This window comes from Triticum aestivum, chromosome 2D (assembly GCF_018294505.1).
Source record: "Triticum aestivum cultivar Chinese Spring chromosome 2D, IWGSC CS RefSeq v2.1, whole genome shotgun sequence".
Lineage (NCBI taxonomy): Eukaryota > Viridiplantae > Streptophyta > Magnoliopsida > Poales > Poaceae > Triticum > Triticum aestivum.
This window is the reverse complement of record NC_057799.1, coordinates 509,469,538-509,541,626: the sequence shown is the minus strand read 5'-3', so window position 1 is coordinate 509,541,626 and position 72,089 is coordinate 509,469,538.

Genomic DNA, 72,089 nt, shown 5'->3' with positions numbered 1-72,089 from the left:
AGTAATTTCCATAAAAGTACCATCCGCGGCGGAATCTAAAAGATTACGAGAAACAAAATTCAATCCCGCATAAAAAATTTGTATGATCATCCAAAGATTTAACCCATGAGTTGGGCAATTCCTTAGCATCATTTTCATCCTTCCCCAAAATTGTGCAACATGCTCATGTTCAAGTTGCTTGAAATTCATGATCTGGGTTCTAAGGGAAATATTTTTTGCGGGAGGAAAATACTTAATGATAAAAGCATCTTTGCACTTATTCCAAGAATCGATACTATTGCGAGGCAAAGAAGAGAACCAAATTTTTGCAGAATCACGCAAAGAAAATGGAAATAATTTAATCTTGACCACATCATTGTCCACATCTTTTTATTTTGCATATCACATAATTCCACGAAGGTATTAAGATGGCATGCGACATCCTCATTAGGAGTACCGAAAAATTGGTCTTTCATAACAAGATTCAGCAAAGCAGTATTAATATCACAAGTCTCCGCACTAGTGGCGGGAGGAGCAAGTGGAGTGCCAATAAAATCATTGTTGTTTGAGAAATCACATAACTTGGTGTTCTCTTGAGTCATGATGTCCACACAACAAGATTGCACTCAAAAACAGATCCGGTAAGAAAACGACGAATGGAAAAAGAGAGGCGAATAAAACGGCAATTTTTTGTGAAGTGGGGGAGAGGAAAACGAGAGGCAAATGGCAAATAATGTAAATTGCAAGGAGATGAGATTTGTGATTAGGAACCTGGTATATGTTGAAGATCCTCCCCGGCAATGGCGCCAGAAATTCCTTTTGATGTCGCTTGAAGCTACGTCGGTATTTCCCCAAAGAGGAAGGGATGATGCAGCATAGCGGTGGTAGGTATTTCCCTCACATATGAAACCAAGGTTATTGAACCAGTAGGAGAACCAAGAAACACAACGTAGACAGCCCCTGCACACAAATAACAACACCTCGCAACCCGACGTGTTAAAGGGGTTGTCAATCCCTTTCGGGGTACGGCGCCAGAAATTGTGTGTTGACGGGAGAAAGTTGTAATAGATTGAATAAATAAATCGCAAATAAAATAAAGTTCAGCAAAGTATTTTTGGATTTTTGGTTTAATAGATCTGAATAAAAAGAGCAAATAAAATAGACCGCGAAGCAAATGTATGAGAAAGAAGACCCGGGGGCCGTAGGTTTCACTAGTGGCTTCTCTCGACAAAATTAGCAAATGGTGGGTAAACGAATTACTGTTGGGCAATTGATAGAACTTCAAATAATCATGACGATATCCAGGCAATGATCATTACATAGGCATCACGCCCAAGATTAGTAGACCGACTCCTGCCTGCATCTACTACTATTACTCCACACGTCGACCGCTACCCAGCATGCATCTAGTGTATTAAGTTCATGGAAAAACGGAGTAATGCAATAAGAACGATGACATGATGTAGACAAGATCCGTTATCTATTGCGGCATATAGGGATCCCATCTTTTTATCCTTAGTAGCAACGATACATACGTGTCGGTTCCCTTTCTGTCACTGGGATTAAGCACTGTAAGATCGAACCCACTACCGGGCACCTCTTCCCATTGCAAGTTAAATAGATCAAGTTGGCCAAACAAAAGCCAAATATCGGAGAAGAAATACGAGGCTATAAGAGATCATGCATATAAGAGATCAAAGACACTCAAATAACTTTCATGGATATAAAAAGATATAACTGATCATAAACTCGAAGTTCATCAGATCCCCAAACACACCGCAAAAGAGTCACATCATATGGATCTCCAAGGGACCATTGTATTGGGAATTCAGCGCGCGCGAGAGAGAGAGCCATCTGGCTACTAACTACGAACCCAAAGGTCTACAAAGAAATACTCACGCATCATTAGAGAGGCACCAATGGAGGTGGTGAACCCCATCCGAGATGGTGTCTAGATTGGATCTGGTGGTTCTGGACTCTGCGGCGGCTGGATGAATACTTCGTCGATGCTTTTAGGGTTCTGGTATTTTTGGGGTATTTATAGAGCAAAGAGGCGGTCCGGTAAACAGAACACCCGAGGTGGGCACAACCCACCAGGGCATGCCAGGGCCTCCTGGCGCGCCCTGGTGGGTTGTCCCCTCCTCGAGACTCCCCCAGGTGCAACTAGGGCCCATCTGCTTCCTTTTGGCCCACAAAAAATCATTGTGGAGTTTCGTGGCATTTGGACTCAGTCTGATATTGATTTCTTGCGATGTAAAAAACATGGAAAAAAACAGCAACTGGCACTTGGCACTATGTCAATAGGTCAGTACCAGAAAATGATATAAAATGACTATAAAATGATTATAAAACATCCAAGATTGATAACAAAACAACATGGAACAATAAAAAATTATAGATACGTTGGAGACGTATCAATGCCCATGGCACCCTAAGTTATTATCCAAAGAGGAACAAGCAACTAAGCTTGGGGATTTCCCCGAGTGGCACGCCCTCTTTCTTCTAACGACCATCGGTATTTTACTTGGAGCTATATTTTTATTCGTCACATATCATGAGTTTAGCTTGGAGCGTCTTGTATTATATGAGTATTTGCTTGTTTTGCTTTTTGGTTTAAGTCAAGTATCCTTGATGAACACACCTATTTGAGAGAGTCAAAATTATGCTATGATTTGCTAGAATTGCTCTATGTGCTTCACTTAAAAAATTTGAGCTCTAGAGTGGCTCTAGTGCTTCACTTATATCTTTTTGAGCACGGTGTGCTTTATTATTTTTGAAGAAATGCTCTCATGCTTCACTTAGATTTATTTGACAGTTAGTAAATTTTTGAAGAAATTCTCTCATGCTTCACTTAAATTATTTTGAGAGAAGAAATTTTTTACGCTCGTGTTCTTCACTTAGATTTGTTTGAGCTATCAAAAGCAACATATGAAATTAGTCCCAAAGTGATAGCTATTCAAGAGGGATATAATAAAAGCTTTCATGAAGATCACTGGACAAAATAAACTTTATTCTTTGTAATAGTTTTGAGGTATGAGGATATAATATGTGAGTCATGTTGATGAGTAATTGTGGTTTAGTAAGAATATTGATATTAAGATTTGTGATTCCCAATGCAAGCACGAAATTCAATAGTTATGCAATGAAATTACATCCTACTTGTGGTGCATTATTCGATGTTAGTTATGCTTATTGCTCGCTTATGGGATTTTTTGTTTCTTGGTTGGATGCTTTTCAATATTTTGCTAGCCTTCACTTGTACTAAGTATGATTACTACTTGTGCATCCAAAATCCTTAAACCCAATTTTTCCATCTGAGTCCACTATACCTACCTATATGCGGTATTTCCGTGCTGTTCTAAGCAAATTTGTATGTGCCATATCTAATCTTCAAAATAAATATATCTTTTGTGTGCTCATACCGCTCATGAAACGGTAGGGGGTGGCTGATATTTTTCCATGTTAGATGTGTTATTCTCAAGATGAGTGTTTATTCACCCTTCATTGCACGAGAGTACGACAAAGGTATAAGGGATGCCCAGTCCCAAAATGGAAAATGAATTTACTTTATGTTATCAAATAATAAATTCCTTGGAAAGTGTTGGTATGGACGGCACCCGTGGATTCGGTTAGCCGTGGAATGTGAAAGTATGGTGGAAAAAGGAATAAACTTTATTTTCTGTTTGGGAACTGAGGGAGTCCTGGATTAGGGGGTCCTCGGACAACCGGACTATATACTTTAGCCGGACTGTTGGACTATGAAGATACAAGATTGAAGACTTCGTCCCGTGTCCGGATGGGACTCTCCTTGGCATGGAAGGCAAGCTTGGCAATACAGATATGTAGATCTCCTCCCTTGTAACCGACTCTGTGTAACCCTAGCCCCCTCCGGTGTCTATATAAACCGGAGGGTTTAGTCCGTAGGACAACAATAATCATACCATAGGCTAGCTTCTAGGGTTTAGCCTCTACGATCTCGTGGTAGATCAACTCTTGTAATACTCATATCATCAAGATCAATCAAGCAGGAAGTAGGGTATTACCTCCATCGAGAGGGCCCGAACCTGGGTAAACATTGTGTCCCCCGCCTCCTATTACCATCCGCCTTAGACGCACAGTTCGGGACCCCCTACCCGAGATCCGCCGGTTTTGACACTGACATTAGTGCTTTCATTGAGAGTTCCACTATGCCGTCACCGTAAGGCTAGATGGCTCCTTCGATCATCGGCAACGATGCAATCCAGGGTGAGGTTTTCCTCCCCGGACAGATCTTCGTATTTGGCGGCTTCGTACTGCGGGCCAACTCGCTCGGCCATCTGGGGCAGATCGAGAGCTACGCCCCTGGCCATCAGGTCAGGTTTGGAAGCTTGAACTACACTGCCGACATCCGCGGAGACTTGATCTTCGACGGATTCGAGCCCATGTCAGGTGCGCCGCATAGTCACGACGAGCACGTCTTGGCTCTGCCGTCGAACAGTGTTCAGGAGATCGCCCCTGCAACTACTCCGGCCCTCGATCCGGAACAAATTGCGCCATCTGAGGACGGGTGGATAGACCCCCGCCCCGGAGGCCGCACACTCAGCGGCGATAGAGCCGAATACTGACTTCACCTCCCACGAGACCCGTGTTGCCGAACCATTGGATTCGTCCCCGGCCTTGGGTTCCGAGCCGCCTGCGTTCGTGCCTATCGAATCCGATTGGGCACCGATCATGGAGTTTATCTCCGCGGATATCTTCCAGCACTTGCCTTTTTGGCGACGTGCTAAACTCTTTGAGGTCTCTCTCTCTCTCTCTCTCTCTGTCAGGAGACCCTTGGCCGAACTATGTTAGGCTAGAATGGGATGCGGACGACGAAGAAATTCGCTCCCCACCCACCACCCACTTAGTAGCCACTGTCGACGATTTACCCGACATGCTTGATTTCGGCTCCGAAGACATCGACGGTATGGACGACGATGCAGGAGACGAACAGGACCCATCGCCCACAGGGCGCTGCACAACCACCTCATCACATGATATGTACATGGTGGATACACCCAAAGAAGAGAATGATGAAGAACAGGAGGAGGCAGCGAAGGATAACCCCTCGAGAAGCAACCAAAGTGGCGACGCAGACGCCGCTCCAAATCCCACCTCGGCAAGAACAGCGATAACAGCGCAAGAAAAAATAACACCCCGGTCGATTCCAGAGGAAACGACGACCACATTGACCTAGCAACAGAGCAGGACGAGCCAGCGGACGGCGAACATAGTGCGGAGCCACTGTCCGATCACGGCGACGCCGAGGGGAGAAATCATCAACCCGTCTCCGGAGAGGAGAATAGTCCGGATGACGATACGCACATCATCCCGGAGGGGCACTTGGAACAAAAGAACCTCCGTGGAAGGCTTATTGCCACCGCGAGGAGCCTGAAGAAGCAGAAGCAAAGGCTTAAGGCCGCGCAGAATACGCTCAACAGTAGATGGAATAAAGTGCTCGACACTGAAGAAAAGTATGGTGGCAGTCGCCACACAAAGAGCTATCCAAAGCGCAAGCTGCTGCCTGAATTCGATGATGAGGCCGTAGAGCCTACACAGCCGAAAAATAAAACGGCCGATTAGTCGGATCGACCACCTCGTGGCCGCGACAGGGCGGCTAACAACTCCGCACATAAGTCAGCACACGATTTACGTGAGGACTTGCGCCAAAAATCCGATATGACCAGGTCCATCTATGGATCTAGGAAGCGCGCTCTGGCACAAAATCAAAACCGAACACTACAACCGTCCGAACGCCACGATACATCCAAATACAGGGGTGCCGCACACCCCCTATGCTTCACCGATGAGGTACTGGATCACGAATTTCCAGAGGGATTCAAACCCGTAAACATAGAGGCGTACGACGGGACGACATACCCTGGGGTCTGGATTGAGGACTTCATCCTCCATATCCATAGGGCTCGCGGAGACGATCTCCACGCCATCAAATACTTGCCCCTCAAGTTGAAAGGACCAGCTCGGCACTGGCTGAAGAGCCTCCTTGAAAATTCAATTGGAAGTTGGGAGGAGCTTGAGGATGCTTTTAGGGCCAACTTTCAAGGGACCTATGTCCGACCTCCGGACGCAGACGATTTAAGTCATATAATTCAACAGCCCGGAGAGTCAGCCCGAAAGCTTTGGAACAGATTTCTCACTAAGAAGAATCAAATCGTCGATTGCCCGGACGCCGAAGCCTTAGCAACTTTCAAACACAGCGTTCGAGATGAATGGCTCACCAGACACCTCGGCCAAGAAAAGCCAAGGACAATGGCAGCCCTAACAAGCCTCATGACCCGCTTTTGCGCGGGCGAAGATAGCTGGCTGGCCCGTAGTAGCACCAGCGACCCAGGCACATCCGAAGTCAGGGATGGCAATGGAAAACCACGACGCATTAAAAGCAAGCTTCGAAATAACGAAGACATCCCAGACAACACGGCGGTAAACGCCGGATTTAGGGGCTCTTGACCCGGTCAGCGGAAAAAGCCTTTCAAAGGCAATAGAGATGGACCGTCCAGCCTAAACAAGATTCTAGACAAATTATGTCAGATCCATGGCACCTCCGATAAACCTGCAAATCACACCCACAGAGAATGCTGGGTCTTCAAGCAGGCCGGCAAGTTAAACGCCGAACACAAGGGGAGGGAGACACCAAGTGAAGACGAGGATGAGCCTCGCCAGCAAAGCACTGGGGGACAGAAAAAATTCCCACCAGAGGTCAAAACAGTGAACATGATTCACGTAACAAAAGGAAGGAGCGAACATGCACTCCAAGACATATGCGCCGTAGAGCCCATCACCCCTAAGTTCAACCCTTGGTCGGCCTGCCCGATCACTTTTGATCGCAGGGATCACCTGACGAGTATCCAGCACGAAGGACTGGCTGCCTTGGTGTTAGACCCAATTATCGACGGATACCATCTCACCAAAGTCCTGATGGACGGCGGCAGTGGTCTTAATCTGATATACCAAGACACAGTCCGCAAAATGGGGATAGACCCGACAAGAATCAGCCAACGTACTACTACCTTTAAAGGAGTAATACCAGGCCCAGAGGCCCGCTCTACGGGCTCTCTAGTACTAGAGGTTGTATTCGGTTCTCCCGACAACTTCCGAAGTGAAAAATTAACCTTCAACATCGCTCCATTCCGAAGCGGCTATCAAGCACTACTCGGAAGAACGGCTTTCGCTCGTTTTAATGCAGTACCGCATTACGCTTCTCTTAAGCTTAAGATGCCCGGTCCACGTGGCATCATTACAGTTTGCGGAAATGTTGAGCGTTCCTTACGCGCGGAAGAAGGTGTGGCGGCTTTAGCAGCCGAACACTAAAAAGCCTCTCCAACCATAATAAATGATCGGTCGTCAAGACCGCGGACACGGTTAGACGAGTCCGGCGCATCACTAGCTGTAACAGCTTAGATAAACCTGAGTTTGGTTTGACGGATATACCCCTATAGGCGGTACCAGGGGCTTCCCGCACGTAAAAAGGACTGCCGTTCGGCTCGACCTTACTGATCTTGAATTTTAATGGTTTATTAAGAATAACCAATTTTTCGCACGACAACTTTCACCTAAGTTCTTCTATTTTACAGATGATAATCATGCTACACCCTTCCAGGATACGACACAACGGAGACACATGCGCAGACGTGCGGCAGGGCCCCGCTCAAAGGTTTCTTTTTAGATTAAGACCCAGTGTAAACCTTTTTTTACTGTCTCTTGTTGTTTCACATCCTCCGTATACTTAGTATAACCGAGAGGGATGCTGACGTTATTGGCATTTTGCCACGTCAGAATAATGCACGTACCTAGAAACTCGGGGTTCATTATCAAGGGCGTTACTCAGCCCGGTATATGTTTAAAGACCGAATACCTTAGGGAGTGTTCGGCGTCGCGAGTTTGGCCTTATATGCGTCAGCTCCGAATCATGTCTTTGGTCAAATACTGGGTTTGCCCGGCTCCTGCGTTTTGCTACCTTACGTTCCGCTCTATCGGCTAAGGTGGCACCGGGAGAACTACTGCAATTGTGCCCTGGTTCATCCGGATGAGCACCTCAGTAGAGAAAGCCGAAAACTGACTGTCATGATAAAGCGTGAGACTGGTCAACCACTCGATGACTTATTGGAATCTTTGGGATTCCTCCGCATTAACGAAGGACCGGTTTCCCCGGTCATGTGCGTACGCGCACCGTATTCAGATAGCCGCGGAAATACCAGGGGCTATATAGTAGCCCCACTGTCAAACTCCTATGGTTAAGTGAAAGTGTTAAAGCAATATAGTCTTATTGCCTTGTTCGCGGTGCTACCACCTCCTTAATGGACCAAGACGTTGGATCAAGTGTGAAGACGCGCTTTTGCGAACACCCCCGCATTATATGCGTGGGGGCTGAAGCCGACGACTGCAAACTTTCAGGTTATATACATATATACATAAACGACCGCACAGGAGGCATAATAATACTTTCAGGCAAAAGTATAAACACAGCCTTTATAATTAAAATAACATTGTTCTTACAATTGGGATACATGTCACTAGAACATGATACTCTTCGAGCACTGAGCCTCTATTAAACGAGCGCCTTCTAGGACTTCTTCAAAATAGTGCTCGGTCGAAACCTGGCCTACCGCCGGATTCTGGGTTGCAATCGTGGTGGCCTCCATCTCCACCCAGTATGTCTTGACACGGGCAAGAGCCATCCGCGCACCCTCTATGCACGCCGACCTCTTTACAGCGTCGATATGCGGCAAAGCACCAAGGAATCGTTGCACAAGATCAAAATAGCTATTCGGCCTTGGTCCTTCCGGCCAAAGGCGATCCACGACAGACCTCATGGCAAGCCCGGACAACCTATGGAGCTCGGCCCACTCGGCCATTTGCTCATTTAACAACAGCGGACGCGCCGGAACATTGAACTGTGACCAGAACAACTTTTCCACTTCGTGATCTTTTTGGTCTTAAAAACTTGGTCGCATCAGCAACACTTGCTGCCAAATCTAGGTATGCGTCCACAGAACTCCATAATTGATCCAGACAGGCATATTTGGGATCTCCGAACTTCGTCCGCAGCAAAAAGGGCTTCCCAGCCGTGATATCTCCGGCTTGACGCAGCTCCTCCTTCGCAGCTCTGATTTTAGAGCGGGCTTCCTTGGCTGCTACCGTGGCTTTCTCCAGGTCCGCCATCTTCGTTCGGCTTTCCTTTTCAAGAAGCTCATAACGGTCGGCGGCGTCTTTCAGCTCAACAACCATCTTGGATATTTTCTCTTTGCTCTCGCAATGCACAGCCTGTTCAGCTTTTAACTCTTCGACCGCCTTTAGGGCGGCCGCATCACTCCTCCTGGCTTGTTCCTTGGCTCGGGCAAGTTCCGCCCGAAGGGTCTCCACGGCGGCAGCTCCATCTGCAGTCACAGCATATTATAGATACTACCATTATGCTCCTCTTAAAAGATGTTGACCATCGAAGAATACATACCCTGTGCCTCGTCAAGCCGCTTGTTTACAAGCATGAGGTCGGCATCTGCCGCATCAAGTTGCCGCTTCAGTTCGGCAAACTCACCAGTCCGGCTGGCCACCGGACCTTTAGCCACCTGCACATGAAAGCGGCACAGTTATTACCTGGAACTATGATCCTCTATTTGCCGTCTTTTTTGACAGCAACCAGAGTCTCAGGGGTTACTATCTGCATAGGGCACACCTAGTGTGTGCGGTACCGTCAAAAAATATATATTACTTTGCGTACCTCAAAGCCTCTCAGTAGGCTCATAAAAGCTTCATGCAACCCGCTTTCGGCGAATGAAATCCTCTCAACCACCGTACCCATTAGCGTATGAGGCGCTTCTGAGATAGCTGCTTGCTCCAGAAGTTTCATCAGTGCGTCTGGGCGCGCACCGGACAGTCCCGGACTCTTTCTGTTACTCCCCTCAGGAGCCGAATACTCCGGACTTCGGGTGGCCGAAGGGCTACCTTCTGGCCTTGGCGGATCAGGAGAAATCCTCTGTGACGACACCTCTGGGTCACCCGCCTCATGAGGCGGGGAGGTATGGGGAGGTGTTTCACTCTCCATCATCTCCGGAAGAAGATCCCCCGAAGACGAACTCTGTCGAGAAGGGCTACGGTCCGAACTACAGGACATACGTTTCGGTTATAGTCCTCGGAAATAAAGTAGGATATGTTTACTATAAAGTATTTTTGTTTACTTACAGCTCGGTGGAGGGCTGGTCCCCTTGCGGGTACTGTGCGGTAACAATGCCCTCCGGGGTAGGGCCCTCTGACAAAGGTTTCTTCCCTCGTTTGAAAACCATTGTTTCCAAGTCTTCAGAGGCGGCCCTCTTCCTTCCTTGGTGAGAGGGAATTTTAGGTTCTTCTCCCCGGTTATCCTCCTTCGCGGAGGCACTAATTCCCCGGTTTGGATGAATAATGACTGAGGCTCGCTTTTGGCTTCTTTGTTCCTTCCTTTATCTTCCCCTGATGGCGCTTGATAAGGCGCAAGCTCTAGCATCCTGGCTAGTATAGGATCCGGTGAGCCTTCGGGAAGGGGGGCCGAACACCTGATCATCTTCGCTTTTTTTATCCAGTCCTGTTCAAAGAGCGACTTTTCAGAATGATGTTGTGATAAACAAAAAGACAGCATGTTCGGCCGAAGAACTACTTACTTGGGTATCTGGACGATTACAACTCAGACCCGCATCCTCGGTGGTGTCCGGACACTTTATTTGTGATCCGAAGAACAATCTATACATTCCTTCGAGCGTCATGCTGAAGAAGTGCTGAATAGCTCGCGGTCCTTCCGGGTTGAACTCCCACATACGGAGAGGTCGACGTTTCCAAGGCAGGACTCGACGAACTAGCATGACTTGCATTACCTTGACAAGGCTGACATCTCTGTCGAGGAGATCTCGGATGCGACTCTGCAATGTCGGCACATCATTTACTGGCCCCCAGTCCAGCCCCTTGTTGACCCATGACGCCAGTTGTGGTGGGGGGCCCGAGCGGAAGGCAGGGGCGGCAACCCACTTAGTACCTCGGGGAGCTGTGATGTAAAACCACTCCCGCTACCATAACTTGGGTGTCTCCGGGAAGGAACCCTTTGGCCATGGAGCATCGGCACCTTTGTTTATTATGGCGCCTCCGCACTCTGCGTGTTGCCCCTCAATCATCTTCGGCTTTACATTGAAGGTCTTGAGCCATAAGCCGAAGTGTGGGGTGATGCGGAGGAAGGCTTCACACACAACGATGAACGACGAGATGTGAAGGATGGAATCCGGAGCCAAATCATGGAAATCGAGCCCGTAGTAGAACATAAGCCCTCTCACGAAGGGATCTAGATTAAGGCCTAGCCCTCGGAGGAAGTGGGAGACGAATACGACACTCTCGCCGGTTTCGGGAGTGGGAATGACCTGCCCTCGAGCAGGCAGCCTGTGCGAGATTTCGGCAATCAGATATCTGGCTTCTCTTAGCTTCTTGATGTCCTCCTCTGTGATAGAGGAAGGCATCCACCAACCTTGAAGGTTGGATCCGGACATGATTGAAGGTCCGAAGCACCTAGCCTGAGCCTTGGGTGTTGGAACTCGAGGTGGGGGAAGGATTCGATTGAGCGCGAGAAGAAAAGGACAGGCCTTGGCCCCTTTATAAAGAGGGTGAATATCAAGCGTCCTCCGCGTGGCCGTTTGGAACTTGCCTAAAATCGAGGAGTCATACCAGCAGGCACGATGGGGTTACCCATGCCCGTATTGATGAGAATCCCGTGATAAGGGGACACGATCTCTACTTCGACAAGACGTGCCAAGAAAACTGCCTCGCAATATGTGCAGTAGCTGGTTGAGAAAAACGTTTCGAATAATGACCGGGCCATGGTGTGATGTCACGCTGCAGAATGTGTCAGCAGATTAGACTTGTGGAAATATTATTCTCTCTACGATGGTATGTGGAATTTGTTTTGCAGAGCCGGACACTATCCTTGTGTTCAAAATCTTCTATGGAATATTCGGAGGAGGAACCCGCCTTGCAATGCCGAAGACAATCTGCACGCCGGACTCATCGTCATTGAAGCCTGGTTCAGGGGCTATTGAGGGAGTCCTGGATTAGGGGGTCCTCGGACAACCGGACTATATACTTTAGCCGGACTGTTGGACTATGAAGATACAAGATTGAAGACTTCGTCCCGTGTCCGGATGGGACTCTCCTTGGTGTGGAAGGCAAGCTTGGCAATACAGATATGTAGATCTCCTCCCTTGTAACCTACTCTATGTAACCCTAGCCCCCTCCGGTGTCTATATAAACCGGAGGGTTTAGTCCGTAGGACAACAACAATCATACCATAGGCTAGCTTCTAGGGTTTAGCCTCTACGATCTCGTGGTAGATCAACTCTTGTAATACTCATATCATCAAGATCAATCAAGCAGGAAGTAGGGTATTACCTCCATCGAGAGGGCCCGAACCTGGGTAAACATTGTGTCCCCCGCCTCCTGTTACCATCCGCCTTAGACGCACAGTTCGGGACCCCCTACCGGAGATCCGCCGGTTTTGACACCGACAGGAACCGCCTATGATATATCTCGCATGGAAAGTATTCGGAACTACTTGATCATTTTCGTTGACAGGAAAGGCATGCCACCCAAAATGTTTTATCTCTATCTTTTTCGCTTTGAGCTCTGGCACCTCTACAAATCCCTACTTCCCTCTACGAAGGGCCTTTCTTTTTTACTTTATGCAATTTTTACTTTTATTTGAGTCTCCATCTTTTCTTATAAAGCACCAACTAAGGGGCACTATGATCGTACTTGAGCATTGGGTGTAGCTAATATGCGGGTGTGTTTCATGAATGGATCAATGATTGAGCATAATGGGCTAGGGATAACTTGCTTTAGTGTTGATATTTTGAAAGACATGGTTGCTTGTTAATATGCTTGAGTATTGAAATCTTCATGTCAAAACTAGACTATTGCTTTGAATCATTTGAAAGTCCAAATGTCCATGCTACAAAAGAAAATAATATGTGATGAACATGTTAGGCAACATTTCACATCAAAAATTCTGTTTTTATCCTTTACCTACTCAAGGACGAGCATGAATTAAGCTTGGGGATGCTGATACGTCTCTGACGTATCTTTAATTTTTGATTGTTCCATGTTGTTATATTATCAATCTTGGATGTTTTACAATCATTTTATAGCAAATTTATATCACTTTTTGGGACTAACCTATTGACATAGTGCCCAGTGCCCGTTGCTATTTCTTGCTTGTTTTTTACTTTGCAGAAAATCAATACCAAATGGAGTCCAAATGCAGTGAAACTTTTTGGAGATTTTTTCTGGACCAGAAGACACCAGAAGGGCCAAAGAAGCACCAGAGGGGTGCTCCGAGGGGGGCACAACCCACCTGGGCGCGCCTGGGCATCCAGGCGCACCCTGGTGGGTTGTGAAAGGAAATATGCCCTAGAGGCAATAATAAAGTTGTTATTTATATATTTCCTTATATCATGATAAATGTTTATCATTCATGCTAGAATTGTATTAACCGGAAACTTAAACATGTGTGAATACATAGACAAAACAGAGTGTCCCTAGTATACCTCTACTTGACTAGCTCGTTAATCAAAGATGGTTAAGTTTCCTAGCCATAGACATGTGTTGTCATTTGATGAACGGGATCACATCATAGAATGATGTCATGGACAAGACCCATCCATTAGCTTAGCATAATGATCGTTTAATTTTATTGCTATTGCTTTCTTCATGACTTATACATGTTCTTCTGACTATGAGATTATGCAACTCCCGAATACCGAAGGAACACCTTGTGTGCTATCAAATGTCACAACGTAACTGGGTGATTATAAAGATGCTCTACAGGTGTCTTCGATGGTGTTTGTTGAGTTGGAATAGATCGATATTAGGATTTGTCACTCCGACTATCGGAGAGGTATCTCTGGGCCCTCTCGGTAATGATCAATACTATAAGCCTTGCAAGCAATGTGACTAATGAGTTAGTTGCAGGATGATGCATTACGGAACGAGTAAAGAGACTTGCCAGTAACGAGATTGAACTAGGTATGATGATACCGACGATCGAATCTCGGGCAAGTAACATACCGATGACAAAAGGGAACAACGTATGTTGTTATGCGGCTTGACCGATAAAGATCTTCATAAAATATGTAGGAGCCAATATGAGCATCCAGGTTCTGCTATTTGTTATTGACCAGAGATGTGTCTCGGTCATGTCTACATAGTTCTCGAACCCGTAGGGTCCGCACGCTTAACGTTCGATGACGATTTGTATTATGAGTTATGTGATTTGACGACCGAAGTTTGTTCGGAGCCCCGTATGAGATCACGGACATGACGAGGAGTCTCGAAATGGTCGAGAGGTAAAGATTCATATATTGGAAGGTTGCATTTGGACATCGGAATGGTTCCGAGTGATTCGGGCATTTTTCCGGAGTACCGGGAGGTTACCGGAACCCCCCGGGAAAAGATATGGGCCTTATGGGCCATAGGAGGGAGGCTATCCAGACCATAAGGGGCTGGTGCGCCCCCCACAAGGGAGGAGGCCGAATTGGACTTGGGAAGGGGGCGCCACCCCCTTTCCTTCTCCTACTCCCTCTCCTTCCCCTTTCCCCCCTCCGGTAGAAGGAAAAAAGGGTGGGGCCGAATCCTACTAGGACTGGAGTCCTAGTAGGACTCCCCTCTCCCTGGCGCGCCCCTTGTTGGCCGGCCTCCTCCTCCCCTCCTTTATATACGGGGGCAGGGGGCACCCCAAAGGGACAACAGACAATCTCTTAGCCGTGTGCGGTGCCCCCCTCCACAGTTTTACACCTCGGTCATATCGTCGTAGTGCTTAGGCGAAGCCCTACGCCGGTAACTTCATCATCACCGTCACCACACCGTCATGATGACAAAACTCTCCCCCGGCCTCGAATGGATCAAGAGTTCGAGGGACGTCACCGAGCTGAACGTGTGCAGATCGCGGAGGTGCCGTGCGTTCGGTACTTGGATCGGTTGGATCGCGAAGATGTTCGACTACATCAACCGCGTTACTAAACGCTTCCGCTTTTGGTCTACGAGGGTACGCAGACACACTCTCCCCGCTTGTTGCTATGCGTTTCCTAGTTAGATCTTGCGTGATCGTAGGCAAAAAATTTGAAATACTGCGTTCCCCAACAGTGGCATCAGAGCCAGGTCTATGCGTAGATGTTGTATGCACGAGTAGAACACAAAGAGTTGTGGGCGATAATAGTCATACTGCTTACCAGCATGTCATACTTTGATTCGGTGGTATTGTTGGATGAAGCGGCCCAGACCGACATTACATGACCGCGTTCATGAGACTGGTTCTACCGCCGTGCTTCGCACACAGGTGGCTAGTGGGTGTTTGTCTCTCCAACTTTAGTTGAATCGAGTGTGACTACGCACGGTCCTTGTTGAAGGTTAAAACAACAAACTTGACGAAAAATCATTGTGGTTTTGATGCGTAGGTAAGAACGGTTCTTGCTAAGCCCGTAGCAGCCACGTAAAACTTGCAAGCGGTAGCGATAGTCGTAGAAGCAATAGTTGGCAAGACGACAACGATGCTTCAATGGAGATCAAGGTGTCAAGCCAGTGACGATGGTGATCATGACGGTGCTTTGGAGATGGAGATCAAAGGCACAAGATGATGATGGCCATATCATATCACTTATTTTGATTGCATGTGATGTTTATCTTTTATGCATCTTATTTTGCTTAGTACGGCCGTAGCATTATAAGATGATCTCTCACTAAAATTTCAAGGTATAAGTGTTCTCCCTGAGTATGCACCGTTGCGACAGTTCTTCATGCTGAGACACCACGTGATGATCGGGTGTGATAAGCTCTACGTTCACATACAACGGGTGCAAGCCAGTTTTGCACACGCAGAATACTCGGGTTAAACTTGACGAGCCTAGCATATGCAGATATGGCCTCGAAACACTGAGACCGAAAGGTCGAGCGTGAATCATATAGTAGATATGATCAACATAGTGATGTTCGCCATTGGAAACTACTCCATCTCACGTGATGATCGGACATGGTTTAGTTGATATGGATCACGTGATCATTTAGATGACTAGAGGGATGTCTATCTAAGTGGGAGTTCTTAAGTAATATGATTAAATTGAACTTTAATTTATCATGAACTTAGTCCTGATAGTATTTGCATAACTATGTTGTAGATCAATAGATCGCGATGCAGCTCCCAGTTTATTTTTGATATGTTCCTAGAGAAATATAAGTTGAAAGATAATAGTAGCAATGATGCGGACTTGGTCCGTGATCAGAGGATTATCCTCATTGCTGCACAGATGAATTATGTCCTTGATGCACTGCTAGGTGACAGACCTATTACAGGAGCAGATACAGACTTTATGAACGTTTGACAAAGCTCGGTATGATGACTACTTGATAGGTTAGTGCACCATGCTTTACGGCTTAGAACCGGGATTTCAAAAACGTTTTGAAGACCACAGAGCATATGAGATGTTCCAAGATCTAGAATTGGTATTTCAGACTCATGCCCGTGTCGAGAGGTATGAGACCTCTGACAAAGTACTTAGCCTACAAGATGGAGGAGAAAAGCTCAATTAGTGAGCATGTGCTCAGAATGTCTGAGTACTACAATCGCTTGAATCAAGTGGGAGTTAATCTTCCAGATAAGATAGTTATTGACAGAGTTCTCTAGTCACTATCACCAAGTTACTAGAACTCCGTGATGAACTATAATATGCAAGGGATAACGGAAACGATTCCCAAGCTCTTCGCGATGCTGAAATCGGCGAAAGAAGAAATCAAGAAAAAGCATCAAGTGTTGATGGTTGACAAGACCGCTAGTTTCAAGTAAAAGGGCAAGGGAAAGAAAGGGAACTTCAAGAAAGAATGGCAAGCAAGTTGCCACTCCCATGAAGAAGCCCAAGTCTAGACCCAAGCTTGAAACTGAGTGCTTCTACTACAAAGGAAATGGTCACTGCAAGTGGAACTGCCCTAGATACTTGGCGGATAAGAAGGATGGCAAAGTAAACAAAGGTATATTGGATATACATGTTATTGATGTGTACTTTACTAGTGTTTATAGCAACCCCTCGGTATTTGATACCGGTTCAGTTGCTAAGAGTAGTAACTCGAAACGGGAGTTGCAAAATAAAGAGAGACTAGTTAAGGGTGACGTGATGATGTGTGTTGGAAGTGATTCCAAGGTTGATAAGATCACCATAGCACACTCCCTTTACCTTCGGGATTAGTGTTGAACCTAAAATAAATGTTATTTGGTGCTTGCGTTGAGCATGAATATGATTGGATCATGTTTATAGCAATACGGTTATTCATTTAAGTCAAAGAATAATTGTTGTTCTATTTACATGAATAAAACCTTCTATGGTCATACACTCAATATAAATGGTTTATTGAATCTCGGTCGTAGTGATACACATATTCATAAATATTGAAGCCAAAAGATGCAAAGTTAATAATGATAGCGCAAATTATTTGTGGCACTGCCATTTAGGTCATATTGGTGTAAAGCGTATGAAGAAACTCCATGCTGATGGGCTTTTGGAATCACTTGATGCTTGCGAACCATGCCTCATGGGAAAGATGACTAAGACTCCGTTCTCCAGAACAATGGAGCAAGCAACTGACTTACTGGAAATAATACATACTGATGTATGCGGTCCGATGAGTGTTGAGGCTCGCGTCGGTATGAAACATAAGTCTGAAACATTTGAAAAGTTTAAAGAATTTCAGAGTGAAGTGGAAAATCATCGTAACAAGAAAATAAAGTTTCTACGATCTGATCATGGAGGTGAATATTTGAGTTATGAGTTCGGTATTCATTTGAAACAATGTGGAATAGTTTCGCAACTCACGCCACCTGGAACACCACAGTGAAATGGTGTGTCCGAACGTCGTAACCGTACTTTATTAGATATGGTGCGATCTATGATGTCTCTTACCATTTACCACTATCGTTTTGGGGTTATGCATTAGAGACAACTGCATTCACGTTAAATAGGGCACCATCTAAATCCGTTGAGACGACACCATATGAACTGTGGTTTGGCAAGAAACCTAAGCTGTCGTTTCTTAAAGTTTGGGGCGGCGATGCTTATGTGAAAAAGTTTCAACCTAATAAGGTCGAACCCAAATCGGAGGAATGTGTCTTCATAGGATACCCAAAGGAAACTGTTGGGTACACCTTCTATCACAGATCCGAAGGCAAGATATTCGTTGCTAAAAATGGATACTTCCTAGAGAAGGAGTTTCTCTCAAAAGAAGTGAGTGGGAGGAAAGTAGAACTTGAAGAGGTAATTGTACCTTCTCCCGAATTGGAAAGTAGTTCATCACATAAATCAATTCCAGTGATTCCTACACCAATTAGTGAGGAAGCTAAGGATGATAATCATGAAACTTTAGATCAAGTTACTACCGAACCCCGTAGGTCAACCAGAGTACGGTCTGCACCAGAGTGGTATGTTAATCCTGTTCTGGAAGTCATGTTACTAGACCATAACGAACCTACGAACTATGAGGAAGCGATGATGAGCCCAGATTTCGCGAAATGGCTTGAGGCCATAAAATCTGAGATGGGATCCATGTATAAGACCAAAGTGTGGACTTTGGTTGACTTGCCCGATGATCGGCAAGCCATAGAGAATAAATGGATCTTCAAGAAGAAGACTGACGCTGACGGTAATGTTACTGTCTACAAAGCTTGATTTGTTGTGAAAGGTTTTCGACAAGTTCAAGGAGTTGACTACGATGAGACCTTCTCACCCATAGCGATGCTTAAGTCCGTCTGAATCATGTTAGCAATTGTCGCATTTTATGATTATGAAATTTGGCAAATGGATGTCAAAACTGCATTCCTGAATGGATTTCTGGAAGAAGAGTGTATATGATGCAACCAGAAGGTTTTATCGATCCAAAGGATGCTAACAAAGTGTGCAAGCTCCAGCAATCCATTTATGGACTGGTGCAAGCATCTCGAAGTTGGAATAAACGTTTTGATAGTGTGATCAAAGCATATGGTTTTATACAGACTTTTGGAGAAGCCTGTATTTACAAGAAAGTGAGTGGGAGCACTACATCCTTTCTGATAAGTATATGTGAATGACATATTGTCGATCAGAAATGATGTAGAATTTTCTGGAAAGCATAAAGGAGTGTTTGAAAGGAGTTTTTCGAAGGAAGACCTCGGTGAAGCTGCTTACATATTAAGCATCAAGATCTATATATAGAGATAGATCAGGACGCTTGATAAGTTTTTCCAATGAGTACATACCTTGACAAGTTTTTGAAGTAGTTCAAAATGGAACAGTCAAAGAAAGAGTTCTTGCCTGTGTTGCAAGGTGCGAAGTTGAGTAAGACTCAAAACCCGACCATGGCAAAAGATAGAGAGAGAATGAAAGTCATTCCCTATGCCTTAGCCATAGGTTCTATAAAGTATGTCTGCCGTGTACCAGACCTATTATATACCCTGCCCTGAGTTTGTCAAGGGAGTACAATTTTTATCTAGGAGTAGATCACTAGACAGCGGTCAAAATTATCCTTAGAGGACTAAGGAAATATTTCTCGGTTATGGAGGTGATAAAGAGTTATGTCGATGCAAGCTTTGACACCGATCTGGATGACTCTAAGTCACAATCCGGATACATATTGAAAGTGGGAGCAATTAGCTAAAGTAGCTCTGTGCAGAGCATTGTAGACATAGAAATTTGCAAAATACATACGGATCTGAATGTGGCAGACCCGTTGACTAAACTTCTCTCACAAGCAGAACATGATCACACCTTAGTACTCTTTAGGTGTTAATCACATGGCGATGTGAACTAGATTATTGACTCTAGTAAACCCTTTGGGTATTTGTCACATGGCGATGTGAACTATAGAGTGTTAAATCACATGACTATGTGAACTATTGGTGTTAAATCACATGGCGATGTGAACTAGATAATTTCTCTAGTGCAAGTGGGAGACTGAAAGGAAATATGCCCTAGAGGCAATAATAAAGTTGTTATTTATATATTTCCTTATATCATGATAAATGTTTATTATTCATGCTAGAATTGTATTAACCGGAAGCTTGATACATGTGTGAATACATAGACAGAATAGAGTGTCCCTAGTATGCCTCTACTTGACTAGCTCGTTAATCAAAGATGGTTAAGTTTCCTAGCCATAGACATGTGTTGTCATTTGATGAACGGGATCACATCATTAGAGAAAGATTTGATGGACAAGACCCATCCATTAGCTTAGCATAATGATCGTTTAGTTTTATTGCTATTGCTTTCTTCATGACTTATACATGTTCCTCTGACTATGAGATTATGCAACTCCCGAATACCGGAGGAACACCTTGTGTGCTATCAAACGTCACAACGTAATTGGGTGATTATAAAGATGCTCTATAGGTGTCTCCGATGGTGTTTGTTGAGTTGGCATAGATCGAGATTAGGATTTGTCACTCCGAGTATCGGAGAGGTATCTCTGGGTCCTCTCGGTAACGATCATCACTATAAGCCTTGCAAGCAATGTGACTAATGAGTTAGTTGCGGGATGATGCATTATGGAACGAGTAAAGAGACTTGCCGGTAATGAGATTGAACTAGGTATGATGATACCGACGATCGAATCTCGGGCAAGTAACATACCGATGACAAAGGGAACAACGTATGTTGTTATGCGGTTTGACCGATAAAGATCTTCGTAGAATATGTAGGAGCCAATATGAGCATCCAGGTTTCGCTATTGGTTATTGACCGGAGATGTGTCTCGGTCATGTCTACATAGTTCTCGAACCTGTAGGGTCCGCACGCTTAACGTTCGATGACGATTTGTATTATGAATTATGTGATTTGATGTACCGAAGTTTGTTCGGAGTCCTGAATGAGATCACGGACATGACGAGGAGTCTCGAAATTTTCTAGAGGTAAAGATTCATATATTGGAAGGTTGCATTCGGACATCGGAATGGTTCCGAGTGATTCGGGCATTTTTCCGGAGTACCGGGAGGTTACCGGAACCCCCCGGGGAAAGATATGAGCCTTATGGGCCATAGGAGGGAGGCTAACCAGCCCACAAGGGGCTGGTGCGCCCCCCACAAGGGAGGAGACCGAATTGGGCTTGGGAAGGGGGCACTACCCCCTTTCTTCTCCTACTCCCTCTCCTTCCCCTTTTCCCCCTCCTGTAGAAGGAAAAAAGGGTGGGGCCGAATCCTACTAGGACTGGAGTCCTAGTAGGACTCCCCTCTCCCTGGCGCGCCCCTTGTTGGCCGGCCTCCTCCTCCCCGCCTTTATATACGGGGGCAGGGGGCACCCCAAAGGGACAACAGACAATCTCTTAGCCGTGTGCGGTGCCCCCTCCACAGTTTTACACCTCGTTCATATCGTCGTAGTGCTTAGGCGAAGCCCTGCGCCGGTAACTTCATCATCACCGTCACCACGTTGTCGTGCTGACGAAACTCTCCCTCGGCCTCAACTGGATCAAGAGTTCAAGGGACGTCACCGAGCTGAACGTGTGCAGATCATGGAGGTGCCGTGCGTTCGGTACTTGGATCGGTTGGATCGCGAAGACGTTCGACTACATAAACCGCGTTACTAAACGCTTCCGCTTTCGGTTTATGAGGGTACGTGGATACACTCTCGCCGCTCGTTGCTATGCTTCTCCTAGATAGATCTTGCGTGATCGTAGGAAAATCTTTTGAAATACTACGTTCCCCAACAGGTTGTGCCCATCTCGGTGGCCTCCTGCACCGCCTGTTTGCTCTATAAATACCCTGAAAATCCAAAAACCCTAGGGTAGTCGACGAAACACAATTCCAGCCGCTGCAAGTTCCAGAAACCACAGATCCAATCTAGACACCATCACAGAGGGGTTCATCATCCTCATTGGTGCCTCTCCAATGATGCGTGAGTAGTTCATTGTAGACTTATGGGTCCGTAGTTAGTAGCTAGATGGCTTCCTCTCTCTCTCTCTCTCTCTCTCTCTCTCTCTCTCTCTCTCTCTCTCTCTTGATTCTCAATACAATGGTCTCTTGGAGATCTATTTGATGTAACTCTTTTTGCGGTGTGTTTGTTGGGATCCAATGAACTTTAAGTTTATGATCAAATCTATTTTATCCATGAAAGTTATTTGAGTTTTGATCTCTTATATGCATGATTACTTATAGCCTCGTATTTGTTCTTCGAATCTTTGGTTTAGTTAGGCCAACTAGAGTGATTTTTCTTGCCATGGGAAGAGGTGCTTTGTGATGGGTTCGATCTTACGGTGCTCAATCCCAGTGACAGAAGGGGATATGACACGTATGTATCATTGCTATTAAGGATAACAGGATGGGGTCTATTCCTACATGAATAGATCATGTCTACATCATGTCATCGTTCTTATTGCATTACTCCGTTTTTCCATCAACTTAATACACTAGATGCATGCTGGATAGCGGTCGATGTGTGGAGTAATAGTAGTAGATGCAGACAGGAGTCGGTCTACTAATCTTGGACGTGATACCTATATAATGATCATTGCCTGGATATCGTCATAATTATTTGAAGTTCTATCAATTGCTCAACAGTAATTGTTTACCCACCGTATGCTATTTTTCTCGAGAGAAGCCACTAGTGAAATCTACGGCCCCCGGGTCTCTTCTTTATCATATTTGCCTTCAAGATCAAATTTTATTTGCTTTTATTTTCAGATATATTAATCAAAAAAACCAAAAATACCTTGTTGCAATTTTTTATTATTGATTTTATTTCGCGTTTCCGCGAGATCTATTTATCTAATCTACTACAAATTTATCTATCTTTTTACCCGGGAGGGATTAACAACCCCTCTTACACGTCGGGTTGCAAGTATTTGTTCTTTGTGTTCAGGTACCATTTACATAGTGTTGCGTGGTTCTCCTACTGGTTCGATAACCTTGGTCTCATCACCGAGGGAAATACCTACCGTAGCTGTGCTGCACCATCCCTTCCTGTTTGGGGAAATACTGGCGTAGTTCAAGCCGCATCACAATGGTAGTTCCTGTTTGTTGCATGTTTTTTGTTTCATAGAATATCCATATCAAACGAAGTCCAAACGCGATAAAAAATTACGGAGAATTATTTTGGAATATTCGTGATTTTTGGGAGGTGGAATCAAAATAAACGGGGGCCCATAGCCACCACAAGACACCAGGGAGCGCCCTAGGGCCCAGGCGCGTGGTGGTGGGTTGTGCCCTCCTCGTAAGTCGGTTGGAGCTCTACTGCGGGCGCAAGGAAGCTTATCTTCGGAAAAAAATCATGCTAAAATGTCAGCACAATCGGACTTACGGTCTCAAGGAATATAAGAAACGGTTTTTGGCAGAAAACAGGAACGCGAAACAGAAGAGAACAGAGAGGGTGATCCAATCTCGGAGGGGCTCCCGCCCCTCCGCCGCCATGGAGGCCATGGACCAGAGGGTAGCCCTCCTCCCATCTAGGGGGGAGGCCAAGGAAGAAGAAGAAGGAGGGGGGCTCTCTCCCGCTCTCTCCCGGTGGCGCCGGAACGCCGGGGCAATCATCGTGTGACGGCGATCTACTCCAACAACTCCGTCATCTTCACGAACATCTTCATCACCTTCCCCCATCTATATTCAGCGGTCCACTCTCCCGCAACCCGATGTACCCTCTACTTGAACGTGGTGCTTTATGCTTCATATTATTATCCAATGATGTGTTGCCATCCTATGATGTCTGAGTAGATTTTTGTGGTCTTATCGACAATTGGTGAATTGCTACGGTTGGTTTAATTTGCTTGTGGTTATGTTGTTGTCCTTTGGTGCCCATCATATGAGCGCGCGTGTGGATCACACCATAGGGTTAGTTGTATGTTGATAGGACTATGCATTGGAGGGCAAGGGTGTCAGAAGCTTCTTCCTAAACATAGAAATTGATACGTACGGGATTGAAGGGGGACCAATATATATCTTAATGCTATGGTTGGGTTTTACCTTAATGGACGTTAGTAGTTGCAGATGCTTGCTAATAGTTCCAATCATAAGTGCATAGAATTCCAAGTAATTAAGGGACGTCATGCTAGCAGTGGCCTCTCCCACATAAAAACTTGCTATCGGTCTAGCAACATAGTCAATTGCTGAGGGACAATTCCGCAAATCCTACCACCACTAATCCACACTCGTTTTACTAAACTTAATTGTTTGTTTATTTAAACAACACCTAACTTTTATTTTCACGTTCTTTATTATCTTGCAAACCTATCCATACGTACAAAGTACTTCTAGTTATATTCTTGTTCTAGGTAAAGCAAACATCAAGTGTGCATAGAGTTGTATCAGTGGTCGATAGAACTTGAGGGAATATTTGTTCTACCTTTAGCTCCTCGTTGGGTTCGACACTCTTATTTATTGAAAATGGCTACAAACGATCCCCTATACTTGTGGGTTATCACTGCACCTATTGTTACTATTTCTAGTTGTCATTTCTTGAAAATTATCTTACTATCAAACTACCTGTTACCGACAATTTCAGTGCTTGCATAATTACCTTGCTGAAAACCACTTGTCATTTCCTTCTGCTCCTCGTTGGGTTCGACACCCTTACTTATCGAAATGACTATGATTGATCCCCTATACTTGTGGGTCATCAAGACTCTTTTCTGGCGCCATCTCTAGGGAGTGAAGAGCTCTTGGTAAGTGGAAATTGGTAAGGAAAAAATTATATTACGTGCTGAAATTTATTGTTACTTGTTACTATGGAAAACAATCCTTTGAGGGGTTTGTTCAGGGTATCTTCACCTCGATCGGAAGCACAAGGAGTTGCCCCTCAACCTACTGCACCTATTGAAAATATTAGTTATGAAATTCCTTTGGGTATGATAGAGCAACTACTAGCTAATCCTTATGTAGGAGATGGAATGAAGCATCCCGATATGCATTTGATACATGTGGATGAAATTTGTGGATTGTTTAAGCTTGCAGGTTTACCTGGAGATGAAGTTAAGAAGAAGGTTTTCCCTTTATCTTTGGGGGGAAAAGCATTAACATGGTATAGACTATGCGATGATATTGGATCTTGGAATTGGAATCAGTTGAAATTGGAATTTCATCAAAAACATTATCCTATGCATCTAGTTCATCATGATCGGAATTAGATATATAATTTTTGGCCTCATGAAGGAGAAAGTATCGCCCTAGCTTGGGGTAGGCTTACGTCAATGTTATATTCATGCCCCAATCATGAGCTCCCAAGAGAAATTATTATTCAGAATTTTTATGCTCGGCTTTCTCGTAATGATCAATCCATGCTCGATACTTCTTGTGCTAGTTCTTTTATGAAGAAGACTATTGAATTCAGGTGAGATCTTTTAGAAATAATTAAACGCAACTCTGAAGATTGGGAACTCAACGAAGGTAAAGAGTCAGGTATTAACCTTGAGTTTGATTGTGTTACATCTTTTATGAATACTGGTGCTTTTCACAAGTTTAGCACTAAATATGGACTTGACTCTGAGATAGTACCCTATTTTGTGAATCATTTTCTACTCATGTTGATCTCCCTAAATAGAGGTGGTTTAAATATCATCCCCCTATTAAAGAATAAATTATAGAACCAATTATAGTTAAAGATGAAACTATCGTTTACAATGTTGATCCGGTAGTTCCTACTGCTTATATTGAAATAACACATTTCCTTGTTAGAATAAAGGAACATGCTAAGGTATCAATAGTGGTTCTCAAAAGTAATATTAAAGCACCTAAACCCTCTGAAAAAATTAAAGTAGAACCTAGTGTTGCTATGGTCAAGGATCTCTTGGTCGATAATATATATGGCATGTTATTTATTTCTGTGATGAAGCAGCTAGAATTGCCAAACCCGATACTAAAGATAAGAACAAGCCTATTGTTGGCATGCCTATTGTCTCAGTTAAAATAGGAGATCATTGCTATCATGGTTTATGTGATTTGGGTGCTAGTGTGAGTGCTATTCCTTTTACCTTATACCAAGAAATTATGAATGATATAGCACCCGCTGAAATAGAAGACATAGATGTTACAATCAAACTTGTTAATAAAGATAGCATCACACCACTTGGGATTGTTAGAGATGTTGAAGTCTTGTGTGGGAAAATAAAATACCCTACTGATTTTCTAGTTCTTGGATCCCCACAAGATGACTTTTGTCCCATAATTTTTGGTAGAACTTTCTTGAACACTGTCAATGCTAAGATAGATTGTGAGAAAGAAACTTTTAGTGTTAGTTTTGGTGATGTGTCTCATGAGTTTAATTTCTCTAAGTTTCGTAGACAACCTCATGAGAAAGAATTACCTAGTAAGGATGAAATAATAGGTCTTTCTTCTATTGCCATACCTCCTACTGATCCACTAGAACAATATTTGCTAGACCATGAGAATGATATGCACTTGCGTGAAAGAAATGAAATAGATAAAATATTCTTTGAACAACAACCTATCCTTAAGCACAATTTGCCTATTGAAAGCCTAGGAGGTCCTCCTCCACCTAAAGGTGATCTTGTGTTTGAATTAAACCAATTGCCTAACACTCTGAAAAATGTTTATCTTGATGAGAAAAAGATATATTCTGTTATTATTAGTGCTAACCTTTCAGAACACGAAGAAGAGAGATTATTAAAATTCAAGGAAGCACATTGCTGCTTCATACGTCTCCAACGTATCTATAATTTTTGATTGTTCCATGCTATTATATTATCATTCTTGGATGTTTTACCTTAATTTTATAGCAACTTTATAACATTTTTGGGACTAACCTATTGACACAGTGCCCAATGCCAGTTGTTGTTTTTTGCTTGTTTTTTACTTCGCACAATATCCATATCAAACGGAGTCCAAATGCAGCAAAACTTTTTGGAGATTTTTTTGGACCAGAAGAGAACTTGGCAGCCAAGGAAGTACCAGAGGGGAGGCCCATGGGGCCCACCACCCACCTGGGCACGCCAGAGGCCACTCGCACCCTGATGGGTGGTGGGGCCCATGGAGGTCTCCTCCACCACCTCTTAGCTCTATAAATTCTCAGATATTCCAGAAATCCTAGGGGAGTCATCGAAACACAATTCCAACTGTCGCAAGTTCCAGAACCACGAGATCCAATCTAGAGCCCTATTCCGGCACTCTGCCAGAGGGGAACATGATCGCGGAGGGGTTTGATACGTCTCTAACGTATCTATAATATATGAAGTATTCATGCCATTTTTACAACAATTTTATATGGTTTTGGTATGATTTGCATGGAACTAACCCGGACTGACGTTGTTTTCAGCAGAACTACCGTGGTGTTGTTTTTTGTGCAGAAATAAAAGTTCTCAAAATTGGACGAAACTTTTTGACGATTTTTTTTGGAACAAAAGAGACCCTCGATGCTTTGTGGGAGGGTCAGAAGATCCACGAGGAGGGCACAACCCACCAGGGCGCGCCTGGTGGGCCGTCCGTGCGCCGGTGGGTTGTGCTCACCTCGAGGCCCATCTTACCGTGAAACCGACGCCCAAAAATCCTATAAATAGAGAAACCATCAGAAATAACCCTAGATCAGAAGTTCCGCCGCCGCAAGGTCTATGTATCCATGAAAACCAATCTAGACCCCATTCCAGCACCCTGCCGGAGGGGGGAATCATCTCCGGTGGCCATCTTCATCATCCCGGCGGCCACCACGATGAGGAGGGAGTAGTCCACCCTCGGGGTTGAGAGTTTGTACCTGTAGCTATGTGTTTAATCTCTCTCTCTCTCTTGTGATATCTATCATGGGCTTTGTTAATATAGTCAGATCATATGATGTTTCTATCCTCTATACTCTTGTTATGATGAATTTAATCTTTACCCTTTTAAGTTTTGTCTTCTCGGATTGAATATTCAGAGATGAGAACACATGATATATATCTTGCGGTATGAATACTTGAGGTGACAATTGGGGTATCATATTGATTCACTTGATATGTGTCTTGGCATTCAACTCGCGGATTCCCGCGGTGATATTGGGGTAATCTATGCATAGGGATTGATGCACATTTTTCTCCGGTAGAAACTTTGGGGTCTCCTTGTAGTTCTTTGTGTGGACTGAGTATTATGAATATGAATTTGCTTTGGTGTTATTCTAGTATGAACTCTTGATTAGATCGTTCGGGAAGAATAGCTTGCGTTATTCTAGTACGAACTCTAGGATAGATTGATTGGAAAGAATAGCTTTGAGGTGGTCTCTTACCCTACAAACAATTTCTATCTTTTGTTCTCCGCTAATAGGAACTCGGGAGTGATTCTTTGCTGCACTTTGAGGGATAATCATATGATCCAACTATGTTAGCACTGTTGAGAGATTGCACTAGCAAAAGTACGGACCCTAGGCCTTGTTTTCAAGCATTGCAATACTGTTTTGTGCCCGTTTACTAATTGCTACCTTGCTGTTTTTATTTATTCAGATTATAAAAATATATTTCTACCATCCATATTACACTTTTATCACCATCTCGTCGCCGAACTAATGCACCTATACAATTTGCCATTGTATTGGGTGTGTTGGGGACACAAGAGATTTCTTGTATTTGGTTGCAGGGTCGTTTGAGAGAGTCCATCTTCATCCTACACCTCTCACGGATTGATAAACCTTAGGTCATGCACTTGAGGGAAAATTGCTACTGTCCTACAAAACTCTGTGCTTGGAGGCCCAACACGTGTCTACAAGAATAAAGTTGCGTAGTAGACATCAGCGTTCATCATTGATGACCAACAAGTACATGGGATCAATCATAGTCCTTTTGATAAGTAAGAGTGTTGAACCCAACGGGGAGGAGAAGGACATGACAAGTGGTTTTTAGGAAGGTATTCTCTGCAAGCACTGAAATTATAAGTAACGAGTAGTTTGATAGCAAGATAATTTGTAACGAGCAAGTAACGGTAATAGTAACAAAAGTGCAGAAAGGTAGCCCAATTCTTTTGAGGCAAAGGACAGGACAAAATGATCTCTTATAATAAGCAAAGCGTTCTTGAGGGTACACGGGAATTTCATCTAGTCACTTTCATCATGTTGGTTTGATTTGTGTTTGCTACTTTGATAATTTGATATGTGGGTGGACCGGAGCTTAGGTGTTGTTCTTACTTGAACAAACCTCCTACTTATGATTAACCCCCTCGCAAGCATCCGCAACTACAAGAAAAGTATTAAGAATAAATTCTAACCATAGCATTAAACTTTTGGATCCAAATCAGCCCCTTACGAAGTAGCGCATAAACTAGGGTTTAAGCTTCTGTCACTCTCGCAACCCATCATCTAATAACTACTCCACAATGCATTCCCTTAGGCCCAAATATGGCGAAGTGTCATGTAGTCGATGTTCAGATGACACCACTAAGGGAATCACAACATACATACCATCAAAATATCAAACACATATAAAATTCACATGATTACTTGCAACAAGATTTCTCCCGTGACCTCAAGAACAAAAGTAACTACTCACAAATAATGGATCTGAACATATAATGTTCCACCAAATAAACCATATAGTAGTCTAATCAACACTACTAGTCACCCACAAGTACCAACCTATAGTTCCGGTACAAAGATTGAACACAAGAGATGAACTAGGGTTTGAGAGGAGATGGTGCTGTTGAAGATGTTGATGGAGATTGCCATCCCCAAGATGGGAGAGTTGTTGGTGATGATGATGACGATGATTTCCCACTCCGGGAGGGAAGTTCCCACGGCGGAATCGCTCTGTCGGAGGGCAAAAGTGCTCCTGCCCAAGTTCCGCCTCGAGACGGCGATGCTTCGTCCCGAAAGTCCTCTCTTTATTTTTTTCTAGGTCAAAATGACTTATATACCAGAAGAGGGGCATCGGAGGTGGGCCGGGGAGGGCAGAACCCACCAGGGCGCGCCTGGGCTCCCAGGTGGGTTGTGCTCACGTGGTGGTGCCCCTCTGGTAGTTATTGGCTCCAATATTTCTTATATATTCCATAAAAATTCCCTGTAAAGTTTCAGCTCATTTGGAGTTGTGCATAATAGGTAGCCCGACGTAGCTTTTTCAGGTCCAGAATTCCAGCTGCCGGTATTCTCCCTCTTTGTGTGTACCTTGCATATTATGAGAGAAAAGGCATTATAAATGTTGGGGAACGTAGTAATTTCAAAAAAAATCCTACGCACAAGCTAGATCATGGTGATGCATAGCAACGAGAGAGGAGAGTGTTGTCCACATACCCTCGTAGACTGAAAGCGGAAGCGTTATGACAACGCGGTTGATGTAGTCGTACGTCTTCACGATCGACCGATCCTAGTACCGAACGTACGACAGCTCCGCGATCTGCACACGTTCAGCTCGATGACGTCCCACGAACTCACGATCTAGTAGAGCTTCCAGGGAGAGTTCCGTCAGCACGACGGCGTGATGACGGTGATGATGAAGCTACCGATGCAGGGCTTCGCCTAAGCACCGCTACGATATGACCGAGGTGGATTATGGTGGAGGGGGGCACCGCACACGGCTAAAAGATCAATGATCAACTTGTGTCTCTATGGGGTGCCCCCTCCCCCGTATATAAAGGAGTGGAGGAGGGGGAGGAGGCCGGCCTCCTAGGCGCGCCCCAAGGGGAGTCATGCTCCCACCGGGGGTAGGATTCCCTGATACGTCTCCAACGTATCTATAATTTTTTATTGCTTCATGCTATATTATATTCTGTTTTGGATGTTTAACGGGATTTATTATACACTTTTATATCATTTTTGGGACTAACCTATTAACCGGAGGCCCAGCCCAGAATTGCTGTTTTTTTGCCTATTTCAGAGTTTCGCAGAAAAAGAATATCAAACGGAGTCCAAACGGAATGAAACCTTCGGGAACGTGATTTTCGGAACGAACGTGATCCAGAGGACTTGGAGCCTACGTCAAGAAAGCAACCAGGAGGGCACGAGGTAGGGGGGCGCGCCTAACCACCCCAGGCGCGCCCTCCACCCTCGTGGGGCCCATGTTGCTCAACCGACGTACTTCTTCCTCCTATATATACCTACGTACCCCCAAACCAACAGAAGCATCCACGAAAACCTAATTCCACCGCCGCAACCTTCTGTACCCGTGAGATCCCATCTTGGGGCCTTTTCTGGTGTCCTGCCGGAGGGGGCATTGATCACGGAGGGCTTCTACATCAACACCATAGCCTCTCCGATGATGTGTGAGTAGTTTACCTCAGACCTTCGGGTCCATAGTTATTAGCTAGATGGCTTCTTCTCTCTTTTTGGATCTCAATACAATGTTCCCCCCTCTCTTGTGGAGATCTATTCGATGTAATCTTCTTTCGCGGTGTGTTTGTTGAGACCGACGAATTGTGGGTTTATGATCAAGTTTATCTATGAACAATATTTGAATCTCCTCTGAATTCTTTTATGTATGATTGGTTATCTTTGCAAGTGTAACACCCCGCATGTAACTTGCCATATTTGTAACTCCGACTCTTGCCATTTCCGGCTATGTGATATGTTTTTCCCTCCGTTGTCGGGTTTTGTTTTTCATTTTGTATTTTGTCATGTCATGCATTTTCATATCATGTCATCATTGCATTCGCATACGTGTTCGTCTCATGCATCCGAGCATTTTCCCCGTTGTCCGTTTTCCAATCCGGCGCTCCTATCTCCTCCGGTGCACCCCTCTTGTTTTCTTTCGTGTGCATGTGTCAAACTTTCTCGGAATGGACCGAGGCTTGTCAAGTGGTCTTCTTATACCACCCGGAGACTACCGGTCAAGTTTCGTTCCATTCGGAGGTCGTTTGGTACTCCAACGGTTAACCGGGCATCCGCAAAGTCCATTTGAGTGTCCAGCAAAAACCCCCTCCAAAACCAGCCCAAAACCCACCAAACTCTCTTCCATGCTCTAGGTCGTTCGATCACGATCGTGTGGGCAAAAACCGCACCTCATTTGAAGTCTCCTAGCTCCCTCTACCTATTTATAAGTGGGCATCCCGAAAAAAGAAACTGCAGTCGAAACCCTAATTTTTTCCCTCCGCGCTGCCGGACGCGTCCGCCGTCGGCCGGACACGTCCGCTGCCGCAACCGACGAATCGCGGCGCGCCACGTCGCCGCCGGGTCCTCCTGCCGCCGCCGGCCCGCCCCCGGCCCCCTCGGCCCGCTCCTCCGCGCCCGCGCGCGCCCGCCACCGCCGCCTCCGCCGGAGCTGCGCCGCGGTCACCGCCGCCGCCGCGCCTTGGGCCTCCGGCCGCCGCCCGCAAGCCCGCCGGCGCCGCCCCGCCGGCGACCGCCGTCCCCGGGTCCCCTCCTCCTCCGGCGACCGGCGCCGCCGCCTCGCCCTTCTCCTCCTCCGGTCGACGAGCACGAGCTCGAGACCACGGGCTCGATCCGATCTGTGAGCCCCGTTGACTTTTTCTCGCCTCAAATTTCTTCCAAGTCCTGGAATCTTATCAGTATATGCACTTGTTCCCGATGCGATAACTTCTTGCATGTAGCTCCGATTCGTGCGTGTAATATGTCAAATTGTTCGTCCCGTGTTGCTCTTCATTTTGTTCAATTGCACCATGTTCATTAGAGGTCATCTTGATGCCCAAATCTTCATTGGAAGAGGGCTAGTTGCTGTTAATCTCTGGTTCTTAGCAGAACTTGAAGATTTGTCATTTTTGTATCATTAAATCTGTGCATCTTTTGAGCATGAGCTCTACATGTGTTTTGAAGTATGCCATGCCATCTTTCCAGTGGTGTGGTCCATGTATTTTTGTGATCTCTGTGGTGACTAGCACAAGCATGCAAAGTAGGCCCCGTACTATTTCTGATTTCAGGGACAGTGATTTCTCAAAGTCCTCGTCTGCTGTAATTTTGTTGCCATGAAAACTTGATGCTACAGAGAGATCCATGCATATTTTGGAGATGTTCAGTAAGGATGTTTTGTAGCTATAGTTGTAATTGATCCATTCCTGCAATTGTTTGCAATTTTAGAGTACCATAGAATGACTCAATCTTGCTCTACTTTTGCTATAAAATATTTCTGGCAGATTCTTAACATGACATGCACTTTTGCCAAGCTTATTGTAGTTGATCCATACATGCTATGCAATTTTTCTTGCCATGGTTAGCTTCCTAAACATGCCATCTTACTGTAGGTATGCTTGGTTTGTCATGAATTGCTCTGTAGTGAGTGCATCAAGCTCACAAAGAGGCCTACATATTAATATTTCTGCCATGCTCTGTTTTCTGCTAAGTCTGGAACCTGATAACGAAACTTGCTATATTTACATGCTTGCCATCATATCTTCTGATCCTTTTTGGCTTATGGTCAGTAAGGGACTTTTGTCATGTGCTTTTAGTAGAACACTACCATGCCTTGTTTTGCTATGTTAAGTTCCTGTAGCATATTGATTTCATGCTCTGAACATTGCTACCTGATGCTGATTTCTGCCATGTCCAGTTTTTCACCAAGTCTGTGAACCTGTAATCTTTTGCACTTTTGCCATGCTTGTTTGAGCTTGATATGTTGTGAACTAGCCGTAGCTCAGTGTTCATCTTTTGTCAAGCATCGCCTGTAGTTTACTTCCGTGTGCTTTGTTGCTATGTTGGGGTGCTGTAGCATTATTGTTTGTTGCATTTTAAGTGCTATCATGCTGTTAATCGCAGATTAGTGTCATTCTTGTTTTGCTTGCCATTTGCAAACCGTGCATCCGATTCCGGTGATCTTTATATCGATTTCGACCGAAATCATCTCACCTTTCCAGTGGCATGCTTGGTTTGCCAAGTTACTGCCATGTTCATCATTTTCCTTCCGGAGCACGCATATGCATCGCATATCATATCTTGCATATCATACATGTCTTGCATCATGTTGCTTGCGCATTTCTCGTTGTTGATTGTGGTTCCGTTTGTTTGTGTTCTTGTCTTGGGTAGAGCCGGGAGATGAGTTCGTGAACGAGGAACCTGTCGAGTACGCTTACGAGGATCAAGCTTTCGACAACTCTGAGAATCTTGCAGGCAAGATGACCACCCCTCGAAATCACTTCTATCTTTGCTATGCTAGTTGTTCGCTCTATTGCCATGCTCGCTACCTATCTCTTGCTATATCATGTCTCCTATTTTAGCCATGTCAGCCTCTAACCATCCTTTCCTAGCAAACCATTGTTTGGCTAAGTTACCGCTTTTGCTCAGCCCCTCTTATAGCGTTGCTAGTTGCAGGTGAAGTTGAGGTTTGTTCCATGTCGGAACATGGATATGTTGGGATATCACAATATCTCTTATTTAATAAATGCATCTATATATTTGGTAAAGGGTGGAAGGCTCGGCCTTATGCCTGGTGTTTTGTTCCACTCTTGCCGCCCTAGTTACTGTTATACCGGGATTATGTTCTTTGAGTTTGCGTTCCTTACACGGTCGGGTGATTTATGAGACCCCCTTGACAGTTCGCCTTGAATAAAATTCCTCCAGCAAGGCCCAACTTTGGTTTTACCATTTGCCACCTAAGCCTTTTTCCCCCGGGTTTTCGCGAGCCCGAGGGTCATCTTATTTTAACCCCCCCGGGCCAGTGCTCCTTCGAGTGTTGGTCCGAACCGAGCAGCCTGCGGGGCCACCTCGGGGAAACTCGAGGTCTGGTTTTACTCGTAGCTTGACTTATCCGGTGTGCCCTGAGAACGAGATATGTGCAGCTCCTATCGGGATTTGTCGGCACATTCGGGCGGCTTTGCTGGTCTTGTTTTACCGTTGTCGAGATGTCTTGTAAAACCAGGATTCCGAGACTGATCGGGTCTTTCCGGGAGAAGGTTTATCCTTCGTTGACCGTGAGAGCTTATGATGGGCTAAGTTGGGACACCCCTGCAGGGTATTATCTTTCGAAAGCCGTGCCCACGGTTATGAGGCAGATGGGAATTTGTTAATGTCCGGTTGTAGATAACTTGTCACTTGACCCAATTAAAATACATCCACTGCGTGTGTAGCCGTGATGGTCTCTTCTCGGCGGAGTTCGGGAAGTGAACACGGTCTGTGTTATGTATGACGTAAGTAGGTGTTCAGGATCACTTCTTGGTCATTGCTAGATGACGTCCGTTCCGTTGCTTCTCTTCTCGCTCTCATTTGCGCAAGTTAGCCACCATATATGCTTTTGCCGCTGCAGCTCCATCTCTTTGCACCATGCCCCCCTTTAAGCTTAAATAGTCTTGATCTCGCGGGTGTGAGATTGCTGAGTCCCCGTGACTCACAGATTCTACCAAAACAGTTGCAGGTGCCGACGATGCCAGTGCAGATGATGGCGTCGATCTCAAGTGGGAGTTCGACGAGGAACGTGGTCGTTACTATGTGTCTTTTCCTGATGATCAGTAGTGGAGCCCAGTTGGGACGATCGGGGATCTAGCATTTGGGGTTGTCTTATTTTCATCTGGATTTTGACCGTAGCCGGTCTATATGATTGTATTTTGGATGATGTATTGAATGATATTTATGTATTGTGTGAAGTGGCGATTGTAAGCCAACTCTTTATCCCATTCTTGTTCATTACATGGGATTGTGTGAAGATGACCCTTCTTGCGACAAAACCACTATGCGGTTATGCCTCTAAGTCGTGCCTCGACACGTGGGAGATATAGCCGCATCGTGGGCGTTACAGCAAGTCTCTTCGAATTATCAGTTTGGTTTGGCCTACTAGATTGATCTTTCTTGCAATGGGAGAAGTGCTTAGCTTTGGGTTCAATCTTGCGGTGTCCTTTCCCAGTGACAGTAGGGGCAGCAAGGCACGTATTGTATTGTTGCCATCGAGGATAACAAGATGGGGTTTATATCATATTGCATGAGTTTATCCCTCTACATCATGTCATCATACTTAAAGCATTACTCTGTTCTTTTGAACTTAATACTCTAGATGCATGCTGGATAGCGGTCGATGTGTGGAGTAATAGTAGTAGATGCTGGCAGGAGTCGGTCTACTTGTCTCGGACGTGATGCCTATATACATGATCATACCTAGATATTCTCATAACTATGCTCAATTCTATCAATTGCTCAACAGTAATTCGTTCACCCACCATAATACTTATGCTCTTGAGAGAAGCCACTAGTGAAACCTGTGGCCCCGGGGTCTATTTTCCATCATATTAATCTTCCAACACTTAGCTATTTTTATTGCCTTTTATTTTACTTTGCATCTCTATTATAAAAATACCAAAAATATTATCTTATCATATCTCACTTTCGTAAGGGACCGTGAAGGGATTGACAACCCCTTTATTGCGTTGGTTGCGAGGTTTATATTTGTTTGTGTAGGTGCGAGGGACTTTGGCGTGGCCTCCTATTGGATTGATACCTTGGTTCTCAAAAACGAGGGAAATACTTACGCTACTTTGCTGCATCACCCTTTCCTCTTCAAGGGAAAACCAACGCAGTGCTCAAGAGGTAGCAAGAAGGATTTCTGGCGCCGTTGCCGGGGAGTCTACGCAAAAGTCAACATACCAAGTACCGATCACAAACTCTTATCTCCCGCATTACATTATTTGCCATTTGCCTCTCGTTTTCCTCTCCCCCACTTCACCCTTACCGTTTTATTCGCCCTCTCTTTTTGTTTGCCTCTTTTCGCTCGCTTTTTCCCTCGCCATGTCGGAACCAAAAAGAGTTGGGGGTTTTCTCCCGAGCTTGGACGATCCTTCTATTCTATCTAAACTCATAAATAAAGCTATGGAAAAACTTGCCGGAGTTGTCAATGAGAGTCTCAATAATTTTGATGAAGATGATTCCGGAATATTTCGTTATTTACTCGATGAATCTTTGAAAGATGCTTGGGATAGGCTGTTAAGGATCCGGGCTAGCTATGTACCCCAATATCAAATCGAGGTTTACCTAAAAAGCTTTTATGTTGGGTTGACCACTTCGTTCAAACAAGTTTTAGATTCTATTTTTGAAGAGGGTTTTCTTGAAGGGGACCCCATAGATACCTATGTAAAGATGAAAACTATATTTGGGTACCCCATGAATGAGAAAGCTGAATCCACGTCTCTTTTGCACTCCTACCAAAATGAATCTATCAAAGAAATAAAAGCTAGCCTAGATGCCAATTTCCGCAACGTGCTTAATCTTTCTTCTACCATTAATAGCCACGTGCTTTATCAAAATAGAAATATTAATTCCATAGATAACAAGTTTGCTCTTTTCTTCCCTAAAACCAAAGATGGCAATACCTAGATCTATCCTTGCTTTTATGCCTAGCTAGGGGCGTTAAACGATAGCGCTTGTTGGGAGGCAACCCAAATATTTTTTTGCTTTTTGCTTCTGTTTAGGAATAAATATTTGATCTAGCCTCTGGTTAGATTTGTTTTTATGTTTTAATTAGTGTTTGTGCCAAGTTAAACCTATAGGATCTTCTTGGATGATAGTTATTTGATCTTGCTGTAAATTCCAGAAACTTTCTGTTCACGAAAACAATTGTTACAAATCACCAGAACGTGATAAAATATTTATTCCAATTTCTGCTGATCAATAGACAAATTTTCTAGGTCGTCCTATTTTGGCTGAATTTTTTGAGTTCCAGAAGTTTGCGTTAGTTACAGATTACTACAGACTGTTCTGTTTTTGACAGATTCTGTTTTTCGTGTGTTGTTTGCTTATTTTGATGAATCTATGGCTAATAATATAGTTTATAAATAAAGTAGGTTTAACACCAATATAAATAAAGAATGAGTTCATTACAGTACCTTGAAGTGGTGTTTTGTTTTCTTTCGTTAACGGAGCTCACGAGATTTTCTGTTAAGTTTTGTGTTGTGAAGTTTTCAAGTTTTGGGTAAAAGATTTGATGGATTATGGAACAAGGAGTGGCAAGAGCCTAAGCTTGGGGATGCCCATGGCACTCCAAGATAATCTAAGGACACCAAAAATCCAAAGCTTGGGGATGCCCCGGAAGGCATCCCCTCTTTCGTCTACTTCCACCGGTAACTTTACTTGGAGCTATATTTTTATTCACCACATGATAAGTGTTTTGCTTGGAGCGTCTTGTATTATTTGAGTCTTTATTTGTTAGTTTGCCAAAATCATCCTTGCTGTACACACCTTTTGAGAGAGCCACACATGATTCGGAATTTATTAGAATACTCTATGTGCTTCACTTATATCTTTTGAGCTATATAGTTTTTGCTCTAGTGCTTCGCTTATATCTTTTAGAGCACGGTGGTGGATTTGTTTTATAGAAACTATTGTTCTCTCATGCTTCACTTATATTATTTTGAGAGTCCTACAAAACAGCGTGGTAATTTGCTTTAATTATGATAGGCATTCAAGATTAGTAAAAAAATTCTTATGAGTGTGTTGAATACTATGAGAAGTTTGATGCTTGATAATTGTTTTGAGATATAAAGATGGTGATATTAGAGTCATGCTAGTTGAGTAGTTGTGGATTTGAGAAATACTTGTGTTAAAGTTTTTGATTCCCGTAGCATGCACATATGGTGAACCGTTATGTGATGAAGTCGGAGCATGATTTATTTATTGATTGTCTTCCTTATGAGTGGCGGTCGGGGACGAGCGATGGTCTTTTCCTACCAATCTATCCCCCTAGGAGCATGCACGTAATACTTTGCTTTGATAACTTGTAGATTTTTGCAATAAATATATGAGTTCTTTATGACTAATGTTGAGTCCATGGATTATACGCACTCTCTTCCTTCCACCATTGCTAGCCTCTCTAATACCGCGCACTTTTCGCCGGTATCATACACCCACCATATACCTTCCTCAAAACAGCCACCATATCTACCTATTATGGCATTTCCATAGCCATTCCGAGATATATTGCCATGCAACTTACCACCATTCCGTTTACTATGACACGCTCCATCATTGTCATATTGCTTTGCATGGTCATGTAGTTGACATCGTATTTGTGGCAAAGCCACCGTTCATAATTCTTTCATACATGTCACTCTTGATTCATTGCATATCCCGGTACACCGCCAGAGGCATTCACATAGAGTCATATTTTGTTCTAAGTATTGAGTTGTAATTGTTGAGTTGTAAGTAAATAAAAGTGTGATGATCATCATTTTTAGAGCATTGTCCCAAGTGAGGAAAGGATGATGGAGACTATGATTCCCCCACAAGTCGGGATGAGACTCCGGACTAAAAAAAGAGGCCATAAAAAAGAGAGAAAATGCCCAAATAAAAAAATGAGAGAAAAAGAGAGAAGGGACAATGTTACTATCCTTTTACCACACTTGTGCTTCAAAGTAGCACCATGATCTTCATGATAAGAGTCTCCTATGATATCACTTCCATATACTAGTGGGAATTTTTCATTATATAACTTGGCTTGTATATTCCAATGATGGGCTTCCTCAAAATGCCCTAGGTCTTCGTGAGCAAGCAAGTTGGATGCACACCCACTTAGTTTCTTTTGTTGAGCTTTCATATACTTATAGCTCTATTGCATCCGTTGCATGGCAATCCCTACTCACTCACATTGATATCTATTAATGGGCATCTCCATAGCCCATTGATACGCCTAGTTGATGTGAGACTATCTTCTCCTTTTTTTGTCTTCTCCACAACCACCATTCTATTCCACATATAGTGCTATGTCCATGGCTCATGCTCATGTATTGCGTGAAGATTGAAAAAGTTTGAGAACACCAAAAGTATGAAACAATTGCTTGGCTTGTCATCGGGGTTGTGCATGATTTAAATACTTTGTGTGGTGAAGATAGAGCATAGCCAGACTATATGATTTTGTAGGGATAACTTTCTTTGGCCATGTTATTTTGAGAAGACATAATTGCTTAGTTAGTATGCTTGAAGTATTATTATTTTTATGTCAATATTAAACTTTTGTCTTGAATCTTTCAGATCTGAATATTCATACCACAATTAAGAGAATTACATTTAAATTATGCCAAGTAGCATTCCGCATCAAAAATTCTGTTTTTATCATTTACCTACTCGAGGACGAGCAAGAATTGAGCTTGGGGATGCTTGATACGTCTCCAACGTATCTATAATTTTTGATTGCTTCATGCTATATTATATTCTGTTCTGGATGTTTAACGGGCTTTATTATACACTTTTATATCATTTTTTGGACTAACCTATTAACCGGAGGCCCAGCCCAGAATTGCTGTTTTTGCCTATTTCAGAGTTTTGCAGAAAAAGAATATCAAACGGAGTCCAAACGGAATGAAACCTTCGGGAACGTGATTTTCGGAACGAACGTGATCCAGAGGACTTGGACCCTACATCAAGAAAGCAACCAGGAGGTCACGAGGTAGGGGGTGCGCCTACCCCCCCAGGCGCGCTCTCCACCCTCGTGGGGCCCATGTTGCTCCACCGACGTACTTCTTCCTCCTATATATACCTACGTACCCCCAAACTAATAGAAGCATCCACGAAAACCTAATTCCACCGCCGCAACTGTCGGTATCAAAACCGGCGGATCTCGGCTAGGGGGTCCCGTATTGTGCGTCTAAGGCGGATGGTAACAGGAGGCGGGGGACACAATGTTTACCCAGGTTCGGGCCCTATCGATGGAGGTAATACGCTACTTCCTGCTTGATTGATCTTGATGGTATGAGTATTACAAGAGTTGATCTACCACGAGATCGTAGAGGCTAAACCCTAGAAGCTAGCCCATGGTATGATTGTTGTTGTCCTACGGGCTAAACCCTCCGGTTTATATAGACACCGGAGGGGGCTAGGGTTACACAGAGTCGGTTACAAGGGAGGAGATCTACATATCCGTATTGCCAAGCTTGCCTTCCACGCCAAGGAGAGTCCCATCCGGACATAGGACGAAGTCTTCAATCTTGTATCTTCATAGTCCAACAGTCCGGCTGTCCGAGGACCCCCTAATCCAGGACTCCCTCAGTAGCCCCCGAACCAGGCTTCAATGACGATGAGTCCGGCGAGCAGATCGTCTTCGGCATTGCAAGGCGGGTTCTTCTCCAAATTCTGAGTACCTGTCGAGTAGTGTCGGGCTTCCCATAAATGTTTGCACTTCTTGGCTTCCGGGCCCAATAATGGCTATCTTCCACGTGTCGAGCGAACGCGAGAAGCCAGGGCATTTTTACATTTGCCACCCTAGCCATGTGAGTAAACCCTCTATTAAAGAGACGGGGATTCTTAGATCCAGATCACACCATCCTCCCACAGCGAGTATCCATCGGGGCGCGCCTGAAAAAATCCATTCCAACTTGGCCGGCTATCACAGCTCCTCCTCTCGCTCCCGTAGCCCTAAGCCCGGCGATTGGAAGAAGTGTTCCGTCCCTCACAGCCAATTAGTAAGTTACAGACCCAGGGATTTCTCCCTCCAGCGTATATGGTCCCCGTTCGAGCCGGGCTCACTACCTACAATGGCGGGGAGCAAGCGGAGAACTTCCCCAACCCGTCCAGGGGGGAGCGGGTATGCCTTGTCCCTTACTTATTAAGGGGACTTGGATTTCCAGTCCATCCGTTCCTCCGCGGGCTCCTGGAGTTCTACGGCCTCCAGTTGCATAACTTTACCCCTGCCTCCATATTACACATCGCTGGCTACGTCGCCCTTTGCAAGCTGTTTCTGGGCTGTGAAGCTCATTTCAAGCTATGGCGGAGGCTATTCTGCCTCGTGCCCCGTACGCAGAAGGGGTCAATATATCAAGTGGGCGGAGCCGAAATATGGCGCATCGCCGGGACCGGATACCTGTCCGGTACCCCAAAGAAGACGTCCGAAGACTGGCCTTCGGAGTGGTTCTATATGGAGGACGTCCCCCTTCCAGATCCTATTCGGATGGGCCTTCCTGAGTTCGACAATGCCCCTTTGAAGAAACGCCGCAGCTGGCGCCCTCGGAGCCCCTAGGAGGAAGATAACGGAGAAGTCCTTTACCTGATGGGCCGGATAGAGATGCTGGCCAAATCAGGATTAACGATAACCAAGGTTATGTCCATATGTATAATGCGGGGGGGTACAGCCACTTCAATATCGGGGACAACCCATGTGGCACTTCAACGGAGAAGACGATGCTACCCACTGCGGTCGTAAAGGTCCGGACTCCGTCGCTGCACTAGCGAAGATATTGTCCGATTTGTATAAGGGAGAGGAAGAGGAGTTCATCCGCATTAAGCCACGGGATGGATTCTCCATGTACAACCCCCAAGCTGGGTGAGCCACTACTTTCCACTCCAATCCTTTCCGCATTCTTTGTCATGAGTATTTACCTTGCTATTTCAAAGCAGGAACTGCGAAAAGCTATGAGGGAGGTCCACAGCCCGTCTCCACAACCAGAGGACCCTGACCGGGCCCTCGACCCCGGACTCGAACAGGATCCGGACATATTTGTGGAGTTGATTGACAGGACATTCTATCAATTGAGCTGCGACGATGCCATGGTGGCCATCGTAACCGATTATCCTGGACTACTCCCTACATCGCATGTAAGTAGAACCGGAGCCCTAACTTCCAACAAGGATCCCTTTTTCTGCACTTCACCTACCGCACACATATGGTGTCTTACAGGGAAGGCCCTCGGGACGCCATGCCGAACCCGCAGTGACTCGCCAACAAGGGGCACCGAAGCCAGGTAGGTTTAAAAGGAAGGCGGTCAGGACTGAGACGTCGTCGCAGAGGTACGAAACAAAACCCCGCTCCATGGTTGTCGTCTTTTAAAATATAATAACGTCCATGTTTCCTAGTAGGAAAAACGCTCGCCGGACTATATCCGGAGAGGTTGCCGGTCACGCCTCCACCAGTCGGGCTCCAGAGCCGGACATAGAGGCGGACCCTAACATGGGGCCAACGCCAGATGTTCCTCCTACAGAGGATGCGGATAGGCTATCCGCTACAAATTCCGAAATGGAGAGCGCCATGAATCACAGGCGTCGCCGAGCCGTACTCCGTGACGCTTGTTTCTCGCAAGAGGCGTTCGATGCCTTCAACTCAGGAGACGCGTACATCCGAGCTGCTCAAAATGGTCTTGCCAGAGCCACGAACCAGTATGTAAAAGATATACGGGTAAGGAAATCTAATAATTATGTATATCAGTAGCCCCTGAGACTTGAAACAGTTGACACAAATGATTTAAGGATCATTGTTTGCATAGGTTCTTACGGAGAAGAATACCCAGTTGTCTCTAGAGCTGGAGGAGTGTAAAGCCCAGCTTCAAGCCGCAGTTGCCGCAGTAAAGGAGTCCGAGAAGGCCCCATCTGGTAACGCTTGTTTTCATTGCAAAGAATGTCATGTACCAGGTAGTATGCGGCATGCGTGTAAATCTAACAATAGATTATGCAGATGGTCCCGGAGTGAATCCGGATGAGCAACATGCTCTACGTCAGCTAAAGGCTGGCGAGCGCGTGCTCACGCAAGTTAGGCGGGAGAAAAACAATCTCCAAGACGCCAATATCCAGCTGGGCGTGGAACTAAAAGATGTTCGAGCCAGCTTGCTGACTCCGTAAAGGAGAATAAGAGGCTTCGACGTGGCATTTTCAGTAAGTGCTTGAATGAACTTTTTAAAGAGTTCGACGAAGAAACCGACTAACAGAGTTATGTCTGCAGGTATGCTGATGGGTCGTCTGCGGAGGAGATGCCCGGGTCTGCGGGTGACCTTCTGCCAGAGCTCTCCCAACTATACGAACAAATTCGGCAGGTGATGCAGGGCATTGCCCAAGCCTTGTGGCCATCCGTTTCCCCGCCAGGAGGCATGGGGGAGCTTATAGAGAAGCTCAAGGGAGCGCGGCGGCGCTTCCGATTATGGAAGATATCAGCCTGCCGACAAGGTGCGAGGGAAGCCTGGGCCATGGTGAAGACCCGATATACCAAGGCTGACACGAACCACATGGCCGAGGTCGGACCTATGGGCCCCGATGGGAAAGAGATCCCCGTCAGTTTGGTGTATGACCAGGTAGAATTAGCCGCAAAGTATTCCCAAGAGGATTGTAGGCTAGACAACCTGTTGGATGGTATAGAAGAAGAATTTAGTCAGTCTAAGTGACTGTGTACTTCAAGTGACATATATTGTCCCTAGCCAGATTGTAAATCATTTGTCATGGCGGACCTTTTCGCTTCGACCTCTGGACCCGACAGTCCGGAGTGTATCCGAATACCCGCTCAGTTATGAAAAAACCGGGGTACGCGTGGAAACCAGGCGTACGGGTCATAAGTGCTTGAACAGACAAGTACCCAACTAGCTATGTTATATTACATGGATAGTAAGAAACATCTTCCAGGGAGAATAGTTCCGTTAAGGGTTCCTTTCCCTGGGTACGCATGCCCTAATGTGCATGTCCGAGCTGCGAAAAGAGACGCAGGATATAAACATCTGGGGGCATGTATTACAATAAATAAGGATCATCTTTTGTTCACCGACCGAGTATTCCCTTAAGAACGCTAGCTTTCGGCTTCACCCAGTCTAAGGTACACATCCGGCTGACCCGGCAGTAACAATCGCAGAGGTGCTCCCCTTATGCCCTAGCCGAATTAACGGGAACGTAGGGCATAAACACAAGAGCCAGGCAACCCAGCTTGGCCAAAACTTAAGTCATATCGATGCATATAATTTTGAAAAAAGGTACATGCGGAAGAATAACACATGTGTGGGGCATAGAGCCCGAAAAATAGTTATATTAAGCTTCTGTATAAGAAGCCCCCAGGTATAACGAGCTCGGCTAGCGCGTCAAGATTGTGTACTCAAGACACATTTTAGCCTTTGAAGGCCTTGAAGAAAAAAGAAAGGAAGAAAGAGAGAAAGAAAGAAAAGACAGATAACGAATATATAAAAAATTGACAGAGGTAAGGAGACGAACACCGAGTCCGGCACTAGGCGTAGAACCTTCGGAGTCTGGCTGCGTTCCATGGGTTTGGCTCGAGTCGATTGTCCAATGCATCCCGCAGATGGTACGCTCCACCGGTCAGAACTTGGTCAATAACGAAGGGACCTTCCCATTAGGACTTGAGCTTGTTCTTTTTCTTCTCCGGTAGGCGTAGAACGAGTTCGCCAACGTTATAAGTTTTGGCCCGTACTTCTCTGCTTTGATACCTTCGAGCCTGTTGCTGATAGAATGCGGAACGGGCTTTTGCCACGTCACGCTCCTCCTCCAGAGCGTCTAAACTGTCCTGCCAATCAAGCTCGGCTTCTTTCTCTTCATACATGCGCACTCGAGGTGAGTCATGAATTATGTCGCATGGCAGTACCGCCTCTGCGCCGTACACCATGAAAAACGGTGTGTATCCGGTAGTGCTATTCGGCGTGGTCTGCAGCCCCCATAGTATGGAGTCGAGCTCCTCTACCCAGTGCGTATCAGATTCCTTCAAGGATCGCACTAATCTGGGTTTAATGCCGCTCATGATAAGACCATTTGCTCGCTCGACTTGACCGTTAGTTTGCGGGTGATAGGCAGAAGCACAATCGAGCTTGATGCCCATGTTGCTGCACCAATGTTTTACCTCATCGACTGTAAAGTTCGAGCCGTTATCGGTGATGATGCTGTGGGGGACACCATAACGGTGTACAACCCTGGATATGAAGTCTATCACTGGTCCGGATTCGGCCGTTTTAACTGGTTTGGCTTCTATCCATTTGGTGAATTTATCCACCATGACCAATAAGTATTTTCTCTTATGGCTTCCCCCTTTGAGGGGTCCAACCATATCAAGCCCCCAGACCGCAAAGGGCCAAGTAATGGGGATTGTTTGGAGAGCGGTAGGCGGCATATGGCTTTGGTTTGCAAAAAGCTGGCAACCGATGCAACGTTGAACGAGATCCTGTGCGTCTGCTCGGGCCGTCGGGCAATAGAAACCTGTACGGAAGGCCTTGCTTACAAGGGCCCGAGCTGCGGCGTGGTGGCCGCCAAGTCCAGCATGAATGTCTGCCAAAAGTTGCCGGCCCTCTTCTTCGGAGATGCACCTTTGAAGGACTCCGGTAGCGCTTTTCTTATAAAGCCCTCCCTCGTGGTCTTTGTAGGCTTTAGACCGCCGCACAATGCAGCGCGCCTCATTTGAGTCCTCGGGTAGTTCCTGCCTAGTTAGGTAGGCCAGGAATGGTTCTGTCCACGGGGCGATGACAGCCATTATTACGTGGGCAGAAGGTGTTATATCGGTGGCAGAGCCTCCGATTATGTCAGGGTGTTCAGTATCTGTTGTTGTGGCCGGGTCCGGACTATTGTTACCGGTCACCCCTTCCCATACGACGGATGGCTTAAACAACCTTTCCAAGAAGATATTAGGTGGGACAGGGTCGCGCTTAGCGCCGATGCGGGCGAGGATATCTGCCGCCTGATTGTTTTCCCGGGCCACATGGTGGAATTCAAGCCCCTCGAATCGAGCTGACATTTTGAGGACGGCGTTGCGATAAGCCGCCATTTTTGGATCCTTGGCATCGAAGTCTCCATTTATTTGAGATATTGCGAGGTTCGAGTCCCCCCGCACCTCCAGGCGTTGAATGCCCATGGAGACTGCCATCCGGAGACCATGTAACAGGGCCTCATATTCTGCTGCGTTGTTGGAGTCTGTATATAGTATTTGGAGTACGTATTGGACTGTATCCCCGGTGGGGGATGTCAGGACGACACCAGCCCCCAGACCCGCCAGCATTTTAGAGCCGTCAAAGTGCATAATCCAATTGGAGTAGGCGCCGTACTCTTTAGGGAGTTCGACTTCTGTCCATTCGGCGACAAAATCAGCCAGTACTTGTGACTTAATGGCTCACCGTGGTTTATACGTTATGTCGAATGGGAGGAGCTCAATAGCCCATTTAGCAATCCAGCCCGTGGCCTCGCGGTTATTTATTATGTCGTTGAGTGGTACTTCAGAGGCCACCGTGATTGAACACTCTTGAAAGTAGTGTCGTAGTTTTCGGGATGCCATGAAGACCGTGTATGCTATCTTTTGATAACGTGGGTACCGTGATTTGCATGGAGTGAGGACAGTGGATACATAGTATACCGGTTTTTGGAGCGGGAACTTATGTCCGTCCCTCTCTCGTTCGACGACGAGCATCGCACTTACAACTTGGTGTGTTGCCGCTATATATAGCAGCATTGGTTCATCGACGTTATGTGCGGCCAAGATTGGGTTTGTGGCCAAGACGGATTTTATTTCTTCTAGTCAAGCCGTGGCCGCATCCGTCCACTCGAAGTGTTCGGTATGTCGAAGAAGGCGATAAAGAGGCAGTGCCTTTTCTCCTAATCGGGAGATGAAGCGGCTTAAGGCAGTCACTCATCCAGTTAGTTTCTGGATTTGCTTGAGGTCTGTCGGGATGGCCAACTCTGACAGAGCTCGGATTTTAGCCGGATTTGCTTCTATTCGTCTGTTGGAGACGATGAAGCCTAAGAGCTTTCCGGCAGGCACGCCGAAGACGCATTTTTCCGAATTGAGCTTAATGTCGTATGTTCGGAGATTGTCGAACGTGAGCCTCAAGTCGTCTATTAAGGATTCGACGTGTCTGGTTTTAATGACCACATCGTCTACATATGCCTCCACTGTTTTGCCAATCTGTGTCTCCAAGCATGTCTGAATCATGCGTTGATAGGTTGCACCGGCGTTTTTGAGCCCGAAAGGCATGGTGTTAAAATAGAAGGGGTCGTATGGAGTGATAAATGCTGTTGCGGCTTGATCGGACTCCACCATCTTAATTTGATGGTATCCGGAGTATGCGTCGAGGAAACGCAATGAGTCGTGTCCTACTGTAGCATCGATAATTTGATCGATGCGAGGGAGGGGGAAGGGATCCTTTGGGCAAGCCTTATTAAGGTCCTTGAAGTCGACGCATAGGCGCCAGGATTTGTCCTTCTTTGGTACCATCACCAGGTTTGCTAGCCAGTCCGGATGTTTTATTTCTCGGATGAATCCGGCCTCCAGTAACTTGGCTAGCTCCTCTCCCATGGCTTGTCGCTTAGGCTCGGAGAAGCGCCGAAGAGTTTGCTTGACCGGCTTGAATCCCTCTAGGATGTTAAGGCTATGCTCGGCCAGCCTGCGTGGGATTCCTGGCATGTCTAAAGGATGCCAGGCGAAGATGTCCCAATTTTCGCGCAAGAACTCCCGTAGTGCGGCATCTACTGTGGGTTTAACTGTGCCCCGATGGATGCTGTTTTTGTAGGGTCCGTTGGATGGACTTGGAATTTGACTATTTCATCCGCTGGTTTAAAAGAGGTGGACTTGGATCTTTTATCGAGTATCACGTCGTCCCTGTCCACTGTGGAGCGTAGTGCAGTTAATTCCTCGGCCGCGAGGGCTTCGGATAACGCCTCGATGGCCGGTGCGGCTGTTTTATTTTCGGCGCGGAGTGCTATGTCCGGATCACTAGCTAGAGTGATGATTCCATTGGGCCCGGGCATTTTGAGCTTCATGTACCCGTAATGGGGTATAGCTTGGAAGATCGTGAATGCCTCCCGCCCTAGAAGGGCATGGTATCCGCTATTGAACGGGGCCACTTGGAATGTGATTTCTTCGGACCTATAATTCTCCGGCGTGCCGAATACCACATCTAGTGTGATTTTGCGAGCACATCGTACCTCCCGACTAGGGATGATTCCTCTGAAGGCCGTGTTGCTTTGCTCAATGCGGCTTCTATCTATTTCCATTTTTCGAAGAGTCTCCTCATAGATGAGGTTTAATCCGCTGCCGCCGTCCATGAGCACTTTACTAAGCCGGAAGCCGTCCACAATTGGACTAAGGACCAAGGCGGCTGGTGCTCGGGCTGTTCGGAATTTAGGTTCGTCACTGGCATTGAAGGTGATAGCCGTATCGCTCCATGGATTTTTTGCTGCTACGTGGCAGACTTCGGCAAGGCTGCGGAGTGCTCGCTTATGCCTATTATTTGAGGCAAAGGTCTTGAAGACTGTTAATACTGTATTGTTGTTCTCCACGGGATGGTGCTCTGCGGTATTGTTAATGAGGATATCCTCACCGCTCGGCCACCTGCCGGAGTACCCAACATGCTCTAAGGCTGTGTGTTGGTATGGTATCCGCTGTACTGTGAATTTTGCATGGCCCGTTCAGCCATCCCTCCAATACGGTTCCATGCCCTGTAGTGGGCTTTTGTTTCTTTGTAATTGGATCGGGTGACTTATGAGAGTACACCCTTTTAATTCGGACGGGGGGTTTAGTGAGAGCCGGAGGATCCCAAAATTTTGTTTGGGTTCTCCAGGCGCTTTCCATGGCACAGTACTTCTGTACTATGGCCGCCAAGTCAGCGAAGTGTGCTATGTGGCGGCGACTTATGGTGTTGAGGATTCCCTTGTCCATGCAATTATTGCAAAAGAATGAAATTGCGTCTTCCTCGCGACAGTCCTTGACCTTTCTCATTACAAGGAGGAATCTGCCCAATTGTGATGTACTGTCTCGTGGGGCTCTTGTCTAATCTGGGAAAGATCACTTATATCTGGGTGGATGGGTAGATTTAGGTCCGAACCCTGACCCGATGTGGGACCCAAGGGCGGCGGAGTTTTCGATCTTGAAAGTTCGGGCTCTGGTTTGTTGCTCAATAGGTCTGGCCCACTGTCTGACTCTAGGTTCAGAGCTTGGGCCATGTCCTCCCGTAAACGGGTATCCGGCTTAGAGAGCTCGGGAATCCGGACATAGGTTGTCCTCAAGATGGAGGAAGAATCGCTGCGTTGCTCCTCCACCACCGCTATCTGATGGGTGACCGGCGGAGAGTTAATCTCCCTTTGGTCGGGTTTAAGCCCGATCTGATCATAGTCCGTAGCGACTCCCAAGGCGGCGATGCGATCCAAGAGCTCATTCAAAGAAGAGAGCTCCATTGGATCCATCTGCTCGGCGAATTCCGAGCTGACGTGGAGACTGTTTTTGATGACCCGAGAAGTCATCGTCGGTGCAGCGGCCGAACGGGCGGTCATGACGAAGCCGCCTAGTCGGAGAGTCTGGCCTATAGCCAGGGCTCCCCCAGAGGTGATGTTGTCCTTGAAAACGAGACGAGGCATCCAGCCTTATGGTGACGACGCAGTGGAACTCTCAATGAAAGCACCAATGTCGGTGTCAAAACTGGCGGATCTCGGGTAGGGGGTCCTGAACTGTGCGTCTAAGGCGGATGGTAACAGGAGGCGGGGGACACAATGTTTACCCAGGTTCGGGCCCTCTCGATGGAGGTAATACCCTACTTCCCGCTTGATTGATCTTGATGATATGGGTATTACAAGAGTTGATCTACCACGAGATCGTAGAGGCTAAACCCTAGAAGCTAGCCTATGGTATGATTGTTGTTGTCCTACGGACTAAACCCTCCAGTTTATATAGACACCAGAGGGGGCTAGGGTTACACAGAGTCGGTTACAAGGGAGGAGATCTACATATCCGTATTGCCAAGCTTGCCTTCCACGCCAAGGAGAGTCCCATCCGGACACGGGACGAAGTCTTCAATCTTGTATCTTCATAGTCCAACAGTCCGGCTAAAGGATATAGTCCGGCTGTCCGAGGGCCCCCTAATCCAGGACTCCCTCAGCAACCTTCTGTACCCGTGAGATCCCATCTTGGGGCCTTTTCTGGCGTCCTGCCGGAGGGGGCATTGATCATGGAGGGCTTCTACATCAACACCATAGCCTCTCCGATGATGTGTGAGTAGTTTACCTCAGACCTTCGGGTCCATAGTTATTAGCTAGATGGCTTCTTCTCTCTTTTTGGATCTCAATACAATGTTCTTCCCCTCTCTTGTGGAGATCTATTCGATGTAATTTCATTGGCGGTGTGTTTGTAGAGACCGATGAATTGTGGGTTTATGATAAAGTTTATCTATGAACAATATTTGAATCTCCTCTGAATTCTTTTATGTATGATTGGTTATCTTTGCAACTCTCTTCGAATTATCAGTTTGGTTTGGCCTACTAGATTGATCTTTTTGCAATAGGAGAAGTGCTTAGCTTTGGGTTCAATCTTGCGGTGTCCTTTCCCAGTGACAGTAGGGGCAATAAGGCACGTATTGTATTGTTGCCATCGAGGATAACAAGATGGGGTTTATATCATATTGCATGAGTTTATCCCTCTACATCATGTCATCATACTTAAAGCATTACTCTGTTCTTTTGAACTTAATACTCTGGATGCATGCTGGATAGCGGTCGATGTGTGGAGTAATAGTAGTAGATGCAGGCAGGAGTCGGTCTACTTGTCTCGGACGTGATGCCTATATAGATGATCATACCTAGGTATTCTCATAACTATGCTCAATTCTATCAATTGCTCAATAGTAATTCGTTCACCACCATAATACTTATGCTCTTGAGAGAAGCCACTAGTGAAACCTATGGCCCCCGGGTCTATTTTCCATCATATTAATCTTCCAACACTTAGCTATTTTTATTGCCTTTTATTTTACTTTGCATCTCTATTATAAAAATACCAAAAATATTATCTTATCATATCTATCAGATCTCACTTTCGTAAGTGACCGTGAAGGGATTGACAACCCCTTTATTGCGTTGGTTGCGAGGTTTATATTTGTTTGTGTAGGTGCGAGGGACTTTGGCGTGGCCTCCTATTGGATTGATACCTTGGTTCTCAAAAACTGAGGGAAATACTTACGCTACTTTGCTGCATCACCCTTTCCTCTTCAAGGGAAAACCAACGCAGTACTCAAGAGGTAGCATTCCCCCCTTCCAAGAGTAGGAGTAGGAGGGAAGGAAGGAGGAGAGAGGGGGAAGGAAAAAGGGGGGCGCCGCCCCCCCTTCCTTGTCCAATTCGTACTAGAGGGGGAGGGGGCGCGCGGCCTGCCCTGGCCGCCCCTTCCTCTCTCCACCAAGGCCCATTACACTCCTCGGGGGGTTCCGGTAACCCCCGGTACTCCGGTATTCGTCCGAACTCATCCGGAACCCTTCCGAAGTCCAAATATAGTCATCCAATATATCGATCTTTATGTCTCAACCATTTCGAGACTCCTCGTCATGTCCGTGATCATATCTGGGACTCCGAACTACCTTCGGTACATCAAAACACATAAACTCATATTACCGATCGTCACCAAACGTTAAGCGTGCGGACCCTACGGGTTCGAGAACTATGTAGACATGACCGAGACACGTCTCCGGTCAATAACCAATAGCGGAACTTGGATGCCCATATTGATTCCTACATATTCTACGAAGATCTTTATCGGTCGAACCGCATAACAGCATACGTTGTTCCCTTTGTCATCGGTATGTTACTTACCCGAGATTCAATCATCGGTATCTCAATACCTAGTTCAATCTCGTTACTGGCAAGTCTCTTTACTCATTCCATAATGCATCATCCCGCAACTAACTCATTAGTTACGTTGCTTGCAAGGCTTATAGTGATGTGCATTACCGAGAGGGCCCAGAGATACCTCTCCGACAATCGGAGTGACAAATCCTAATCTCGATCTATGCCAACTCAACAAGTACCATCGGAGACACCTGTAGAGCACCTTTATAATCACCCAGTTACGTTGTGACGTTTGGTAGCACACAAAGTGTTCCTCCGGTATTCGGGAGTTGCATAATCTCATAGTCATAGGAACATGTATAAGTCATGAAGAAAGCAATAGCAATATACTAAACGATCAAATGCTAAGCTAACGGAATGGGTCAAGTCAATCACATCATTCTCTAATGATGTGATCCCGTTAATCAAATGACAACTCATGTCTATGGCTAGGAAACTTTAACCATCTTTGATTCAACGAGCTAGTCAAGTAGAGGCATACTGGTGACACTTTGTTTGTCTATGTATTCACACATGTACTAAGTTTCTGGTTAATACAATTCTAGCATGAATAATAAACATTTATCATGATATAAGGAAATATAAATAACAACTTTATTATTGCCTCTAGGGCATATTTCCTTCAGTCTCCCACTTGCACTAGAATCAATAATCTAGTTCACATCGCCATGTGATTTAACACCAATAGTTCACATCACCATGTGATTAATATCCATAGTTCACATCGCCATGTGGCCAACACTCAAAGGGTTTACTAGAGTCAGTAATCCAGTTCACATCGCCATGTGATTAACACCCAAAGAGTACTAAGGTGTGATCATGTTTTGCTTGTGAGAGAAGTTAGGCAACGGGTCTGCCAAATTCAGATCCGTATGTATTTTGCAAATTTCTATGTCTACAATGCTCTGCACGGAGCTACTTTAGCTAATTGCTCCCACTTTCAATATGTATCCAGATTGAGACTTAGAGTCATCTGGATTAGTGTCAAAACTTGCATCGACGTAACCCTTTACAACGAACCTTTTGTCACCTCCATAATCGAGAAACATATCGTTATTCCACTAAGGATAATTTTGACCGCTGTTCAGTGATCTACTCCTAGATCACTATTGTACTCCCTTGCCAAACTCAGTGTAGGGTATACAATAGATGTGGTACACAGCATGGCATACTTTATAGAACCTATGGCTGAGGCATAGGGAATGACTTTCATTCTCTTTCTATCTTCTGCCATGGTCAGGCTTTGAGTCTTACTCAATTTCACACCTTGTAACACAGGTAAGAACTCTTTCTTTGACTGTTCCATTTTGAACTACTTCAAAATATTGTCAAGGTATGTACTCATTGGAAAAACTTATCAAGCGTCTTGATCTATCTCTATAGATCTTGATGCTCAATATGTAAGCAGCTTCACCGAGGTCTTTCTTTGAAAAACTCCTTTCAAAAACTCATTTTTGCTTTCCAGAAAATTTGACATTATTTGCGATCAACAATATGTCATTCACATATATTTATCAGAAATGTTGTAGTGCTCCCACTCACTTTCTTGTAAATGCAGGCTTCACCACAAGTATGTATAAAACTATATGCTTTGATCAACTCATCAAAGCGTATATTCCAACTCCGAGATGCTTGCACCAGTCCATAGATGGATCGCTGGAGCTTGCACATTTTGTTAGCACCTTTAGGATCGACAAAACCTTCTGGTTGCATCATATACAACTCTTCTTTAAGAAATCCATTAAGGAATGTAGTTTTGACATCCATTTGCCAGATTTCATAAAATGTGGCAATTTGCTAACATGATTCGGACAGACTTAAGTATCGCTACGAGTGAGAAAATCTCATCGTAGTCAACACCTTGAACTTTGTCAAAAACCTTTTTTGACAAGTCTAGCTTTGTAGATAGTAACACTACTATCAGCGTCCGTCTTCCTCTTGAAGATCCATTTATTTTCTATGGCTTGCCGATCATCGGGCAAGTCAACCAAAGTCCACACTTTGTTCTTATACATGGATCCCATCTCAGATTTCATGGCCTCAAGCCATTTCGTGGAATCTGGGCTCATCATCGCTTCCTCATAGTTCATAGGTTTGTCATGGTCGAGTAACATGACCTCCAGAACAGGATTACCGTACCACTCTGGTGTGGATCTCACTCTGGTTGGCCTACGAGGTTCGGTAGTAACTTGATCTGAAGTTACATGATCATCATCATTAGCTTCCTCACTAATTGGTGTAGGAGTCACAGGAACATATTTCTGTGATGAACTACTTTCCAATAAGGGAGCAGGTACAGTTACCTCATCAAGTTCTACTTTCCTCCCACTCACTTCTTTCGAGAGAAACTCCTTCTCTAGAAAGGATCCATTCTTAGCAACGAATATCTTGCCTTCGGATCTGTGATAGAAGGTGTACCCAACTGTCTCCTTTGGGTATCCTATGAAGACACATTTCTCCGATTTGGGTTTGAGCTTATCAGGATGAAACTTTTTCTCATAAGCATCGCAACCCCAAACTTTAAGAAACGACAATTTTGGTTTCTTGCCAAACCACAGTTCGTAAGGTGTCGTCTCAACGGATTTAGATGGTGCCCTATTTAATGTGAATGCAGCTTGTCTCTAATGCATAACCCCAAAACGATAGTGGTAAATCGGTAAGAGACATCATAGATTGCACCATATCTAATAAAGTACGGTTACGATGTTCGGACACACCATTACGCTGTGGTGTTCCAGGTGGCGTGAGTTGCGAAACTATTCCGCATTGTTTCAAATGAAGACCAAACTCGTAACTCAAATATTCTTCTCCAAGATCAGATAGTAAAACTTTATTTTCTTGTTACGATGATTTTCCACTTCACTCTGAAAATTATTTGAACTTTTCAAATGTTTCAGATTTATGTTTCATCAACTAGATATACCCATATCTGCTCAAATCATCTATGAAGGTGAGAAAATAATGGTACCTGCCGCGAGCCTCAACACTCATCGGACTGCATACATCAATATGTATTATTTCCAACAAGTCTGTTGCTCGCTCCATTGTTCTGGAGAACGAAGTCTTAGTCATCTTGCCCATGAGGCATGGTTCACAAGCATCAACTGATTCCTAATCAAGTGATTCCAAAAGCCCATCAACATGGATTTTCTTCATGCGCTTTACACCAATATGACCTAAACGGCAGTGCCACAAATAAGTTGCACTATCATTATTAACTTTGCATCTTTTGGCTTCAATATTATGAATATGTGTATCACTACGATCGAGATTCAATAAATCATTCACCTTGGGTGTATGACCATTGAAGGTTTTATTCATGTAAACAGAACAACAATTATTCTCCGACTTTAAATGAACTAGGTATATGCCCGTGCGTTGCACCGGGAGTTGATTTTTTTTGACGCGACAGGGGAGCATACGAGCACACATGATGCCAATCAAATAACAAAAATGAGATTATGTTTTAGTTATGAAGCATAGAACTTCTGACAACTTTGTCCCGAGATATTCTAAAGCCAAAGAATATCATAGAGGGAAATCAAATTATCTGAACGACATGATGTTATTTCCCAAAACAAGTTAGCTTTACATTTAAAATTTAAAATTTCCAATTGGTCCTCTTTATATGTAAATAAAAAGGTGGGTGTCAATATTACAATACACTTGCCAAACATGTTTCTCTACGAAGAACTATCACCAAGAATCACCTGCCAATAATAAAAACTGAGAGCAAATCTACAAAATAACAAATTGTTAACAATACCTTGAATAATATAAATCTCACTGTTCTTGCACACCCTTGAGAGCATACCATTTTTTCCCTTCAGACTATACTCTCGTCTATGAACAGAAAAAGAAAAAAATAGAAACTAAATTCAAGTATGCATAATAACACAAAGCATCATTAACAGTTTAGTAATATAATTACCTTTTTTTTGCACACCATGTGAATGGAGACACACCATACCATCCTTGTTACCTTTTGACTGCTCTTCTATTTGTGAGAATTCCAGTAAGTAGATGGCAATTTAGCAAAGGAGCTCACTTAACAGTTTGTATAGTGCATGTAGAAGCTGATTCGCCTGTTGCTAATACGTGAATGCAAGGAGCTCACCTCGGCGGGTGCGACGGACATGGTGAACATAGCGCGGAGGCAACGGCGGCCGTGGCGCAGCGTCACCGAGAGGACGGCCTTGAGATGCTTTACACCGGTGAGCCCATCCCGGCTGCCGGCGTTTCGCCGACGTATACAGGTTCTCTTCCACGACTGATGAACGTGCCCACAAAGGATCAGCCAGAGAGAGAAGAAAGAGATATATGCACACAAATGATTGGCCAGAGATAGAAAAAAGAGATATATGCAGGATCGGTCAGAGATAGAAGAAAGAGATATATGCAGCAGCCTAGAGATTCTTTTTCATTGGCGCCAGGTAAAACATGGTGATAGAAGAAAGGAAGTGATTGAAAGAGGGAAGGAGATTGATCACCGTTTGATTGAAAGAAGGAAGGAGATTGATCATGTCATGAAGAAATTGATTGCCATGCATGAATTGATTGCGTTTGGATTGATTACGCCTGGTTACCTTATGTGAATTATTTGTTTACCAAAGATAGAGGAGGGAGAAAAGAAAATCGGTAGGAAGAAAACCGGTGGGGAGAAAACCGGTGGAGGGAGAAAAGAAAATCGCTGGAGGGCAGGAGGAGTCGTACGACAGGGTTGGACGAAGAGGGGGAACGTAAGAGGGGAAACGGAACACTCCGTTTCTTTTAGGTAGTAGAGATAACCGTATTGCAATAAACATGATCAAATCATATTCATGCTTAACGCAAACACCAAATAACATTTATTTAGGTTTAACACTAATCCCGAAAGGATAGGGAGTGTGCGATGATGATCATATCAATCTTGGAACCACTTCCAACACACATCGTCACTTCACCCTTAACTAGTCTCTGTTCATTCTGCAACTCCCGTTCGTGTTACTAATCTTAGCAACTGAACTAGTATCAAATACTGAGGGGTTGCTATAAACACTAATAAAGTACACATCAATAACATGTATATAAAATATACCTTTGTTCACTTTGCCATCCTTCTTATCCGCCAAATACTTGGGGTAGTTTTGCTTCCAGTGACCAGTCCTTTTGCAGTATAAACACTTAGTCTCAGGCTTAGGTCTAGACTTGGGCTTCTTCACTTGAGCAGCAACTTGCTTGCCATTCTTCTTGAAGTTCCCCTTCTTCCCTTTGCCCTTTTCTTGAAACTAGTGGTCTTGTCAACCATCAACACTTGATGCTTTTCTTGATTTCTACCTTCGTCGATTTCAGCATCACGAAGAGCTTGGGAATCGTTTCCGTTATCCTTGCATATTATAGTTCATCACGAAGTTCTAGTAACTTGGTGATAGTGACTAGAGAAATCTGTCAATCACTATCTTATCTAAAAGATTAAATCCCACTTGATTCAAGTAATTGTAGTACTCAGACATTCTGAGCACATGCTCACTAGCTGAGCAATTCTCCTCCATCTTGTAGGTAAAGTGCTTGTCAAAGGTCTCATACCTTTCGACATGGGCATGAGTCTGAAATACTAATTTCAACCCTTGGAACATCTCATATGCTCCGTGGCGTTCAAAACGTCTTTTAAGCCCCAATTCTAAGCCGTAAAGCATGGTGCACTAAACTATCAAGTAGTCATCATATCGAGCTTGCCAAACGTTCATAACGTCTGCATCTGCTCCTGCAATCGGTCTGTCACCTAGCGGTGCATCAAGGACATAATTCTTCTGTGCAGCAATGAGGATAATCCTCATATCACGGATCCAATCCGCATCATTGCTACTAAGTTTCTGGTTAATACAATTCTAGCATGAATAATAAACATTTATCATGATATGAGGAAATATAAATAACAACCTTATTATTGTCTCTAGGGCATATTTCCTTCAATAAATACTCCAAAAAGCATTATTATACATAAAAACAATATAAATAATAGTAGGTAAACATGATGCAAAATGGACGTATCAACTCCCCCAAACTTAGACCTCACTTGTCCTCAAGCGAAAACCAAAATCGAAAAACATGTCCACATGCTTAGAGAGAGAGGTGTTGATAAAAACAAACTACGGACAGAGAAGCATCATGTATATTATTATAACAGCAACAAACTTTAACATAAAAATTTATCATAGAACTTTTATCATGAATAAGTAACAATTCATCACAACATCGAAGTATAAAGCATAAACTCTATTGGAAATCAACAAACTATGTTCTCAGTCAACTTTGCAACTACAATTCATCATCTTTTCAGGAAGGGTCATGTATCGGAGCCTTTTTGGCAGGTCCACATACTCAACCATCATATAGTCTTCTATGATTGCTAATACTCACCGCATACGCATGAGCAAAACGTTTCAACCGGACACATAGAAAGATAGGGGCTTATAGTTTCGCCTCCCAACGCATTCACCTCAAGGGTGATGTCAACAAGAATAACTCATGCTACCCACATCCAATTGGATATATGTGCCTAGATCTTTTCTTGCCACGTGATGCTTTCCAAAAAAGAAAATAAAAAGGAATAGAGAGAAAAACTTTGACTTTTTGCATAAAAGTAAATACATGGAAGTAAAAGATTGGCCCTTCGCAGAGGGAAGCAGAGGTTGCCATGTGCTTTTTGTATGTATGCTCAATCTCTTAGTGCAAAAGAACGTCACGTTATATTGCCCCTTATGATAGCAACCTCTATTATGTAGTCTGTCGCTTTTATTCTTTGCCATCACAAGGTCGTACAACGCTCAATTTTCCCTTACACTAAATGATCTAACACTTTTAGAAGCAATTTTTATTGCCGTATTGCACCGATGACAACTTACTTGAACAATCTTACTCAATCCATAGGTAGGAATGGTGGACTCTTGAAAACAAGATTTGGGTTTAAGGGTTTTTGGATGCACAAGTAGTATCTCTACTTAGTGCAGAAATTTTGGCTAGCAAAGATAGGGGCAAGCACCACATGTGTTAAAGGATCTATGACAATATAACTTCTATGTGAATATGAACAAACATAAATCATTACGTTGTCTTCCTTGTCCAACGTCAACAATTTTGGCATATAATAATTTGATGGGGGCTCACAATCACAAAAGATGTCCAAGATAGTGTATTTGCATGTGAATCTTCTCTTCCTTAGTTAATTCTTTCATGAATTGCATCATTCCAATGCTATGTTTGTAAATCTCCAATGAAATTTTCTACTTATACTCTTCCTTATGTGATGTCATTACTTACTATAAGATTAGCATATGATCTTTTTCATTTATTTCCTTTCTTTTTATTGAAACATGAAAGTAAAGAAAGCAAAACTCAAAGTAAACTTTATTATATATTTTGCACACGATTACAAGGATAGATAACTAAGCAAAATCTCAAAAAGAAAGGATCGAACTAAATTTTTATTCATCTAAAGCAAAAGATAACCACGGATCGAACTAACATAAGTAAAAGCAAAAGATAGTGGAGGTGATACGATACCGGGGCACCTCCCCCAAGCTTGGCACAAGCCAAGGGGAGTGCCCATACCCAATACTCATTTTTCTTTTGGTGATGAAGAAGGAGGTGGTGGTGATGAAGTAGCGATCTTATCCTTCATGATCAAAAGATTCTCTAATCTACGGATAACGCTCCGGGGGGGGGGGCGATGATATGCTCTTGCAACAGAATATTTTCACGAGTGAGATATTTATTTTGCACACGAACCATTGCAATGATCTGAAAGGCTTCAATCTGAGTAGGGGTGAGATGAGCATAGTACGTTCAGGCAGGGATTGCTCGACCACCGGCGCTTGATCTCTGATGGCCTGCTTGCTCTTGCCCCTTCGAGAGGTTCTTCGGGCTCCTCTCTCTTTAGCTCGATCTTCATCGACCAAGCATCCTCTTCTACTTTGTTGGAGGAGGAGAAGACATGATGCCTGGCTTAACAGATCCGACTGAAAACAACAAGAAAAGAAAATAGAAGATTTCTCCGCGATACGGTGGTCAATAGGTTCGGGGGTATATAACGATTTTTTATCTTGGGAAACAAGCAAACGGAAGAAAAATGGAGTCCGGAAGGTACCCGAGGTGGGCACAACCCACCTGGGCACGCCTGGCTTGTGCCCACTAGGGTCACCTTCCTGATAGTTTCTTATTTTCCTAATTTTTTAAATATTCGAAAACCGACAAAAAATATTTTGCGGATTTTTCGGAGTCCGTTTACTTATCGTATCACGTACCTCCTATTTTTTCATGATTCTGGAGTGTTCCGGAAGGTTTCCTTTATGTGTTGTTCCGGTGTCATAGTTTGGCTAATATTGCTTTCAACATTAATGGGCGTACCTGAGATATAATGTTTTATTCTTTACCCATTGACTACCTTTGGGTTAGTACCCTCGACATTATTTATTTTGATGGCTCCAGATCGATAAACCTCCTCAATAACATAGGGTCCTTCCCGTTTGGAGAGGAGTTTTCCTGCAAAGAATCTGAAATGAGAGTTGTACAAAAGAACATATTCTCCAACTTTGAACTCACGCTTTTGGATTCTTTTATCATGCCATCTTTTAACCTTTTCTTTAAACAACTTAGCATTTTCATAAGCTTGGGTTCTCCATTCATCTAGGGAGCTAATATCAAATAACCTCTTTTCACCTGCAAGTTTGAAATCATAGTTGAGTTCTGTAATTACCCAATATGCTTTATGTTCTAACTCAAGAGGCAAATGACAAGATTTTCCATAAACCATTTTATAAGGACACATACCCATAGGATTTTTATATGTTGTTCTATAAGCCCAAAGTGCATCATCTAATTTCTTAGACCAATTCTTCCGGGATCTATTGACAGTCTTTTGTAAAATTAATTTTATTTCACTATTGCTAAGTTCAACTTGACCACTAGACTGATGATGATAAGGTGATGCAATTCTATGGTTAACATCATACTTAGCAAGCATTTTACCGAAAGCACCATGAATAAAATGTGAACCACCATCAGTCATTAAATATCTAGGGACTCCAAACCTTGGGAAAATAACTTCCTTAAGCATTTTAATAGAGGTGTTGTGATCAACACTACTAGTTGGAATAGCTTCTACCCACTTACTAACATAATCAACAGCAACCAAAATATGTGTATACCCATTAGAGGAAGGAAAAGGTCCCATATAATCAAAACCCCAAACATCAAATGGTTCAACAGCAAGAGAATAATTCATAGGCATTTCCTGACGCTTACCAATATTACCAATTCTTTGACATTCATCACAAGATAAAACAAACTTACGAGCATCCTTGAAGAGAGTAGGCCAATAAAAACCAGATTGCAATACCTTGTTAGCAGTTCTATCTCCCGCGTGATGCCCTCCATAAGCTTCGGAGTGACATTTCCGTAGGCTTTGTCCCTATTCATGCTCAGGTACACAACGTCTAATAATACCATCTACTCCTTTATAAAGATGTGGGTCATCCCAAAAGTAATGTCTTAAATCATAGAAGAATTTTTTCTTTTGTCGGTATGTGAAGCTAGGTGGTATATATTTAGCAACAATGTAATTAGCATAGTCAGCATACCAAGGAGTGTTATGAGAAACATTTATTGCAACTAATTGTTCATCAGGAAAACTATCATTAATAGGTTGTGGGTCATCAAGAATATTTTCTAGCCTAGACAAGTTATCAGCCACGGGGTTCTCAGCTCCCTTTCTTTCAATGATATGTGTAAGTCAAATTCTTGCAACAAGAGAACCCACCTAATAAGTCTAGGTTCAACATCTTTCTTTTCCATAGGATATTTTATAGCAACATGGTCGGTGTGAACAATTACTTTAGAATCAACAGTGTAAGATCTGAATTTATCACAAGCAAACACCACTGCTAAGAATTCTTTTTCAGTAGTAGCATAATTTCACTGAGCACTGTCTAGAGTTTTACTAGCATAATGAATAACATTTAATTTCTTATCAGCTCTTTGTCCTAGAACATCACCAACAGCATAATCACTAGCATCACACATAATTTCAAAAGGCAAGTTCCAATCAGGTGGTTGAAGAATAGGTGTAGAAATCAAAGCTTCCCTAAGTGTTTCAAAGGCTTCTACACAATCATCATAAAAACAAATGGAACATACTTTTGTAACAGGCCTAGAAATTTTAGAGAAGTCTTTAATAAACCTCCTATAGAAACCAACATGACCAAGGAAACTATGAATACCCTTGATATCTTTAGGACATGGCATTTTCTCAATTGCGTCAACTTCAGCTTCATCCACCTCAATATTCCATTCAGAAATTTTATGTCCCAAGACAATACCTTCATTAACCATAAAGTGGCACTTCTCCCAATTCAAGACAAGATTACTTTGCTCGCATCTCTGCAAAACTCGATCAAGGTTGCTTAAGCAATCATCAAAAGAAGTTCCATAAACAGAAAAATCATCCATGAAAACCTCAACAATCTTTTCACAAAAATCAGAGAATATAGTAGTCATACATCTTTGAAAGGTAGCAGTGCATTACATAATCCAAAAAGCATATGTCTATAAGCATAAGTTCCAAAAGGACAAGTAAAGGTGGTTTTCTCTTGATCAGGTTGTGAGACAGGTATTTGAGAAAAACCAGAATATCCATCAAGGAAGCAAAAATGTGTGTGCTTTAACAATCTCTTTAGCATTTGATCAATGAAGGCACAGGGTAATGATCTTTTCTAGTAGCGTTATTTAATTTGCTAAAATCAATTACCATTCTATAGCCAGTGACAATTCTTTGTGGAATAAGCTCATTCTTATCATTAGGAACAACAGTAATACCTCCCTTCTTAGGGACACAATGGACATGACTATACCCATCTACTATCAGCTATAGGATAGATTATACCTGCTTCCAAAAGCTTCAATATTTCAGTTCTTACCACTTCTTTCATTTTAGGATTTAAACGTCGTTGGTGATCAACAACGGGTTTAGCATCAGGTTCCATATTAATTTTGTGCTGACAGAGAGTGGGACTAATGCCCTTTAAATCATCAAGAGTATGCCCAATAGCAGCTCGGTGCTTCTTTAGAACCTTTAATAATCTTTCTTCTTCATGTTCTGAAAGGTTAGCACTAATAATAACATGATATATCTTCTTCTCACCAAGATACGCATATTTCAAAGTGTCTGGCAATTGTTTTAATTCAAACACGGGATCACCATTAGGTGGAGGAGGACCTCCTAGAGTTTCAATAGGCAAATTGTGTTTAAGTAGAGGACGTTGTTCAAAGAAAATCTTATCCATTTCATATATTTCGTGCATATGCATATCATTCTCATGGTCTAGCAAATATTGTTATAGTGGATCAGTAGGAGGTAGGCAATAGAAGCAAGACCAATTATTTCATCCTTACTAGGCAATTCTTTCTTATGATGCTTCCTACTAAACTTAGAAAAATTAAACTCATGAGACTCATCACCAAAACTAACACCGACAATTTGTTTCTCACAATCTATGTTAGCATTAATGGTGTTCAAGAAAGGTCTACCAAAGATAATGGGACATAAGTCATCTTGTGGGGGACCAAGAACAGGAAAATCAGTAGGATATTTTATTTTCCCACACAAGACTTCAACATCTCTAACAATCCCAAGAGGTGTGATGGTGTCTCTATTAGCAAGTTTCATAGTAACATCTATGTCTTCTATCTCAACGGGTGCTATATCATTCATAATTTCTTGATATAAGGTAAAAGGAATAGCACTCACACTAGCACGTATGTCACATAAGCATGATAACAATGATCTCCTATCTTAACTGAGACAACGGGCATGCCAACAACGGGTCTATGTTTATCTTTTCATCAGGTTTGGCAATTCTAGCAGCTTCATCACAAAAGTAAATAACATGCCCATCTATATTTTCAACCAAGAGATCTTTAACCATAGCAACACTAGGTTCTACCTTAATTTGTTCAGCTGGTTTAGGTGTTCTAATATAACTTTTATTGACCATGGTTGAAACTTTAGCATGTTCCTTCATCCTAACAGCGAAAGGTGGTTTTTCAATACAAGCAGTAGGAACAACTGGATCAACATTATAGATAATAGTTTCATCTTTAGCTATTACCAGTTCTTTGATTTCTTCTTTAATAGGTGGGTGATATTTAAACCACTTCTCCTTAGGGAGATCAACTTGAGTAGAAAATGATTCACAAAAGGAGGCTACTATCTGACATGTCTCCAACGTATCTATAATTTTTGATTGTTCCATGTTGTTATATTATCAATCTTGGATGTTTTATAATCATTTTATAGTCATTTTTTGGTACTAACCTATTGACATAGTGCCAAGTGCCAGTTGCTATTTTCTGCATGTTTTTTACATCGCAGGAAATCAATATCAGACGGGGTCCAAATGCAACGAAACTTCACGGAGAATTTTTATGGACCAGAAGACACATAATGGGCACTGGCTGCGCCTGGGGGGGGGGTGCTCCAAGGAGAGCACAACCCACTAGGGCGCGACAGGAGGCCCAGGCGCACCCTGGTGGGTTGTGCCCACCTCGGGTGCCCCCCGGACCACCTCTTTGCTCTATAAATACCCCAATATTCCCAAAACCCTAGCGGAGTCGACGAAATATTCATCCAGACGCCGCAGAGTCCAGAACCACTAGATCCAATCTAGACACCATCTCGGATGGGGTTCACCAGCTCCATTGGCGCCTCTCCGATGATGCGTGAGTAGTTCTTTGTAGACCTTCGGTTCCGTAGTTAGTAGCTAGATGGCTTCCTCTCTCTCGCTGAATTCTCAATACATTGGTCTCTTGGAGATCTATATGATGTAATTCTTTTGCGGTGTGTTTGGTGGGATCTGATGAACTTTGAGTTTATGATCAGTTATATATTTTTATATCCATGAAGTTATTTGAGTTTCTTTGATCTCTTATAGCCTCGTATTTCTTCTCCGATATTTGGGTTTTGTTTGGCCAACTTGATCTATTTATCTTGCAATGGGAAGAGGTGCTTTGTAGTGGGTTCGATCTTACGGTGCTTGATCCCAGTGACAGAAAGGGAACCGACACGTATGTATCGTTGCTACTAACGATAAAACGATGGGTTCTATCTCTACATAGATAGATCTTGTCTACATCGTGTCATCGTTCTTATTGCATTACTCCATTTCTCCATGAACTTAATACACTAGATGCATGCTGGATAGCTGTCGATGTGTGGAGTAATAGTAGTAGATGCAGGCAGGAGTCGGTCTACTAATCTTGGACGTGATGCCTATATAATGATCATTGCCTGGATATCGTCATGAGTATTTGAAGTTCTATCAATTGCCCAACAGTAATTTGTTTACCCACCATTTGCCATTTTTCTCGAGAGAAGCCACTAGTGAAACCTACGGCCCCCGGGTCTCTTTCTCATATATTTGCCTTTGTGATCTAATTTTCTTTTGCATTTATTTTCAGATCTATTAAACCAAAAATACAAAAATACCTTGCTGTGTTTTATCTCTATTTATTTTATTTGGCGTTCGATCTATCAATCTACTAAAATTTTATCTCATGTCCGTTTGCCATCTCGGGCGTCGTACCCCGGAAGGGATTGACATCCCCATTAACACGTCGAGTTGCGAGGATTTGTTATCTGTGTGCAGGGGCTGTTTACGTTGTGTTGCTTGGTTCTCCTACTGGATCGATAACCTTGGTTTCATATCTGAGGGAAATACCTACCGCCGTTCTTCTGCATCATCCCTTCCTCTTTGGGGAAATACCGACGTAGCTTCAAGCGACATCACTATCTCAGAGTCAAGTCCATATTTAGTGCTAAACCTTTGAAAAACATCGGTATTCTAAAAAATTTAACACAATCATACATAAGTTTAATACCTGACTCTTTACCTTCACCGAGTTCCCAATATTCAGAGTTGCGTTTAATTCTTTCTAAAAGATCCACTACAAGAAGTATTGAACATGGATCGATCATCATGACAAAACCGAGCATAAAAATTCTGAATGATAATTTCTCTTGAGAGCTCATGATTGGGGCATGAATATAACATTGACATAAGCCTCCCCCAAGCTAGAGCGATACTTTATCCTTCACGAGGCCAAAAATTATATATGTAATTTCGATCACGATGAACTAGATGCATAGGATAATTTTTTTGGTGAAACTCCAATTTCAATCGATTCCAATTCCAAGATCCAATATTATCGCATAGCCTATACCATGTCAATGCTTTTACCTTCAAATATAAAGGGAAAATATTCTTCTTAGCTTCATCTCCGGGTAAACCTGCAAGCTTAAATAATTCACAAATTTCTTCCACATATATCAAGTGCATATCAGGATGTTCGGTTCCATCTCCTGCGTAAGGATTAGCTAGCAGTTGTTCTATCATACTCAAAGGAATTTCATAACCAATATTTTCAGTAGGTGCAGTAGGTTGAGGGATAATTAATTGTGGTTCCGATCGAGGTGAAGATACCCCAAACAAACCCCTCAAAGGATTGTTTTCCATAGTATCAAGTGACAGTAAATTTCAGCACATGGTAATAATTTTTCCTTACCAATTTCCACTTACCAAGAGCGCTTCACTCCCCAGCAACGGCGCTAGAAAAGAGCCTTGATGACTCACAAGTATATGGGATCAATCGTAGTCCTTTCAATAAGTAAGAGTGTCGAACCCAACGAGGAGTAGAAGGAAATGACAAGTGGTTTTCATCAAGGTATTCTCTGCAACCACTGAAATTATAAGTAACGAGTAGTTTGATAGCAAGATAATTTGTAACGAGCAAGTAACGGTAATAGTTCCAAAAGTGCAGCAAGGTAGCCCAATCGTTTTGAGGCAAAGGATAGGCCAAAACGATCTCTTATAATAAGCAAAGCGTTCTTAATGGTACACGGGAATTTCATCTAGTCACTTTCATCATGTTGGTTCGATTTGTGTTCACTACTTTGATAATTTGATATGTGGGTGGACCGGTGCTTAGGTGTTGTCCTTACTTGAACAAACCACCAACTTATTATTAACCCCCTCGCAAGCATCCGCAACTACGAGAAAAGTATTAAGAATAAATTCTGGCCATATCATTAAACTTTTGGATCCAAAGCAGCCCCTTACGGAATAGCGCATAAACTAGGGTTTAAGCTTTTGTCACTCTCGCAACCCATCATCTAATAACTACTCCACAATGCATTCCCTTAGGCCAAAATATGGTGAAGTGTCATGTAGTCGACGTTCACATGACACCTCTAAGGCAATCACAACATACATACCATCAAAAATATTTAACACATATAAAATTCACAAGATTACTTGCAACAAGATTTCTCCCGTGACCTCAAGAACAAAAGTAACTACTCACAAATTATAATCATGCTCAATATCAGAGGGGTATTAAATAGCATAATGGATCTGAACATATAATCTTCCACCAAATAAACCATATAGTAATCAACTACAAGATGTAATATACACTACTAGTCACCCACAAGTACCAATCTGTAGTTCCGATACAAAGATTGAACACAAGAGATGAACTAGGGTTTGAGAGGAGATGGTGATGTTGAAGATGTTGTTGGAGATTGCCCTCCCAAAGATGGGAGAGTTATTGCTGATGATGACGACGATGATTTCCCCCTCCAGGAGGGAAGTTCCCGTGGCGAAATCGCTCGGCCAGAGGGCAAAAGTGCACCTACTGAGGGAGTCCTGGGCTAAGGGGTCCTCGGGCGTCCGACCTGTTAATCATGGGTCGGACTGATGGGCTGTGAAGATACAAAGACCGAAGACTGCACCCGTGTCCGGATAGGACTCTCCTTGGCGTGGAAGGCAAGCTTGGCGACCGATTATGAAGATTCCTCCCTCCGTAACCGACCTCGTGTAACCCTAGATCCCTCCGGTGTCCATATAAACCGGAGGGCTTAGTCCGGATAGATATACTCATTGCCATAGTCATACAGGCTAGACTTCTAGGGTTTAGCCATTACGATCTCGTGGTAGATCAACCCTTGTAATACTCATATTCATCAAGATCAATCAAGCAGGAAGTAGGGTATTACCTCCATAGAGAGGGCCCGAACCTGGGTAAACATCATGTCCCCTGTCTCCTGTTACCATCGACCTTAGACGCACAGTTCGGGACCCCCAAACCGAGATCCGCCGGTTTTGACACCGACATTGGTGCTTTCATTGAGAGTTCCAATGTGTCGTCCCCAAAAGGTTTGATGGCCCCTTCAATCGTCAACGACAATGCTGTCCAAGGAGAAACCTTGCTCCCCGGACAGATCTTCGTATTCCGCGGCTTTGTACCGCGGGCCAACTCGCTTGGCCATCTGGAGCAGATCGATAGCTACGCCCCTGGCCCTCAGGTCAGATTCGGGAGCTTGAACTACGTCACGGACGTCAGTGGAGACTTGATCTTCGCTGGATTCGAGACCGGGGCAATCGCTCCTGATCACCCCGATGAACATGACCTAAATCTGTCATCGGACCACATCCAGGAGATTGCCCCTATAAATGATCTGGCCTTAGATCCGGAGCACACTGCGCCATCCGAGGACGGGAGGCTCAACCCCACCGCGGAAGCCACAGATTCCACGGTGTTGGAGCCAAACATAGACCTAAAGTCACACGACATCTTTGTCACCGGAACTCCGGACTCGCCCTGGTCATAAATTCCGAGCCATGCGCACCCGCGGACGCCGAACTTGATCGCTTATCGATCTTTGAGTTTAGCGCCGCAGACATCTTCCAACACTCGCCCTTCGGCGACGTGCTAAACTCGTTAAAGAATCTGTCCCTGGCGGGGGACTCACAGCCGAATTATGTCCGGTTCAAACTGGAGGCTGATGATGGGGGAGAATTCAGCTTCCCACCTGCCACCCACTTCATAGGCACTGTCGAAGACTTAACCGAGGTGCTTGATTACAGCTCCGACGACATCGACGGTATGGACAACGATGCCGACGAGGAGCAGGGCCAAAACCCGCCGCTTACCGGACGCTGGACGGCCACTTCTTCATATGACGTATACATGGTGGATACACCTAAAGAAACTAACAACGATGACAAAGAGGATCCAGTTAAGGACAAACCTCCTGAGACAAAGCCCCGGCACCGGCATCAGCGGCGCCGATCTAAGTCACGTCGTACAAAAGACAACAACACCGGCACCAGAGAAAATAATACTCCGGACGAAGCCGAAGACAATGAAGACCCTGTCGGGGCAATCTCCGGACAGGACGAACGGGAGGGCGGGCACGTTAGCCCTGGTGAACAGGCCATACACGAAGACTCGGAGGATAGTAATTATCTTCCGCTCTTCGAGCAAGAGGAGAGCCTCGGCAACGAGGAATTCATCGTGCCTGAAGAACCTCTCGAGCAGGAGCGCTTTAAACGCCGGCTAATAGCCACTGCAAGGAGCCTAAAAAGAAGTAGCCGCAGCTTCAAGCACACCAAGATCTGCTCAATACTAGATGGACAGAAGTCCTGGCCGCTGAAGAATACGACCTCGACGGCCCAGCCAAATATTACCTGAAGCGCAAATTGTTACCTCAGCTCGATGACGAGGCGCTGGAGCCCGTACCATCATCGCACAACGTCGCCGACCGACCACCACGCGGTCAGGATAAAGCAGCAACTCAAGCTGAACACCGGACCGCCCCACCTCGTCGTAAAGGCAAGAATAAAACAGCTCGGGGTTGTGCATACGACCGTCGACATGACTTGGACAGTAAAGCAGGACACATAAGTTCGATCTATGGATCGCGAGGATGTGCCTCGACACGCGACGACGGCTACCTATTCGGACGTGACAAACCTAGCCACGCCCGGGCCAAAAATTGTAAACAAACTCCATCGGAGGTACGTCGCAGTGTGGCCCAGTATAGAGGCACCACACACCCTCTTTGCTTCACAGACGAAGTAATGGAGCATGAATTCCCAGACGGGTTTAAACCCATGAATATCGAATCATACGATGGAACAACGGATGCCGCGGTATGGATCGAGGACTTCCTCCTCCATATCCACATGGCTCGCGGAGATGACCTTCATGCCATCAAATACCTACCACTAAAACTCAAAGGACCAGCTCGGTACTGGTTAAACAGTCTGGCAGAAAATTCTATTGGCAGCTGGGAAGATTTGGAAGACGCCTTTCGCGACAACTTCCAAGGAACATATGTCCGACCACTAGATGCCGTCGACTTAAGCCACATTGTCCAACAGCCCGGAGAGTCAGCCAGGAAGCTCTGTACTAGGTTCTTAGTTAAAAAGAACCAAATCGTCGATTGTCCGGATGCGGAAGCCCTTGCGGCCTTCAAACACAGCATCCGGGATGAATGGCTTGCCCACCTGCTCGGCCAAGAAAGACCTAAATCCATGATAGCCCTTACTGCTCTAATGACCCGCTTTTGCACGGGAGAAGACAGCTGGCTCGCTCGTAGAAGCAACAGTGCCAGCAACCCGGGCACTTCCTAAATCCGAGACGGCAATGGCAAGCCACGATGCAGCAAACACAAAAGTCGCAATGATAACGAAAGATCACGCGACACAGCGGTCAACACCGGATTCAGTAGTCCCAAATCCGGTCAACGGAAAAAGGCATTCAAGGCAAACAGAGACGGACCATCCAATCTATACAGGATATTGGATCGACCCTGCCAGATTCACGGCCACCCCGATAAACCAGCTAATCATACCAACAGAAGCTGTTGGGTATTCAAGCTGGCCGGCAAGCTCAACGCCGAACACAAGGGGAGGAGGCCGCCTGGCGATAGGGACGACGAAGAGATCCACAAACCAAACACCGGGGGTCAGAAGCAATTTCCCCCGAAGTAAAAACAGTAAACACGGTATACGTGACACACACCCCTAGAGGTGAGCGCACGAAACACTCCCTCCGTATAGGAGATCATACTACGGCTACCTCAGCCGAACTACACAGCGGCCTTCTCGCGCCACATACCACGTCGGCCACCAGATCGCCGGTCTCCATTCAATATGACCGATCAATGTCCATATTGGACTAGCAATTCGGCTTCCGCCATTCGCCTAATATGCCTTCGAAGTGGGTACCGCGCATACATAATTATGCACTTGAAATACCCTGGGCACCGGCGGAAGCACAATACGGGTGAGCCTGCAAAACCCCCCTACCTTTCAAACTGCCCCTTGTTTCCTTTTTATTATCCCCTTCACAGGTGGCTCAAGGGCCGATCACACCGAGGACTCCACCGGAGTTCGGGTTCGTACAATCATCCAAGGGTTGTTCCTGTCAAGGAATCCCTTAACCGAGGACAGGCGGCGCAGACGTGCGACAGGAGGTCCGAAATAAACTTTTTGTAGACCGAACTCTCTATTCCGAGCCTGTAAAGTGCCTTTATCCTCAGCCTTCGACCCCCTGGCATGTCAAATAGCCAGGGTTGCGGCTTTGCTATAATAATTGGCATATCCCTCAGCCCCCAGTAAACGTAACTAGTGTCCAGTATTGACTTTTTTATAGTTGATCCAAATTTTTGCTCCTACAGTTGTTTAACACACACATCTCGGCATACCTCGCCAGGGGCTCGGTATGGGAGCAAATGAGTTGCTAACAAGTCCGAACAGCTTTGTAGCGTACTTCGGCGTCGCGAGTTTGGCCTTATATGCATCAGCTCTGAATCATGTCTTGGGTCAATAGTTGGGTTGCCCGGCTGATGTGCTTGCTACCCTACGTTCCGCTCTATCGGCTAGGGTAGTAAAGGGAGAACTACTGCGATTGTGCTTCCGATTCATCTGGTCAAGCACCTCAGTAGAGAAAGCCGAAAACGGACTGTCATGATGCGGCGAGAGCAGGTCAACCACTCGACGACTTATTGGAATCTTTCGCGATTCTCTCCGTGTTATACGAAGGATCTTTTTCAGATCATCTGTACATCGCATAATACTAAAAATAAGCCGCGTACATAC